This window comes from Larimichthys crocea, chromosome XII (assembly GCF_000972845.2).
Source record: "Larimichthys crocea isolate SSNF chromosome XII, L_crocea_2.0, whole genome shotgun sequence".
In the NCBI taxonomy this organism is placed as follows: domain Eukaryota; kingdom Metazoa; phylum Chordata; class Actinopteri; family Sciaenidae; genus Larimichthys; species Larimichthys crocea.
The window spans coordinates 28452881-28522352 of NC_040022.1; the positions used below are offsets into that span (position 1 = coordinate 28452881).

At 41.0% G+C, this 69472-nt stretch overlaps 7 protein-coding genes across 16 annotated transcripts in view; 2 read left to right on the plus strand and 5 right to left on the minus strand.

Annotated features, from left to right (window-relative positions):
• The window catches only part of lrig3 (leucine-rich repeats and immunoglobulin-like domains 3), a 21678-nt gene extending 19665 nt beyond the window's left edge, over positions 1–2013 (plus strand). The window contains exons 15-19 of the mRNA XM_010737885.3: positions 1–350; positions 483–641; positions 735–875; positions 1033–1290; positions 1375–2013. The exon at positions 1–350 is cut by the window's left edge and continues 127 nt beyond it. Of these exons, the coding sequence (XP_010736187.1) occupies positions 1–350; positions 483–641; positions 735–875; positions 1033–1290; positions 1375–1619 (1153 nt within the window). The 3' untranslated portion in view covers positions 1620–2013. The remainder of the gene's footprint in view (positions 351–482; positions 642–734; positions 876–1032; positions 1291–1374) is intronic.
• A 16782-nt stretch (positions 2014–18795) lies between these two features.
• On the plus strand, positions 18796–43573 carry rpap3 (RNA polymerase II associated protein 3). Of its 9 annotated transcripts, none has more exons than XM_027285504.1 (17): positions 18796–18807; positions 38632–38792; positions 38871–39026; positions 39110–39220; positions 39298–39425; positions 39532–39653; positions 39734–39804; positions 39890–40024; positions 40175–40302; positions 40395–40516; positions 40675–40745; positions 41036–41122; positions 41535–41734; positions 41836–42019; positions 42258–42355; positions 42435–42535; positions 42635–43573. In XM_027285504.1, the coding sequence occupies exons 2-17, from the start codon at positions 38640–38642 to the stop codon at positions 42718–42720; spliced, it is 1953 nt and encodes a 650-aa protein (XP_027141305.1). In that variant the 5' UTR covers positions 18796–18807; positions 38632–38639; the 3' UTR covers positions 42721–43573. The 9 variants fall into 9 exon arrangements, with proteins under 9 accessions (XP_027141305.1, XP_027141299.1, XP_010736189.2 ...); XM_027285498.1 differs by lacking the exon at positions 18796–18807 and adding an exon at positions 35699–36159; XM_010737887.3 differs by lacking the exon at positions 18796–18807 and adding an exon at positions 35699–35959.
• atp23 (ATP23 metallopeptidase and ATP synthase assembly factor homolog) lies at positions 30273–33651 on the minus strand. Its single transcript, XM_010737886.3, has 6 exons — positions 33425–33651; positions 32515–32560; positions 31882–31963; positions 31664–31801; positions 31010–31093; positions 30273–30909 (listed from the first exon to the last, which is right to left on the minus strand). The coding sequence occupies exons 1-6, from the start codon at positions 33570–33572 to the stop codon at positions 30706–30708; spliced, it is 702 nt and encodes a 233-aa protein (XP_010736188.3). The 5' UTR covers positions 33573–33651; the 3' UTR covers positions 30273–30705.
• An 83-nt stretch (positions 43574–43656) lies between the features above and the next one.
• On the minus strand, positions 43657–51676 carry LOC104924521 (hemicentin-2-like). The gene is made up of 13 exons (XM_027285497.1): positions 51603–51676; positions 50632–50682; positions 49177–49425; positions 48803–49066; positions 47719–47967; positions 47371–47634; positions 46287–46535; positions 45939–46202; positions 45338–45580; positions 44943–45245; positions 44459–44734; positions 44117–44365; positions 43657–44030 (listed from the first exon to the last, which is right to left on the minus strand). Exons 1-13 carry the CDS (start codon positions 51646–51648, stop codon positions 44008–44010), a joined length of 2730 nt encoding a protein of 909 aa, XP_027141298.1. The 5' UTR covers positions 51649–51676; the 3' UTR covers positions 43657–44007.
• Positions 51677–55647: 3971 nt separating this feature from the next.
• On the minus strand, positions 55648–59625 carry LOC104924522 (uncharacterized). The gene is made up of 7 exons (XM_010737891.3): positions 59418–59625; positions 58260–58322; positions 57925–58179; positions 57544–57801; positions 56556–56804; positions 56354–56451; positions 55648–56175 (listed from the first exon to the last, which is right to left on the minus strand). The coding sequence occupies exons 1-6, from the start codon at positions 59494–59496 to the stop codon at positions 56369–56371; spliced, it is 987 nt and encodes a 328-aa protein (XP_010736193.1). The 5' UTR covers positions 59497–59625; the 3' UTR covers positions 55648–56175; positions 56354–56368.
• A 715-nt stretch (positions 59626–60340) lies between these two features.
• On the minus strand, positions 60341–65670 carry mapk12b (mitogen-activated protein kinase 12b). Of its 2 annotated transcripts, none has more exons than XM_010737894.3 (12): positions 65319–65670; positions 64433–64562; positions 64291–64349; positions 64089–64200; positions 63873–63902; positions 63299–63346; positions 63104–63218; positions 62924–62995; positions 62624–62703; positions 62432–62510; positions 62175–62345; positions 60341–60584 (listed from the first exon to the last, which is right to left on the minus strand). In XM_010737894.3, exons 1-12 carry the CDS (start codon positions 65435–65437, stop codon positions 60520–60522), a joined length of 1080 nt encoding a protein of 359 aa, XP_010736196.1. In that variant the 5' UTR covers positions 65438–65670; the 3' UTR covers positions 60341–60519. The 2 variants fall into 2 exon arrangements, with proteins under 2 accessions (XP_010736196.1, XP_010736195.1); XM_010737893.3 differs by having other exon boundaries at positions 62175–62348; positions 65319–65667.
• A 1047-nt stretch (positions 65671–66717) lies between these two features.
• The window catches only part of mapk11 (mitogen-activated protein kinase 11), a 15512-nt gene continuing 12757 nt past the window's right edge, over positions 66718–69472 (minus strand). Inside the window, exon 12 of the mRNA XM_010737895.3 lies at positions 66718–69437. Coding sequence (XP_010736197.1) covers positions 69364–69437 — 74 coding nt within the window. The 3' untranslated portion in view covers positions 66718–69363. The remainder of the gene's footprint in view (positions 69438–69472) is intronic.

A 69472-nucleotide genomic window follows, 5' to 3' on the forward strand; every position in this document is an offset into this window, starting at 1 on the left:
GGTAGTGACCGAGCGCCACTTCTTCGCAGCTGCCAACCAGCTCCTCATCATTGTTGACGCTGCCGAGGCAGACGCGGGGAAGTACACTTGCGAGATGTCCAACGCGCTGGGAACAGAGAGGGGTAACGTTCAGCTGGCAGTCATACCAAATCCCAACTGTGACTCTGGAGTGCAGGGCGGTGTGGGAGTCAGCTTTGTCAGCGGGACAGGATCAGACGATGATGGGTGGACCACAGTGGGAATCGTCATCATAGCTGTGGTTTGCTGCGTGGTGGGCACATCGCTGGTGTGGGTGGTCATCATCTACCATACCCGGCGACGCAACGAGGACTGCAGTGTCACCAATACAGGTTCGTTTATGATGCTTTTTCCATAGTTATTTTATTTAATCAAAGTGAACGAAGAGTTGCTTGAACTGTACAACTATTGCTGATCTTCAGAGTACTCAAGTGTATGATGAACTTGATGTCTTTGTGCTCCAGATGAGACCAACCTGCCTGCAGACATCCCCAGCTACTTGTCCTCGCAAGGCACACTTGCTGACCGACAGGACGGCTACATCCCATCAGAAAGTGGCAGCAGCCATCAGTATATGGCATCATCAATTAGCGGTTTCTACCTGCAGCCTAAAGACATGAATGGTAAAACACCTGCCCTTTGTTCTTTGTCCTGAAGTCCAATCCTTCTGCGGAATCACATTTTTCTTACACAATACTATTCCTTCATCTCCACAGGTCTTTGTCAGCTGGACACAGGAAGTGAAGCAGACATGGAGGCAGCCATCGATCCTCTGCTCTGCCATTATCAAGGTCCAATTAGCTCACTGCTTCGCCGAGACAACATGTACTCGACTGATCCATCGGAAGTCTTCACAGGTCTGTACAAATTAGCCATTAAACCTGATCCATCATTATTCAACAAAAAGACTGTCGTTGATCCTGAACATTATGTACTGAAGTAGGTTAATTATCTCTGGAATTTGTTTTTTTCACTCACAAAGGAGCTAACAATTTCTAATTTTTTTCCATTCAGGCTGTTCCATGGACCAAAGGCCTGTCTGCATTGACTCGTACAGCGGCAGCCTGACAAACTCTAAAAGGAGGGACAACTTTCTGTCTGAGCAGTTTGACCATTGCTCCTCCACAGTCCTCATGCAGCTCCCCAACGTCAGTCTCCATCACGGCCCTTCCCACCAGCAAAGTGACCGCCGACCGTCCATGGAGGAGGGAGAGCTCAATGACTATGGGAGATCTCATGAATGTCTTTCCCCACCTTTCAACACCTTCATGGGTAGGTATCAAGCAAACAGGTTTTCTGAACTTTTACAAATGTCTGTACATTGGTCTAACTTCATTTTGCATCTTTCTTGCTCAGGAACATTTGGGAAAGCTCCCTGGAGGCCTCATAAGGACCTATACACAGGCTTCAGCCCGCCATCAGTGACGCATAATGGAATAACTCTGCACGAGAATCCTTACGCTGCTCCAGATGCCGATTCTGACCAGGAGGAGAGCGGTTTCAACAAGGAATCGAGATCAATGCAGTGCAACAGTGTTTATGAACAGCCTTTTGACAGCAGCAGGACTGATCCCATCTCACAGTGCAGAACGAGCACTTAGCTGAGTGACTGTTGTTTTTCATGAAGAGGACGACCAAAAAAATGAACATTTCTACCTCACTTAATGGACACCATTGCAATAAAGGACGCCTCAAATGTGCAACGAGTGAATGTAAAGGACAATTTGATGTTCCTAGAGAAAAGTAAAAAAGAGCATATTAGCAACTGTTCTTTAAGGACACAGCTTCAGTTAAATAATATAGATGATTATATATATTTTTATATAAAGTTTATTATATTTTGTAAATTGTATATAAACAGATTCCATTATTTTTGCTTACCATTTGTGTATGAGTATTTTGCAGCCCTGCCTATTCAGTTATTCCAGCTTTGAATGAAGCAGTGTTTTGCACATATGTAAACAATAAAAAACACCTTAATGTGTGCTGCTACATTCATCAAAGTGCAACGAGTCTTCAGTGATATGACTATATATTATTAATATATAGTCTTTATCACACGGGATATGTATTAGAGATTTCGAGGATGTAGTGCTGGTGGTGGTTGTTATATGCTGGCTTTTTAGAGCAGAACCACGGACCGCCAAGGACACCTCAGGTCTGTCATCAGTCAGCCCCCCCACCGAGAGAGAGAGGATGTTTAACTGTTTGGTATCGCAATCTGGTTCCATGTAGCGCCGGGCAGTAATGTCAAGTAACTTAATTTATCTACTTTCAGCAGGAGCATGTGGTGCTAGTATAATATTTTGCTTCTATTCTACAAATTTACTATTGTCCAAATTAATGATTCTGAGCATAAGGAGGGCTTTGATCTTTCATTATTCTGCATTCAAAGTACATACCAGAAAGTATCCTGAATGGAAGCAACCATATGACCCCTGACTCATGACTCTAACCCAAGACTTACCATACTCACCAGACCACAACAAGAACAACTTTACACTTACCTTCCAGACGAAAGATCCAATTGGCTATGGGACACACTCCAGGGCAACAACAGCTGGGCCTCCCTTGGGTCAGGGTGTCTAGTGATAATGGTTGAAATGCCCAATGTTCATGAGGTTCACTACTGTTCACTACTATGTGTAAATTCATACAGAAACCATAGTTATATTATGGTCAGCATTGAGACTATGAGCAACTTTACTCAAACACCCCATCTACATTTCTACCAGGAACTATCCTGAACCTTGAGCATTTAGGCTTTTTGCCTAACAGTCTGAACTGGACTATAATAATATCTGCCTTGCATTTTAGTACACCAGGTTATCTTGAGCTCACTACATCCAGCTTTTACACTAATTTTGGAGTATCAAACTTACCTGATCAACTTAATTTGGTTTCTGGCCCAACCATAATAACTGAGGCTTGCTTGCTTCATCTTAATCATGGGACTTGTGGCCAAGACCCACGCTCTTTGAGCTTCTTACTTAACCCTAGTTAACTCGACATGAATGGATGTATGGATAGATAGATCAAAAGATCAGCCCCCGAAAGGAATTCTTGAAACCAACCTTGGTATCTCAGATTCATTCACCCGAATCATATGAGCTATTTACCTTATCTTAACTAAACCAGGATTTTGTCTGGCGACTCAGCTTGCTTGCTTGAGTGACGTGCCGGCCTGTACTTTGCCTTTGACTCCAAACTGCATGAGTCGTTAGATTACTCTGGGAGAGTCATCGAGACAAAAAACAAACCTAACCCAGCTTTACTGGTACTACTATTTTTTTTACCTTTGATCCAATTTTAGCATTAGGCATTTTTGCACTAAATCTCCAACAGAAGTACCAATAGTAGAAGGAGTACTAAAATGAAGGTTCTCTGTCATCCAGATCGGCTTTCTTAGGAAGGGTTGAATCTGGGGCAGCTGGACTTGGTTGTGGGGGAAACGATGGGTAACGATCCCAGCAAGGCTAACTACCTTCGTAATAGTCAGAACTAAAGAAGCCTCTTAGACAAGAGGTAAAACATCTTTGTGAATATACAAGTCCAGTTGCCTGAGTTTCAACCCTCCTCAAGTAATAGTGATATTGATAGAAGTAGGGGAGGTGCAGTGTCAATACTTAGTATGGTGTAAGTTTTTCAAGTCTGTCAATACCATACCCACATGCCCATATAAACGTTTAGACGTGTTCAGACTAGCCATGAAGGAATCACTTCCTAGTACAACTAGTAGAATGTATGGAAGATGTTCAACTGTGTTCACTTTGTGCAAAAAGCATTATTAGTATGATTAAGTTCAGCTAAAACTAATATGAGGCTTCAGCAGTATAAGTTAAAAGGGTTTTTTCCAAAGCCTTTTAGAAACAGATTTCCTCACATTACTGTACCCCCCACTGCAGCTCAGAAAGGAAATCTTTATTAACACAGTGACTTTATACCAAAAAGACCTTTGAAGATTCCACTTCATTTGGCAAACTCAGACATCTGAAGCCTTATAATAGCCTCAGCAAACAAGGATGAGGATTGTACATTTTGTCCCCTTTCTCCCTTTGGAGCTCATGTTACAGCCAGCATCATGGCCAGTATTGTCATATCCTTTATCTATCTTACTATTTCCATTGCAGCCAATAATACTAATAGTACAACTATTGCTAGAACTGAGGCTGTTACTCCTGCAGCCAACACTGATTCTCTATTGCCAATATTACTGCTGCAACCACTTTGATTAATAACTATTCTAATTATAATTGTGCTCATAATGAAAAACTTCTTTAAATAATGATATATCATTTATCAACCCACAAATTGCTGTTAGAACCATGTGGCACAATATAACTTAGTCCAAACTAGACTCTCTGTTTGCTGTATGACTCATCCCTTCAGCCTCCCTCCCACCCTCATCCCCCATCCCTTCTCGCCTGGCGGTTTGTTGTTTCAGGCCTCTCCTCTTCAACATGAGGGAAAAAGGTGTGCTTGTGCACTAGGCTAGCTGTTGAAACTTGCACTTGGAAAGCGTCTTGCGGCTCCCGGCCTGCCACAGTGGAGTTGTGTTTATTAAATGGCAGATTCATGATGGTGGTGCCAGCAGTTTGGAAGGGGATTTAGTGAGATCCCCCCTATTCAAGGGCAGTTGTTTCATTCTTCCGTTTAATATGGCAGCATGAAAAGAACTGGAGTGAAAAGTAGTAAAATGGACTTTTTTGTTGTAATCATATGTACCCAAAAGGTCTGTGTTTGGATTTGCGCGCTCACTCGGTTTGGAAATGTTGATGATGAGATTTGCTTTCATAGGATGTGTTATTTTGCTCCCATCCTTCTGGCTGACTAATGTTTAAGTACACCTGGCTGTTGGCTATGCTGCACTGGTTTCTATGCTTTACCCCACTGTAAAGGAATGAGGGGGTTTGTTGGAAGTCTTGCCAGTTCTTTGAGGAGGTTGCGATTGAGACAAGATGGTGGAGCCACACACATCCAAACACCTGGGAAACAGCTGCCATTGCTGCTGGTGCTGCTGCTGCTGAGGCAAAAACGAGTCTATTTCTGGCTAATAACCTTATCTCAGTGCAAAGTCGTGTCAGGTTAGAGGAGAAACCATGTCGACAACAAACCTGATCCTCCAGGATGGATAAGTGAGGCCTGGGAGTGATTAATGATAAACTCAGGGGACTCTGATTGTACTTCTTGTTCAGCACAATGTGGTGATGTTTATAGGACTGACACATTGTATTGTTTGGAAGTAAATTTTCAAACCTTTGTGTGGGCAAAGTGATGTATGATGAGCTTTTGATGCATGTAACATGCATACAAACATGTCAGATCAGAACAGAAAGGGCAACTTTTAGTAGTTGTGGTTGCTGTTTTGCTGTTTTGGGGCTTGACAATAGTTCCACTTGAGCAGTTGGAGGAGTTTAAGAAGAAAGCAAACATAAAATATGGGACAGGATTTTACAACTCTGGAAAGTTATCACTGCAACAATTATTTAAGCCTTTGTTGCTAAGATAAACAGGAATTCTTTTTATGTTACCAAGTAAGAATGTGTGCTTGTATACATTTGATTGGTCACCACAGCATGTTGCTGGGTGATCGTCTGCAATTGGTTCCGATGTCTGGATATTTCAGGTCAAATTTATGAGCCACTTGATATACTATCAAGTGGCTGAAAAATTTTGGACACTTGGGGGCATTGCAACAAGCACTGTCATAATTTTTGTTAGTAAGTTAATATGGCATGTTAGCAAACAGTGGATTAAAAAGAAATCTCTCTCTGTTTCTTTAGCTGCTTCACCAGTTAGTTGCTGACTGTATCTTTCCAGTGTTTGGTGCTAACCAGGTAGTGTGCAGTGTGTGTGTTTTAAGTGGTTTTGCTAAAAAAAAATTTAAAAAAAGGCCCATGAGAGTGAATCATAAAACCAAAACAATGAGCTAAAAGATGCTAAAATGCTCTATTGAGCTGCAGATTCTAGATGCGCTGTCTACTCTTCATACTGTCAATGGTTAAACTCACACTCGAGTGCCATTGGCTCCCATAAACAACAGTAACAATTCCCCTTGAACTGTCCATTTCACAAGAAAGACATAAATATGTGGAAGCAAACAGCACTCTGCTTCCGGTTTCATGGAAAGTTTAAACATTTAAAAAACTACATGATGTTGGAATATTAGTGTGTCCGAATCAAAGACTAAAGACCTCCTAAAGTGAAAAAACGTATTTTTGGAAGAGGCAGTGACACAAATGAAAGTAGAAGAATACCGGAATCTTATGCTTCTCCAAGACAAGTTGATTTTTTTAATGTAAGCTGCCACTCTTGCTCTTTATCAAGTAAAAATTCACTGTTCCGCAGTATTATTCTACTACAGCCAAAAACAGGCAGAATATAACAAGTTCACTCATGTTATACAGGAGTTGTCAGTAGACATCATGGAGGAAATCTCTGGCTGAAGTTGTGTTGAAACACTCACATTGGTGATTGTTAACCATGTAAGAGGATCTGAGTTGGTTTTTGCCTTGAACTGCCTTGCTCAAGGTCACTTAATGGCAACTGTGGGAAGAAAGTTCCCTCCCCTTCAACAGCTGGTATTGTGGATTTAAACCCTCTTCTCAACAATACGTGATCCCCTCCTTGTAGGCAAGGTTTTACACTTCACTAAACTATGCATGTTACAATTAAGCGGGTGGATGTAATTCCCCTCAGAATGGTTTATTTACTCCTTAAGGAAAGTCTCTGAAATTGCTGCAACCAAAAAACAATTTGTGGCCTAACAAGCGACTGAGGCATAGAAGGTTTCCACTTTTAAAAGACGCTGTGGATCCAGGAGTCTCCTGCAGAGTCTGCAGCCAGCGACAACCTTCACATTTCCAGCCGGGGGGAAAAAGAAAACACCGGCCAGATTGCAGAATAATTTCCCCTCTTTGATTCTGCTTCCAGAAAAATGAGACAGGAAGTTGACTATTCCTCCAGACCACCAATGACTGGCAGACGACTGATGGAGTCCGTTACCCCCTGGTCTCAGATCGGCGTTTGATCTCCACTTCGCCTTCGTAGAGTTCATTGTAGCAGTCAGACACTGATCCAGGGTCAGCTCCTCAGGCTATCTCTGCTCTCCACACCCCAGAGACTGAGCCAAGAAAATGAATTTAGCATGCCACGGCCTTATCTCATTGCCAGACACTCAGAATTTTGTAGCTAATTTGCTTTCATTATTGCCAGATGTGGTGACATGCAGACAGATGTTTATTATATTAAATAGCTAAAGGCAGCTTGCAGAAATGATTATTCCTCTGTTATGAAGCTCAGGAAATCTGCTGGAGGATTGCTGTCTGACTTTTAAGACCACTGAGCTCATTTCAACATTAGATATGCTTTGTCAGTATGAGCATACAGATTTAAAAAACGACGAGACCTCTGCTTTCGGTATGTGAGTTCTCACTCACTTTGGGTCCGACTTCCCAACTGTTGACAGACAAAATCCAACAAGATTTGTGTTGTGTTGCTTTCACGGGTGGTTTTCTCTCTCCCTGGCTGATGGTTTGGGTTTTCCTCTTATGTGACAAAACATGTCGGTCATTCGCAGATTATCTTCAAGCTCGGTGAGAATCTTTTGACCATATCGAATCACAGAAACAGCATTCGCTTGGCGCAAACACCAGCCGAAGCCAACTTCAGCTTGGAATGAGCTGCAGAAATCCCACGGTCATATAATATGTTCACACAAGTTGCCATCAGTGTGAATCTCAGCACGGACTCCATAAAACCCCATCAGACCCCATCAGACCATCTCTTTTTAGTCTCCAATCCAGCCAGGGCTCTTTGTATGATTAAAAGCATATACAAGGGCTTTGCATCTTGCAGATGTTGCCATAAATCACCGGTGGGCCCTGCCTCTGCAACTGGCTGCCTGACAAATGTTCCACAATAACTGCGGCCCCCACCCCACCCTTCCAGTAAAAGAGAAAAAAAGAAAAGGGGTAAAAAAGAAAGAAAAAAAAAACCCTGGAATTTCTACCCGGCCATGTCAGCACAGGTGGAAACCTGAGGGGTCGTAAAACCAGAAAGAAAAAAAATCCCGCCCACTCCAGGCTTTCTCTTTCCCAACAATGTCTTAAACTCCCCGCTGTCCCAGCCAGCCCTCCACTGTGACTAATTCCACACAAATCTAAAGAGCTAAATCAGTCAGGCAGTCTATGTGTCTGTGGACGGCAGTAACCAACACCCCCCAAGCCTGTAAAAGACACAACCATAATGGCTGAGAAAGGGACTGTGAATCACAGTCTCTGGGGCATTAGAGAAAGATGCTGTCTGTAAGGACTATTAAAGCTCAAATCTTCACCCCCATCCTGCTATTTTTGGGTTTCACTCTGATAACGAGAAGAGTGAAAGCCATTCGGAATTGGACAGCTGAGGTCCAATTTTCCTTTTTCTGCAGTTATATGAGCCTGTAGAGACTGATTTGAGGGATGGATGACATAGTTTGATGGAACAAATGAAATGATGAAATCCCAAAGTTACACAAAAGGGCCTGGTAGTTTGGCCTTGTCAAAGGCAGACTTATATTAATTTTCTCTGTCTAGAGTTTGAATAGTTGAGCACTTTAAAGGAGTTTTGTGAAACACTGTTTGCTTTCTTGCCGAGAGAAAGACGAGAAGATCAAACTTCTCCTGTATCTGTGGTTGGGTATGCAGCTGCAGCCAGGACATGATTAGCTGAACTTAGGGGGGGAGCCACAGCTAGCTCGGCTTTAGCTTTGCAGCCAAGCTGCATTCAAACTCTAGACAGAGAATCTGTATATGTTACCAAACTAGGTGCTAACGTTATCCATTTGGTGCTTGGCAGGTACTTGTAGTAGTGAGTTTATCAGAGCTTTCACTGAAAACAGTGCAGGAAACAGCTGCTGGGAAAGACGTTAATTACAGTGAAGCAAGACTGTAAAGTTTTGAGCAATAAAACCAAAACAACGAGCTGAAAGACGCTAAAATGCTTCATAGAGCTGTAAAGACTTGCAGTCGGGTGATAATTCTCTGTGGATTCATCACTATGAGCGACACTTTTACACATTACTCATACTTGTGTGACCTCTTTGCTTGTATAAAAAAATATTAGTGCCGCTTTAATAATTTTGTTGTGTAATCAACAGGACTGAGCGTACATACCGTGTGCTCTAATTCTGCCGAGTCGAGGTCATATTGCATCTAAATCTTCTGCGTTTGAGCGGTAGGAGTTAGGTGTGAGGGCTTGTAATGATGAGAGCAGAGATTTATGAGCACAGACACAGACAACAAACTGCCAGAGGCTAAGTTGTTTCCCTGCACCTGGGATACTTAGCCATTCTTTGTTTTACGTTTACAGCTTTACTACTTATAGGCCTACTTATTTTTAGGAATGCATACTAAAGCAGAGCTGGTAACAGCACAAAATATTCTAAATACCAAACTACACGTTTGTTTAAATGTGTTTTTCCTTCTTTGTTTTACATTTACAGCTTTACTACTTATAGGTCTGCTTATTTTCAGGAATGCATACTAACTGGGAGCAGTACAACATAATCCAAATACTAAATTATCAAATACTTTTTTTTATCTAAAATGCTAATAATAATAATAATAAATAAATTGCTTGCATATCTTGGAATACTCTATATGAACTGTGATCTGATACTGTCAAGGTGGTCTAAAAGTAGTACAACAGTAACATTCAGGCTAAATTGGGGAAAAAAAAACTGCCTGTGGTTCTAATGTCAAACACCTCAGATATAATCCCAAACAAATTGGCAATGAGCAGGGAATTGTTGTCTGTGTTCAGCACACACCAAACATCCAAGCCTGGATGAGTCCAGACTGGTTGAGAGTTGACCCCCGGGGATTTTTTTTACAAGCCACAGGAGGAGAAAAATGAGTAAAGGTGACCTTGTGAGTTTAGTTTAAACTCCAGGTGGTTTCTACTCACTTTGTCAACACTATTCCCTCACAGGATGCAAAGAAGGCTGTGACACGGTGGCTGGTGGCTGTTGCTGCTAGCAGCCTGCAATTATCTTTTGAATTAGTTTGAACCTGTTTGATCCTCGTGACAATGTCTAGAAATCCCTGTGGATATGACTAGAGATGTGCGCAGATAAATGAATTATGAAATACAAGTGAAAACACATTACATGAAAACATACAGGGACAGAGACGGAGGAGTGAACTACAGTGAGAACCACAAATGAAGATGCATAAATGTGAGTTTACACAAATACACAGTTTCGTGTCTCAACATGTCAACCTATATGGTGATATAGAGCTACAGAGCTACTCTGATAGTGCCCGTTCACTGATTGGTTGTCACGGTCCCTCTCTTTTTTCTTACTGGCTACAGGAAACGTCCACTTGATTGGTGGGTTCACCCTTTTTTCCCCGTTTTCCTCTTTCCTCTTCCTGTCAGCCCCTGATGGTTTATCAACCAATCAGTGCTCACTCTGAAAACGTGTTGTCCAATGTCACAGCTGTTTCTCCACTGTGTTGGTTTCTTTCTCACAGATAAAGTGACTAGACTATCGTTCACCCACCTCCCCAGCTCCCCTCAACTTCTCATCACCCTCCCACAACCAAAATCTCTCTTGAATATTTGTGCAAAACTTACCACATGTAAATGAATTTGTTAAATTCAGATTGCGTAACTTTTCTACCATAAAATAATGATTTTAATCATAAATAATGATTTAAAATCACTTTGATGCTACGCTGACTTGTATTCAGGCCAATGTCATTCCCAATCTGAGCCTCACACGCCTGTTCTTGCACTATGTAATTTTTGGCTCAGCGTACGAACTCCCGATCTCCTCCTGATTTTGGTGAAACTGGATCATATTTTATGGAGAAAAATATGTTTTCTGGGGTTTTTTTCTAATGCTCCACCTGAACTCTCTGTGATTTAGAGAGTACAGAGCTGCCAGATAACAGTAAATCTGGGACTGACTTTTAGTCTGTGTGAGCTTTGTGGAATAAAAGGCTGCAAGTATGCTGTAAGTAATATTAGCTGCTGTCATGTGTTGTTACACCTGCTTGATGTTTGGCTGTTAGCAAAGTTGTGTTGATCATAAGCAATGTAATCTGAAACTCGTGTACAGCTGTCCATATTTACCACAGTGGTATTGCACTCTGAATTTTTGTTTAGTTTTATCAGCAAGCGTGTAACTAATCTTTGCAAAGTACTATCAAACACTATCAAAGTACTAGTACTATCAAAGTAAGGCTATGTTTTGTTGGTTGCAAATTCAGCAAACCCTAAAGCAGGTTTAGGTGCTGTAAAAATATTGTGAAAGTATCAAAGCACTCATGAAGAATTCAGAAATTGTACCTTTAAAGAGTCATCAGGTTGTGATGTCACTACAGTCACTGCCCTCAGACACACCAATAACTGCACAATACCTGTGTAGTTGGCCTGGCTGTGCGGCACTCAGAAAACAGTCAGGCCAATCAGAAGACAGGCTCATGAATATTAATGAGACAAAACGCCCTGTTCTTAAAACACAAATATATCTTCTTATGGATATAAAGACATATGTAAAATATGGGAGAGAAGAAAATATGTCTTTTTTTTTTCTTTCAAAATTTATAGCCGCTCACTTTAAGTGTTTTTCCTTTTAGGTTGACCCTAAGATGCAGCTTTTACTAAATGTCTTACAGCCAGTATCAATATGCATCACCCATTTCCAGTGGCAGCTGGTGAAAACTGGATTTAAAAGATTGCACAAAATGTTATCGATTCTTCGGAAGAAAACAGCAGAAGCAAATAGTGATAGCAAATAGAGAGAGTATGGATGTCACTGAGAACATTTACAACACCAGAATACATCAAGTAGAATATCAACATGAATAAACTGAGGTTTAAAAATGTACATTTCACAGCTGCCAGATGTGTAAAGACACATTTTAAAATCAGTCTAAATAAAGCTACGGGACTCGGTCATCAGTCTCCAGCTGACTTTTGACCTCTTGGAGAATCGACACTTCAGACACTCCTGGGGCAAACACACTGGCAATGAGTGTGTGCTTGACCCCTGACCATGGGCCAAGAGACACACAAATACACACAAACCTGTTTTCACACCGCCATTCAACCAATAACTGTTTTTTTGTTTTTTTTTATATGACAGAAATTCCTACTAGTAAATATTTGATTTATCTTTCAAATATGACGTTTAAAACGTGACAGAACACTCGCAAAAGTGTCTTTATTTAACGATTATCTGTTCGTTTTTTTATTTATTTCTGGTGCCGCCTCCCTGTGTGCCCACCCCTTCAAATGCAGTTTCAAAAAGGCGTGAACGATGCTGTCCGTGGAAATGATGGGAAAAGCCTTGTGCTGACAACGAGCAAACAAACACTAAAGGTTTTTAATTTCAGGCCAAGCCTGCTGTTGACAGCTCGAACAAATGAAAGCAAAGGAAGGAATGAGAACTGGGAGGGGGGGCAGACAAGAGAAAGACTAACATGACACAGCTAATCGAGCTTCTTTCTTTAAAAAGAAGAAATACCTCCCCCCTTTGTTGATGTGGAGAGCTCTTTGTAGAGACCAAAACTGATAACAGGGTGTGAGTGTTTTCATAAGTTAACCTCTCCAGTATTTACTGAGACCCAGAGCCGCCAAATGGTGTTTGTGAAACCTGCTGTGCTACATTTAGGGGAGTAACACTTCCAAACAAAAGTTTAATCTTTTACTGATTATTGGCCTACATCTCAATTGGATTTTCAATAACTTCTTTGGGAAGGAACGTTTGGACCGCCACAGTTTATATGTTGGCTGGAATGTCATAGCAATTAACTCATACTTTCTTCATGTGTGCCAGTCATTAATGAGTACAATATGGCCAGTCCCTCCACATGCGATGAATTCAGTCTTGGCTTGACGACTTGTGCATTTTCCTCAAGTGGATCCAGGATTTGGGGGATTTAAAGTCCAACAAAGTCTAGAGACAGAAATGAAAATGGTCACGTACAAAAGATATTTTGCATATTGCGCTATAAAGTCAAACTTTGCATCGCAGTAAGTAAAAAGAGGTTCATCATAGGCTTCTTCATTTCCAACCTAGTGTCTGACAATCAAAACCCAATACCATTACGCACAGTGAACCCTACGAGCATGTTCTGGCAGGCAGTGTTGTGCAAACACCGCTGCTTTTTAGAACAACTGAGCTGTCGAATATTTATTGTTTGGTTAAGATTTCAGTGAGAAATTACGACATCAGTCGGCGGCATAGGAGCGGCTCAGCGAAAAGGAGGGGGGGGGGGTTTCCCAGTTTCCCCCCAAACCGACGCTGTCTGAGTCTGATGAACACACAGATCTGCCCAGAAAGACTTCTGGAGTGTTGATGGATAGTTCATTTTTGGCTTATTCTCTTTGAAAGTCAGCAGCCATAAAAAAAATAGTTTGACTGAAAAGGGCTTTTGAAAGGTATACTGATATTCTTGGCTTGAAGAAGCTGATAGCTGATACTTTGTGCATTACTAGAGTTTTACTGTCAGAGTTTTAGTATCGTCAGTGTGTTAAAGTCTTGGAAACACCATTTAGTCTACTGGACTCTAAATCTCTCAAATATCCACTCATTAAAAGGCTCATTGTGTCACTTTTTCCTGTATTGCTGTTAATGCGCGATAGAAGACATCTATATACCTATGCCATAGTTTCTTCCTTACACTTGGGAGGAAAGGTGAGGTGAGAGGGCTGCAATCAGAAACTACAATGCTAGATGCTACTTAATGCTACACAAAGTTTAGAGTTAGAGGTTAGAAGTTGGTTAATCCATATAGTATTAAAGAAGAAGTATGGCAATCTATCCATCGAAGTAGGTTAATAACTTGGTAATAATGTTAAATATAAAGATGAGTTTATAATGTAGCCACAAGGGGGCACAAGCCAGTGTCTTATTGTGCCGGTCCCAAGCCCGGATAAATACAGAGGATTGTGTCAGGAAGGGCATCTGACGTAAAACTTGCCAAATCAAACATGCGAATCGAATCTATGACTTCCATACCGGATCGGTCGAGGCCCGGGTTAACAACGACCACCATCGGTTCACCTACAGGGTGCCGGTGGAAATTGGACTACTGTTGGTCGAAGGAGAGGAGGAAGGCGTGTTCATAGGAAGAGGGAGAAGAGGAAAGCCAAGAGTCTAGGACTGAGAGTAAGGACTTTGAATGTTGGAACTATGACAGGAAAAGGTAGAGAGTTGGTTGACATGATGCAGAGGAGGAAACTAGACATACTGTGTGTCCAGGAGACCAGGTGGAAAGGTAGCAAGTCTAGAAGCTTAGGAGCAGGGTTCAAGTTGTTCTATCATGGTGTAGATAGAAAGAGAAATGTAGTAGGAGTTATCTTGAAGGAGGAGTTTGTTAGGAGTGTACTGGAGGTAAAAAGAGTGTCAGATAGAGTGATGAGTCTGAAGCTAGAAATCGAAGGTGTGATGTTCAATGTTGTTAGTGGGTATGCTCCACAGGTAGGATGTGAGCTGGAGGAGAAGGAGAAATTCTGGTTGGACCTTGATGAAGTGATGCAGAGCATCCCTAGAAGTGAGAGAGTTGTCATTGGTGCAGACTTTAATGGACATGTTGGTGCAGGAAACAGAGATGATGAGGAGGTGATGGGCAGGTTTGGTATCCAGGAGAGGAACGCAGAAGGACAGATGGTGGTTGATTTTGCAAAAAGGATGGAAATGGCTGTAGTGAATACTTTCTTTCAGAAGAGGCAGGAACATAGGGTGACCTGTAAGAGTGGAGGTAGGAGCACACAGGTAGACTACATCTTGTGTAGACGGTGTAATCTGAAGGAGATCAGTGACTGCAAAGTAGTGGTAGGTGAAAGTGTAGCCAGACAGCATAGGATGGTGGTGTGTAGGATGACACTTGTGATGAGGAAGATGAAGAGGGCAAAGGCAGAGCAGAGGACCAAATGGTGGAAGCTGAAAAAGGAAGAGTGTTGCATGACTTTTAGGAAGGAGTTGAGACAGGCTCTGGGTGGTCAGGAGGTGCTTCCAAACGACTGGACAACTACAGCTAATGTGATCAGGGAGACAGGTAGGAGTGTACTTGGTGTGTCATCTGGAAGGAAAGTAGATAAGGAGACTTGGTGGTGGAATGAGGAGGTGAAGGAGTGTGTACGGAGAAAGAGGTTAGCTAAGAAGTAGTGGGACACTGAGAGGGCTGATGAGAGTAGACAGGAGTACAGGGAGATGCAAGATGAGGTGAAAGTTGAGGTGGCAAAGGCCAAACAAGGAGCTTACGATGACTTGTATGCTAGGTTGGACAGTAAGGAGGGAGAGACTGATCTATACAGGTTGGCAAGGCAGAGAGACAGAGATGGGAAGGACGTGCAGCACTCTAGGATGATTAAGGATAGGGATGGAAGTGTACTGACAGGTGCCAGTAGTGTTATGGGAAGATGGAAAGAGAACTTTGAAGAGTTGATGAATGAGGAAAATGAGAGAGAACGAAGAGCAGAAGAGGTGACTGTTGTGGACCAGGAAGTAGCAAAGATTAGTGAGGATGAAGTGAGGAGGGCATTGAAGAGGATGAAGAGTGGAAAGGCACATGGCCCTGATGATATACCTGTGGAGATATGGAAGTGTCTAGGAGAGATGGCAGTACATTTTTTGACTGGGTTGTTCAACAGGATCTTAGATAGTGAGAAGATGCTAGAGGAATGGGGATAAGTGTGATGGAGCGATGCTGTTTGGTCTAGAGACAGTGCCACTGAGGAAAAGACAGGAGGCAGAGCTGGAGGTAGCAGAGATGAAGATGCTGAGGTTCTCTTTGGGAGCACATGTTAGAGGTTTTGGAGATAAAGTCAGAGAGGCCAGACTGAGATGGTTCTGACATGTCCAGAGGAGAGATAGTGAATATATTGGTAGAAGGATGCTGAGTTTTGAATTGATAAAAGATAAATATAAAGGTGAGCTTATAGTTCAGATTCTAGGTGGTTAGGGTTTGGCACAAAGCCCAAGTGGTTAGGGTCAGGACACTTGTCCTGGTGAGGCGTTAAGATCAAGGATATGAGATAGGAGATGGGAGATTGAAAGGTAGGGATGTAGGCGAGATGTAGGGTCTGAAAAACTCCAGAGACTAGGCAGTCAGGGATAGGCAAGAAGTCTGAGTGGTTAAGGTTAGGATAACCGTCTGGGGAGGCGTTAGTTTAAAGGCCAACAAGTGGAGGAGATCTCCGGGTCTAAAGTATGCAAGTGACTATATAACCTTCTGGGAAGATGTTAAGGTAGTTAAAGCCACGGTGAGTGGTAGATCCAGGGTGTGTAGATTCAGAATGCAGTTTTCCAGAGTCTGGGTTCTTCCATCTTTAAAGGTGTCAGTATTTTGATTCGAGTTCCTGATAGGATTAAACCTAAAATACATTTAGGGTAAGTGGTATGGTTTAAGTTTACTTGATTGAAAACAGTTTAAGAAAAACTGTGTGAGGAGTTTACCAACTTACTCGACACCTGTGAGAGACCAGAACAAATGAGAGTCAGACACGAGAGCTTTACTTTGTACAAAGGGCACCCTGCCACTGCAACATCTAAGCTACAGATAGCAGAGAGGCGCAGAGCAGTTCCTTGTTCCTTTATTTATAGAAGTTTACATGACATGTGACTGGACAGGGGCAGTCCCTGTTCCAGTAAAGTAAAACATTTGATTCATCATGAGTACAGTGTAGTAAGAAGAGTACAGTGTGGTAAGACTACTGATGCTGGGACATGTGACATTCTTTTAGCCTTCTAACAAACTGCATAACATAATCTTGATTTCAGACATAGAGAAAGCTCATATCAAAGCAGCACATCATGACTGATATTTAATGGCCCCATATATCAGTCTAACTCTGCTCTAAAAACTGCTGAGAAAGACAAAAATAATCCCTCACAGGCTTAATATGTCATGTGCTTTCAGGCCCACCCAGAATAGTGACTGCAGCCATTTGTCTTTTTTCATAAGCTATTTTATCATCTGCTCTGTTGTGCTGAAATCGTACACACGTTCTCCCACACTGACTCAGCGAGCTCCAGATGGAAAACGGAGCCATCTTTCCTCCCCACCACGAGGACGGGCATCTTTGCGCTCTTTTCATAACAAAGATTTTCAAATGTTTTCCAGACTGGATGGCAGCAGAGCCGCTGTGTGGCGACTCCATCAACGTCTTGGATAACGTCTTGGCACAGTAATTTCAGTTTCTGAAACACAAATAAGGCTGTTATAAGGGCTGAATGGCAGGCGGGGGCTCCAGCTGGCCTCCACTCTTGTCATCTATGGTGCCCCCTCCCTTGGTCTGGACAGAAGACATTCACATACTCTTGTTTGCTGAAAATAGGCGGATGTTTTGACGGTGTGGCTTCATTTAAAGTTTTAAAGCTGTCAAGCCATATAGCCCTATAATATTCCTATGATTCCTGTCCAGACTTAAAGTATGTCTCTGGGGTAATATATCTGATTTATGGGATATACAGTCCAATCACAGCAAAGTAGTAACAAAAAAGGACATCCAGTATGTCTATATGATTTCAGAGTATAAATGACACACTTGGATTGAAATTAATGATGTTTTTAAAGGAGGACAAACAGAGAAACTTGTCTAAAAAGAAAGATTGAAAATCAAAGTATAGGTGAAAGAGGGACAGAAAGAAAGAGAGGGAGGAGAAGGAGGAGAGAGGGCCTGCAGAGGCTACGTCTCTCCTGGCCTGAATTACTATCATTATTGTAATGACTCTATAATGTTTTCTTTCCTGGACCAGTAATTGTTACCAAGCCCGCTGTTCAGAGGTGCAGGTGGACAAATTGCTGCAGAGCATTACTTTCCACGATAGCAAGGAGAACATAATCATTTCCACCATCTAGGCCTTAAACAGGACTTTTCCCTCTCTCAGTCCAACTGTTGGCATTTGTGGCTATTATGCTCACCAAACTATGATCAACAAAGCCACATTTTTTAGCATGAAAAACAGAAAAGTCTGTTCAGTTTTATTGTCCCTTGAAACTGCTTGTAGATACCTTATCGCAATGTTAAACTTCCTCTTCTCACGTAAAAGTTTGATAATCGTACCACATAGCATTCCTCTTAAATCTATTACAGACTCATTATGAAGTCAAATCTTTTATTTAGGGGAGTTTGGAAAGAATGCAGACTTTTCCTGAAAATCTGCCATTTTCCCCCTTTCCACAGCTCTCCACATGAACCGGAGTTGTGTTGTATCCACGTGTATTGACCCTTTTAAACTTCCACGGTCCATATAACCCACATGAACCCCCGCCCACCACCACCTGCGGCAAACTGTCCATGACTCTTAAAACCAGCCAGATGTTGCTTTAAGTCTGGGATTCCTAAGCGGCTTCATGACAAGGACTTTCTGGACTGACGCAAATTAGTTCACTGATGTGAGAGTATTTTTATTGTTAAGTAAGAAGTTAGACTGTATTTCTCTTGTTAATCTATGCACAAATTATTATCTCATTGAACTGATATAACTGGTGTATTTGTAATTAAAGAAAAAGAAGAAACAGTTTGCTAGAAGTAGTAAAGAAGCCTACTTTGAAACAGTTTAAAGAAAATATCCATCATATTTTTAATAAAGTGCCATTTTATGCTCCTCTACATGCCTTGTCTACTTCCATTTTGGTTAGAGTGTTCCTACATTTCCCAGAATGCCTTTCAACTACCCCCCAGAGAACATGTCTGAACATGTAGATTTCAGCAGCTTAGGAGTAGGAGGAGAAAATGATGACAGCTGCACTCCAAACATCAGCACGGCAAGATTTTTAAGCAAAAAAGGTTATTATCACACCCCTTCACTCAGAATTCCACCTGCAATGCATTCTGGTTTATTTGATGGTACTGTTGTCATACAAACTGTTCTCTGTAATGGATTTATCACTGTATGATTGCTTAATATCTGTGCAACTCAATGGGTTTGGAGAAGCCTTTTTAATTCTAAGGTATTGACAACAAAACATATCTATGTTTTCAGTCTCAATTTGCGAAATATTGTTTTGGTAATAAGAAAAAGTAAATGACACTGTCCAAGCATCGAGGAGAAACTCTGGTGACTGTGAAACATGGAAAACAATCATACAGCCAGTGTTTAATTTGATTGTTTGGGGGTTACTGTAGAAACATGGCAGTTCAACATGGCTGACTCTATCTGTAGATAAACGTCTTAAAAAAACATAACATCTACAACATAATATATAACACATTCCGGGTGATTATAATAAAAACATGTTTATGCTTATTATATTCCATTTGTGCGATACTCTTTAGGTAGACCTGAATCTAACACACTGGAGCTTTATGATTACTTAATGTTTACTAATAACTGGCCAAAAGAATAACCTCATGGGTGTGGCAAATTTGTCATCAACTGACAAATTCATATTGGATAATTGATTAAAGTTGCAGTTGATTTATTCTGCCATTTGCAGGCAGTGGAGCAAGCTGTAAACACAACGTTGACATGGTATTTCCTTATGAAGGGTTAGGGTTAGGGTTAGGGTTAGGGTTATGAACTTACCAATAACCTTTTTATGCATTGAGCCAAAATGGAGCAACATTAGCAATCATTTGGGGTTACGTGTCTGGCCACCCAGCGACAGCTCATCCAATATTCACTCTCCTTACAGCTCTGTTTTGGTCTCCACCAACTCCTGAGGGAAATATCTGGTTCCTTAGCTGCTAATTGCTCCATTATGTTCACCAGCTAATCGCCAACTTTGTCTGCCTCTTTGGTGCTGGGCAGGTAGTGAAGAGTGAGTTTATTAGAACTTATTTGCTGAAAACAGCTGCCTGCTGGGGCTGAAAAAGGGAAACCAAAACAGTGAGCTGAAAGATGCTAAAACGCTGCATAACAACATAAAGCTGTGATGAAGTGAGTCGGATGAAATTTCTCTGTGAGTTTGAGAGGAGAAGGACTCACAATGGCATTAGTCAATTATTAACATTGTCATTTCAGCCATTGTTAATAAATATTGATTAGTGCAGCAGTGCAATGAAAGTGCTGTGAAAGCAGTTTTGTCAACCACTGATAAATGTAGCGTGATTTTAAGAAGAATTGGACAACCATTCTTTATAGGATAAGTTATGAAAATGTTTGCCTTTTTAGGTTACCATCCAAGAGAGCATTAGTATTTCCTGGCAGTTACAGGACTAGTGGACATATAAGCAGCCTCATGGTCTTGATTTAGAAACACTTTGGCTCTCCAAGGAACTTGCTGCATGCTGCATTCCATTTTCAAACATGAGTTCCTCTTTTTTTTTCCCACCAGCGACTTTCTTTCCAGTCCCAGATGTTCTTTCGTCAAGTTCTTTAAAGTCCTTGCAGGCAGACATACATCAAACGGTGAATTCCACATCTTTTGAAAGTGTTGTAATTACCAGTGTGAAAGCAGCACATATGTGGCGCACACTGCATCAATCATACAGTAACACCTGATTTTAATCACCTCGCCAGGCCTGCAGCGATCGTTTTGACACCCACAAAATAGCTTAGAGCTAAATGCCTGAAAGAGGAAAATCAAATTTTCAAAGAAAAAGCACGACGACAGCTACAGTTCTCATTGTTTTATGAAATGAGAAAACACTCTCTGTATTCCCAGACATAAATGGTTTTCAACTATGTGGTGCTTCTGCACAACACGTCCCAGAAATCAGCTGTCAATCAAACAGTTGGGGGCGGTACAGTAATGTCTTCTTGGATGTTTAATTGATGAGTTTTGAGTTTCCATAGGCGATGCTCTTTTCTTTGTATTTTAGGCCATAGTGGCTATCACTGCTAATGTTAACTACCATGATATCCAATCCACAGAAGCCAAAAACCTTATCAGGCTTCAGTATTAATCATTTCTTTTTGTCCATTCACTGTTATTTTAGGTTTCTTTTGGTCACCAGCTCATGAGAACAATATCTGACTTTATAGTTGCCAAATGCTTGTTGTTAACTTTGTTGGGTTGGTCAGTTGGTGTATGGCAGCTTTTTAGAGTCTGAAAAACAACTGCTTTGTTTTTTGCTAACAGACCATAAAATGTCAAATACATCACTTCCTGTGCAACAGGAAAGTGCTAACAGACAGCAAATATTTAGAGCACTAGAGAACTGTCACTTTCACTATTTTGGTTTTTAACCCCTATAGCATTTTTTAAATGGCTTTTCTTGGTATTCACATGGATTTGACATGCATTTTTTGCTGGGCATAATTCACATATGTTATTATGCAGCCCCTGGCTTATTGTCTTTGGCCCTCTCCCACCACAGTGTAAGTCACTGAGCCTCACCATGCTGTATGGGAGAGACATGTTTCTGGTCAGTGACTCATGCAGCATGCTGAACCATGTGAAACCACAACTCTGTGCCCTTGTGTTAGTCTGCCAGGAGGCCTACAGTACTGTCGGAGCGTGCCTTACAAGCCATTTCCATGCTCTCTCAGCGAGCAAACTTGCAAACAGCTGCGTTTTCCATCAGAAGTGGTTTCTGGAGATGTGTTTTTTTCCCTGTCTTCCAGAGGGGGGGAGAGGGGAGTGACAGGATCAGGGGGATTGGAAGGCAGGGCTGCAGATAAAAGTGAGATGTGCCTCGCACTCAGCGGTACGGTGAATGCACACATTTATTAGCAACAAAGTCTTGAATCACGCAGACAGTAGAATTTACCGCTGGTGGAGACAACTTGAAGGTCACTATGGCCTGTGGGGCAAAACCAATCAGAGTGTTTTCTTAACTAATGAACTGTGAGATGAGTCACTTAAACTCGCATTAAAGGAACGACTTTTTAGTGAGAAATGTGTCTTCTTCTGACTTCAGGTTCAGTCTTAAATGTGTGCAGTTTGTTAACTTAATGCAGGCATTTAAAAAGAAAACACATCATTCATTCACTGACTCTTTAAAACATGCACAAGTATGCAAATACAACATTTAGTGTGTGTTTGCATTCTGATACTGTCGTCAGTTCCAGTGATTAATTTACAGGTTAATAAACTGGATTAAGGCCAGTGTAAAATTAAGTTTTACCCAGAAGGCTTCTTGTGTGAACAGGAAGCAGCATCAGAGCGACCTCTAGTGGTTCCATATCCAGTTAGGATTTATGTAAAGCACCCGAGCATGTCATTTGAAACCAGGCCAGTTCACATATGGAGAATCTACTTTGACAGAGTGCATTTTACTCCACTATGTTTTTTTGCCATGTCTTGAAGCGTATAAAAATGCATAAAATGCTCATTACATTCAATCGAATTAAACTTTGATCAATGAATTCAATAGATTGATCAATCACTGTAATAGATGAACGCCCGGAAGCTTTAGAGGCAGTCTTGATGATGTGATTGTATCATCTCAGGGGGAATCAAAATAACTACCCCTTTTTTCATCATTTCTGAGCTGCCATTGAGCAAGGCACTCAACTCCACAGTTACCATTTCAGAATGATTTTACACCTTGTCGCTATTTGTATCCTTCAGGTTTGGCAAAAAAACTGACAAAAAATGTATAATACAGTATATACACCATCAACTTTATTTAAAGGTGCAGTGTGTAACTGTATATATATAATTTATAATATAATATATCATATAACATGCTTAACTATGTTTTCTGTGATATATAAACACCTTATAAAACAAATCATTATGTCTTTTTTACCTTAAAATTTGCCTTTTTATCTACATATCCACAGACCGTGCTTCGCCGTCACGTTGCCAACGTAGCAGGTCTCATATTGCTAAGATCCCCTGCAGCTCTCCTCCTCACCTGGCCACTTTGGAGGGCCTCACCTGGCCCTGACCTCCCTCTTTCTGTCCCTCTGTTATTGGTTTATTCATCTGTTTTTTGACTGCAAATGGAGAGAAAAACTTGTTGCCTGCTCAGACTATCTCACTATCAGACCAATAGATAGATAGACAGAACAATAGATTAGCTTGTGAGCCTTACATCACTTATCTTTTTAGATAAGTTTTATTAGCATACAGACCAGCTTGCTAAAGTCAACCCTCCACAGGTTACTTGTCGGCAGTTGTCTTTTTTGTCACATGATGGCCACCGTAGATTTTCCTACGCGGAAGGGTGTTGAGGTTAATGCAATCGTAAATTTGATGATGTACCTTTAAGGGGTTCTGCTCTACTTGCTTTCATGCATGCATTTTTGTACATGCAGGGAAAAATCTCTGTATGGCCGTGGAAGACAAGAGCCTGATATTTAATATTTGATTAAAAGACGAATATTTCTGTCTGATGCATTTCTTTTAAGTCTAGTCAAAGAATATTTATTAAGGTCTTTGCACAGGTTCAATGAAAAAATACAGAACATGATTATTGGCCTGCACCAGACTGATTATCATACATGCGTGTGGATATTTATAACGGCGTGTCTGACTGGGCCATCATTACAAGCTGACTGCTTTTGTTGTCTTTGCAAATAACTCACTTGACTTTGATTCGTCTCTTTATTCAAGTCACCAAAGTTCACATGAAGATCAATGTGTTTCTCCTTCTTGACTTCTTGAGATAGCAAAAGTGTCTTCAAGTTATATTGTGTGTGTGTGTGTTTACACTTTAATTGCCTGCTGGTTCAGACAGTAAAAAGGGCCAGAATCAGTGGCTGATCAATAGTGTTGGGCGTGATGTTAAAAGCTGGAAAGCGGGTTCATCTTGCCATACCCGGCAGTGACTAATGACTGTGATGTGCGGAGAAGATACAGGGTCAGTGTCAGCCTCACCCTTCTGAATAATGAACGTCATGCTGAGGTACAGCCGGCTCAGAGAAATGATAATTAGACAGAATGCTACAAGAGTTCAAGATGTGTTCTCATTTAGATTTTAGGTTCTGCTTTGATGATCAATGGCAGCACTGTGGCATTAGTTTGGTAACTTTTTCAGGATGCAACCACTGCAGGAATTAAATATGGCCTGGTCAAAATCTCTAAGCTGTCCAATTAGTGCTTATGAATCATGTGACCTTTGTTTATAACCCATGAATGCTTGTAACAGAACAACCTGAAAAAAACAAATATACATCAGTATAAATGCTAACACATCGATTTTGACCAAACAAAATCAAATGCGGGGTGTTCAAGGGATCAAACCCTTGACCTTCCAGTTACAGGACAGTAGGTATCCGTAGACAGTATCTCAACTCTCTAGCACACTCTGCTGCTGCAATTCTCATCTACTATTTCAGACAGGCAAATGTTAGCAAAAAAGGCATCAGTCGTCACTCAGGTCCTCACTGAAGACACGGTAATCCCTCTGGTTGTGGATGTTCAGGTTCAGCTGCTCCACCGCTGCCAGAGCTCAACCGTGACAAAGCCGCCAGATTCGAGGACAGTTATCTGGACTCGCGACGCAGGAGACGATACGAGAGGTCAAACTAAATTGGCTCACCAGAGAGGGGAGTCGACCCTTCAGGCAATCTCCTGCTCCTCCCTTCAATGAATTGGAAGTCCCAGCGGCCGCCCGCTCAGCTCTGAAAAGGCCGACCACATCTCACAAATGGGGCGAATAGGAGAATGAGGTGATCTGCCAATGTCCTTGTTGTTTCGAATGACAAAGAATTCAAGGGCAGGTTTCGTTCTTAGCTGACTTCACAGGGCTGTAGGACTCGAGTACAGTCTCCAGACCACTTCTTTGACCTCTTGGACCACCAATAACAGGTTCATTATTGGGATTTGCAAATTACTTGCAGACAAAACCTCTACATTGAACTCTGCACTTTCTCTCAGCTCTATGAAATGTTTTAGCATCTTTCAGCTTTTTTTTGGTTTGTTTTTTATGACTAACAAATTTATCGCTTTGGTTTACTCTTACTGTTCTCAACAACTGAATTTCTAGTCACATCACCAAACAGCAGATAGAGAAAGTTAGTGACTCAAAAGTGCACATAAGTTGAGCACATATGAGCTAAAAAGACAACTGCCTTATTCAGGAGTCAATGGAGACCAAAAGAAACCTTAAGGGTGAAAGAATACTGGACTTCCAGACACAGAGATCTACATGCTACATGATACAAAGTTGCTGAGTAAGCAATTGTTAGCCAATATGTTTACCATATCAACTTTACGATGTTGGATTTACTTTTGTTGTGCTGCTCCCAAGTGGTTAAAGAACATATGTATGAATGTAGGTTTAAAGGCCAACTCACACCAGAGGCGGAACGGCAGCGCCGCGGTCACCGTAGCAAGCTATCAACATCTGTCATGTCAGCCCGTGCCATGTTAACTGCTGTGTACTGTAATATCTATGTACTGTAATATCTAATATTTATTAATATTTGCGGCAATTCTTCTTCCTTTTCTATGTTATCTTGTTTCATTTTCATTTTCAGTCTTCCTTTCTGTTTGTCTCTATTGTGTTTCCTTCTCTTTGTTAAAATGCTTTGTCAACATCTCTTCACATATTCCACAGTTTTCAATTCATTCTACATGCATACAGAGTTTACTAAATCACTTTCAACACGACTCACAATACTTGTCAAGGTTAGCAGAGCTGGCTGTTAGGATTTATTAATGAGTCCGTGGCTTTAGGGAGAATTAATAAAAAGAAAAACAGCCCTGCTCTTACCCCAGGACATTGTCCAGCGGTTGTTATGTTAATCACTTAGGCCTAATTAATACCATGCATATCATTAGCAAAATGAAGATTCAAATGCCAGCATGTGTTAATTACCGTTATAGAAGTCATCTACAGTTCCGCAGTGAATGTTAACTGTCTGCCAGCACTAATTTACTTGAACTCCTGTCATTTATGTTGGAAAATAAGAAAATGACATTTTGTGTAAGTTTTCAGAAATAGTGAAAAGATATTACTACAACAAATAGATTAGCTATGTGGTTTAATCTAATGACAGCATTTTATTAGACAATATTCACGTTACCTGATTAGTTTGCATGTGTTCCAGAGATTATATGTTCGTTTCTGTGCTCTGTCCTTTTCTCTGATACAGGATGTTTAGCAGCATCAAGATCTACTGTGTGTGTGTGTGTTTCAGGGGGATTTCCTGATATAATCTCCAGTCCTTTCATTCCTAATAAGCCTCATTCAACGTGCCGCAAATCTCTCGACTTATTGCTGTTATTGAGACAACGTGGGAAAAGACCACTTAACTAACTCACCACCTCCTTCCTTTTGTATTTGACTGAAAACACGACTGCCACACAAGACTGTCACACTGGCAGCAAAAACACTTGAAATCTCACACTCATACACAGTGAATCTGCCTGTCATCATGTTGCAGATAGTTCCTCCTTATAAAGGTTATCCTAACCATTGCTACATAACAATTTGTCTGTGGACCTGTTAACTTAAAGTGGATTTAGATTTTGTCATACAAGTTGTCAAACATTTTTTATTAATATATAATTATCTTATCTACTATTATATAAAGATTAACATTTAAATCTAGGGAAGGGTGTTTATTAACCTTTTTGAGACTACATCAAAGTGTACTTCAGACTTGTCAGGACACGACTGTAGACTTCATTTCCAAGATTTGAGGCTTACTTGCAAAAAACCTTGGAAAGAGTTACCTCTAACGGTATCAAGCTATGCAGATACTTAAGGTTTTAACTGTCCAGGGATTGAAAAAACCACCTGTGAGAATTCTTTCTTCACCTCAGTACAATGGAGATGAATACATTTTTGTCTCACAGCTATCAAAGCTTCCAAAATTATATCTGTCCTGAAACAGCCGTCCTTGTTATTCAAGACAGTCTACAGAACACGTTGAAAGAGTCGAGCCAGAAAGTTGCAAAATTACATAAAATTGTAGCAATACAAAGATGATCTCAGTCAACTTTAAACATCTCCTTAATTAATCCTCAACTTGCACACATAATTAATTGATATACATGCCCACCCCCTCACCAGTCCCAAACAGTGCTTCCCCGCTGGGGGAGTTAATTGTCAGGTTAGACGGTTCGCCTCCAGAGGATTTGTGCTGTGAATTCTAATGATTCCAACTTTTTTTTTCAACACTGTCAGTGTTGCCTGTTAACTACCTAATGAATTATATTACATCCCGAGGTATCATATGCATAGTACTCTGCTGGCAGTGATTGATTCTCACTGGTCATTTTTGGATACATACATACATACATACATACATACATACATACATACATACATACATACATACATACATACATAGCTAAGAAAATGTTTTTATCATATAAACGAAGACATAGTTTCATATTACTACACTCACATTGCTATTTTCATATTTTGGTAGAAATAACATTGAATAAGGCTGCTGCCATAGCTACCACCTAGTAATAAATTAAAGTATAGCTTAAATATGCATTTATTTCTGGCCAAGTGTCACATGATAAATTAAATACCACGCTAATGTCTGTATGCTAAATGTGACGCTACTGCCACAAGCCAGTTAGCTTAGCATAAAGACTGAAAACAGGTTAAAGAAAAAGCTAGCACTTGCTAGCACCGCTAAAGCTCATTCTTGATTTACTGTATGTCAGAGTAAAATTATATGTTGTGTTGTTGCGAGGGTTCATGGCAGACTAACTAATTAGTGAACGTTAGAGGTGGACTTTCATGCTAGCTGTTTCCTGGAGTGTCTAGTCTTTGTGCTAAATTAAGCTAACAGGCTTTAACTTCAAATTTACAACACAGAAATGAGCCAAAATAGTAGTAACAGTAATAATAATGCAAGTGCTACATCTAATGTTGGTGCTAATAGAGCTAGTTCATGTGCTACGAGCCTACAGCTGGTTGTACAAGGCTAAACTGCTAATCCTGCTAGCACTTCTACTAGTAGCTTACTGTTACTATAACTACTTTTTCTTCATTTTGTTCTTTGTCGTGTTATTATTTTTACTCTTCTCCTCATTCTGGATATTTATTCTCATCTGTGCTCAGATATGTTGTCAGCTGATAAAACAAGGTTCACAGCGGCCATCTTTAGATATGCACTCTTGTCCTCAATCAGTTGAATATGATTGTTCTCCTCAGGCTAAAGACAGGCGACTGGACTCAATATATTTTCTTTGTTCAAGTGTTTCCCCAGAGTGCTGGAGATGGGACTGAAAAATGGTCATCTTGGCCAAAGGATGCCTCGTCGACCAGCTTTTCCCCCGGTCTTTCCTCTGCTTCTTTCATGTTCATTTGAAAGTCATCCAGGAGAAGTAAATGTGTGTGTGTCAAACACTTTCCCCCTAAAGCTTATCACACATTTTGAAAAGATGCATTGTGCAGAAACATGCATGGTCTTCTTCATCAAATAAGTCCAGAAAGATCAATGTCTTTCAGTACTTTACAATTCCCAGCTAAATAATTCAGCACATTCTCATTATCATGAAGAGTAGACACCTTAAAACTTCACAAAGGCAAGTAGGTGTCCTCACACTTCATCGCCCCTCCACGCTACGACCAAATCTGGCATTATTCTAATTAATGAGATGAGTTCATTAGTGCTTTCGGGGTTAATGTGTTGTCCTACAGCAGATTAGTGAAGGGATGCCAGTGTTGCTGGAGCATCCTAATTAGATCACAGTGGGTGCTGCCTGCTTAAATAGATGGAATAATGAAAGTCGTCACTCTTCGCAGCGGCAACTTGATTACCGTGCCCTATCTCAGCTCATAAAAGGCTAAACATTCACCTGGAACAGTACTCAACAAAATGGATTCAATTATATGTATCAATAAAACAGTACTTTCTTTTCAAGTTTGATGAGTGTATTAGTGGGCAAAACTGCCATCCAAAGGACACATATGGTACTGCAGTCATGAATGAGGGTTTACTGCTCCACAACACAGTACTACAGCAGCAGGGTTGTAGTAAAATGGAGGAAATAATTATAACTACATTACCCACAGAGAAGGATCATCTCACTGCAGCTCCTCTCAGCTCTATGCAGCATTTTAGTGTCTTTCAGCTCATTGTTTTGCTCTTTTGCAGTCTGAACCTTGACACCTTTGGTTCATTTTTAACATTCTCATTAAATGTGTTTCTCAAGACGACAGGTGGCTATTCTTGGGGGAAAATGAACTGTATGCTACCTGGTTGACAGCATCAAATTAGCATTAACATAGTGGAACATTTTTGTTCAGACCAAAACAACACTAAAGGAAGACGAATAGCAGACATGCATCCATTAGATGGTCTAATAGATTAGATGTTGCTGTTGGGTGTTTCAATAAGCAACTGTTTACTAGCAGGCTTGTAGTAACAGTGTTATGTATTTAAAGTTTGTGGCACTCCAATTTGAATGTCTAGCTCTTAAACTGTCGAGACCAACAAGGGCAACAAGGCTACATCCTAATTTTAGCAATTTAGTAACCTGTGGGGAGTTAATCATTAATTCATTAAAAACATTGTGTTCTTTCAACAGCTCTGATTCCAGAGTATGAAACTTATATGTGGCTGTGGGTTGGTTGTTAGGCCCTCAGTATTTCTTAAATCCATGCTATGGTGCTAATCTCAGCAATAACTTACAAATTCACAGCCTTGCTCAGCATGTCTAATTATGCCAAATGTGTTAAGCAGCTGGCATTTGATACACACACAATTCCAGCAGTAATTCTATTGTTTTCTATGATTTCTTTATTTGGCCTACTTGGGTGTATAACATCACGGAAATCCAAATATCATTCCCTTCTTTTGTTTTCTTGCATTTGTCTCGCATTAATCCCACTGCCTGCATGCTGCTTTCATCATTTTCTCTGTTAAGCGTCTAAAATTAACCTAATCTTCTTTGCTCGTCCCATCCCACCCACTCGCCTTGTTGTTCCAGCCCACGTGTTCTTTTGGGTTGTTTTTTTTTTTAAGAGAATGTAGAGATAAGCGGCATATTGCTCTCCGACGGCAGACACACCAAGTGACTTTGTGATTATGATGCAGAGCATGTTGTCTTTGAGATAGGCATAAGTGGAGGAGGAAGGGGTGGGGGAGGGGGATTATGAGGCTAATTCCCTTATAACTTCTTCCCTCATTAATCTCTGTGGAGGGATACGAGATTCTTTAAATGCTAATGTCCAATAAAGATGTCAGCAGTGACATTTTACAGTGGCGGCACAGATGTGAACAAAGTTGTCCGTGACGTTGTTGTGGAAGAACTTTCCTCACTTTCCTCATATTATTTGTCTCACATGTTAATTTGAAGAGTCCTCTTGGGATTAGACATGAATGCGTCGTTATCAGCAGTACGCTTACTTACGTTTCTTTGGCAGGACATTCATTCAAACAGTTTGTGCCAAGGTCGGACGAAACACCCCCTCTTGTCCTCATAAATAACTGCCTTTTTCAGAGGATTGCAGACTTTAATTCAAACACAAGTTGATTTTGATTCATTTCAGCAGAACCAGCTCTATTTACAAGAAATTAATGGAGGTCAGTGTGGCAACAAGACAAACACACAGTTAAAGGAAATCCTGTATTTCATTAAAAGCACCCAATGATCACCTAAAACCAAATAATGGACAAATAAATCATTGGGTCCTTCACAATCCCTTTGTGCAGAATTAGTGTCCATCAGATAGAAAAGGAAATTCCTTCGCTCTCCTCTCCTAAGGACAAATCATTCTCCGAACATCCCTTCTGAAGGGATATACTTGTTTTCAACACACTGTCATTCTGTCGAGCCTTTTTTGCGCTGACCACGGCTGACGCTTGTCAAGCTCTTGTCAGCGTTGCTGTCAGTCACAGCACCCTTGGGGAAGTTAAATGAAAATGTGGTGACACTAAAGGTTTGCATAATATCGCCCTCTGTTCTCGTAATCTCTGCTGGCGAACTTGGCATCCTTCTTGCTGTGTGGGATTCGTCCAAAAGGCGCGTGGTCATTGAAACACGTGTCGAAGACTTCATCCACTATCTTCTCCGCCTCCTGTCGACTGATGTTCCTCAGAGCTAGGATGGAGCGAAGGGCACGGTCTCTGACGCACTCCTGTCCCAGAAAAGAAAAACAAACAAACAAACAGGTTTGAGTGTTAAATTAGAAACACAAGCCTGAAACCTGCCTGTAAAAGTTATCCCCAAAAGAGTACCTGATGATGCTCCTTCAAGCCGAAGTTGAATCTGGCAGCTTCATTGCTAAAGGTGCAGTCTCCGCTGAGGTTGGCTGCCCGGATCTGAAAGAGAGATCAGCAAACAAAACAATCAAACAATGCAGGTGGAGGACAATATGTGATGTGTACGATTGGGATTTATCGCAACCAAGCCAACCTCCCTTTTCTGAAGTCTGAATGAAATGCTGGCATCCTGTTTATGAGGAAACAAACTGTATTTACTCCTGGCAGGGCCCGGGTGGTTTAGGAACAAACTTATTATTTTACTATATATTCATGACCTGCTTTTTAAGATTTAAATTTTCAGTAAGAACCAAAGAGCTTGGCCACAGTCAGAGCAGGGCTGCCAGCCGTAGCCTTTAAGGAAACAATATTTGGAAATCATAACAGTCAATGCTGTCTGATTATAGGAGTCTGTCTAAGCTTCCTCCCTTACTGCCCGTAAACTGGAGTGAAAGAGCTCTTCCCTGCACTTTGGTTACAATGTCAATGAAGGGTCACAGTATGTAACCTAGTATTAAGTCAAAGGGAACATTTTATCTGGTTCATTCATGAGAAAAGGAACACAGTGCCAAAGATTCAGAGACACAGACATAACAAAAGTCAGCACTGTGTGAACACAGTGGGACTCACCTCAGAACAAGCCAGATGTCTATAGTTGTTAAACCAGTCCACGTGGGCCCGACAGTGGTCAAAGGCATGGATGAGCTCATGTGTGACCACTCGAGTCATGTGGGACTGCTGGCTGATGTTGTTCTGACACAAAACGATCTGCAAATTCACGTTAAAGAAGTCACATTAAGGCATCTGAACCTGCTTCATCTGTGTTACTGCAAAGGTCTCTTTCTTACTTGAGAAGATATCGCGTCAAAGCCGCCGCTGACCGTCCCGTCACAATCTTCACAGGAGAAATGTCGGTCTTTCAACACTTTGCTTGAAGGGAAGAAAAAGAGCATTACATAAATGTCACGTAAATAACTGGGTAACAGTGATATCAATTATGAACGTATAGGAGATGATCTAAACATAAACAATAACAGGATACATTCAGGGATTCATAAATTAAGATTTGTTAATTCTATTTCAAGACGGTGCTTCTAAAAATGAGTTCTGTTACTTTGTTTATTTGTGTACACCGTAACTTAAATCATGACAGCAGTAGTAGCATCATCTGATGGTTCTGTGTAAAAAACAGTCCCAGCTTGTCTGCAGGAATATGAGTTATTACCTTTTTCACAGCGGCCATTTTGACATGACATACTACAGTAAACACAGGTGTTACCAATGATACTGATTAAGGTCCAGTTCCATTTAGTGCAGCAGAGGCTTTGTAGTGAGCACAACATGCAGCACCCTGACTCTGTGTGAGCTGAATGGAACGGGGCCTTAATTAGCATCATTGCTAACACCTGGAGTGTTTCATGTCAAAATGGCTGCTGTGAAAAAAGGTGTCTAATGATAAACACTGTGTTTGGTCCACGTACCATCCTGAACTCTTCATGGCGTTGAGGAGGAGTTTAGCATAGGGACCTGAGGGAAGGACAGACACGGTTAGTAGTCACCGACACTGCTCACTACATGAGCTGACGCGTCTGTGAACAGTGTACACGGCTCTTCATCAGACAGCAGCCTGCTCACTACATGAGCTGACGCGTCTGTGAACAGTGTACACGGCTCTTCATCAGACAGCAGCCTGCTCACTACATGAGCTGACGCGTCTGTGAACAGTGTACACGGCTCTTCATCAGACAGCAGCCTGCTCACTGCATGAGCTGACGCGTCTGTGAACAGTGTACACGGCTCTTCATCAGACAGCAGCCTGCTCACTACATGAGCTGACGCGTCTGTGAACAGTGTACACGGCTCTTCATCAGACAGCAGCCTGCTCACTACATGAGCTGACGCGTCTGTGAACAGTGTACACGGCTCTTCATCAGACAGCAGCCTGCTCACTGCATGAGCTGACGCGTCTGTGAACAGTGTACACGGCTCTTCATCAGACAGCAGCCTGCTCACTACATGAGCTGACGCGTCTGTGAACAGTGTACACGGCTCTTCATCAGACAGCAGCCTGCTCACTGCATGAGCTGACGCGTCTGTGAACAGTGTACACGGCTCTTCATCAGACAGCAGCCTGCTCACTGCATGAGCTGACGCGTCTGTGAACAGTGTACACGGCTCTTCATCAGACAGCAGCCTGCTCACTGCATGAGCTGACGCGTCTGTGAACAGTGTACACGGCTCTTCATCAGACAGCAGCCTGCTCACTACATGAGCTGACGCGTCTGTGAACAGTGTACACGGCTCTTCATCAGACAGCAGCCTGCTCACTGCTCACAGCTGACATGACAGTGAACTCAACAGGCTAAAGCAGCAGCTAGCTGAAATACTCACTGCTGTCCACTGCGACCTGCAGCATGAACTGACACCTGTGGTGGAAAGTGAACAAGCTGTCCCTGATGAACCCTTTGCTGGACTGAGCCCTCTTCCTCTCCGGGAATAAGCCGTATCCATAATCCTCCTCTTGTTTAGTCTGGTCCATTGTGTCCAAATGTTAGCACATAGGTTTAGCCCTGATTAGCTTCCGAGAGAGGTCATCGCTGTTTTGTAGATCACGTGACAGCTGTAGGTCACAGGTAATGGATTACTTTTTTTTGTTTTGTTTTTTTAAATTATATATTAATAATATATTTTATACAACAGCGTTATGAAATATACTTATCTTTGATGTAACATTAAAAAAATAGTTTTTAAAAAACTGTATAGATCGTCTATTCAGAACGTGCAAGCAAGTCGTCAACTCGCACCACGATTTGGCGACTAAAACCAAACCTAGTGCTCAGTGCAATACACTAGCATATAATCATGATTTAATACAACAATGCATTAGAGCCAGAGGCACCTTTTATTTAATGGTGTTTATGTTGTTGGTCATTTACACCGTTGGGTGGAAGGAAAATACTCATTTGGATCAGCCAGAGCACACCAAGAAAAAACCTCAAACAATTCGAGGTTAGCACATCAGGGGGAAAAAGAAGTATTCATGTGGGTACAGACATTCAGAGATGCAAGGGAATGAAAAAGTGGATAAGATGGCAAAGTAGGCAGCTAGAAAAGATGCTAAAATAAATAAACAGTGGCAAACATATTGGGAGATTAAAAATGTAGTCCTAAAATGTAGTATTTTGTGTGCACAAGATATCTAACTAATCTAATGGCCTTGTTCAAGACTAAATAATAAATAATAACTTTGCAATAATTGCTTGTTTTATTAAGCAAAAAGTTTGAATTGATAGAGATACATATGAATTTATAGCAAATGGTCTAATGTGCACACAAGGAGGTAACAGAAGGAGTGATGGGCAGATTAAGAATAGGGCATAGCAATCTGAATAGTACACGTTTTACTATAGGCAAACATCTAACTGGGCAGTGTAATCACTGCAGGGAAACAGCAGAGTGTGTACTCATTTCATGCAGGAGGTATGGCAGTGCGAGGAGGGCAACAACAGTTCTGTGGGCTGCAAGGCCAGAGTGGATGTTACATGAAGCAAGTGTGGATCTAGAGATATGGAACATCAAGAGAAGAAATAAAACAGTGGATCTAGTCCAGGAATTTTATAACTACAAAGATAAAAAGTATGAGGAATATGTTTACATATACACAGATGGATCAAAAGAGCTGATAATAGGCGCAGCAGTGGTGATTCCCAGTCACTATATAACAATTTCAAAAAGATTATTTAATATATTTTATATTGTTGGCAATAGAATGGGTGGAGGACATGGCAGACAGGAAGACAGTCATATGTAGTGATTCAGTTTCATCACTCTAAAGCATCCAAATCTGGACAGCACGACACATCAGGAAATATTATATGAAGTACTGTTAAAAACATCCAGATTGACACGACAGGGAAGGGAAATAGTGTTCATGTGGAGCTGGACCCACACGTGTTTTAGGAATTACAAGGAAACAAAAAAGCAGACAAAACTGCAAAGGAGGCAGTAAAGAAAGAGGAGGTGGAAATGAAAGTCAAATGATCAAAAGCAGTCTGGAAGGAAATAAACAACGTTGGGAGAATCAGACAAAAGGAAGACATTTACATAAAATACAGAGTGTGGTAGGAGAGGTAGGATGTAATGGAGAGAACAGGAAAGAACAAGTAGTCATGAGCAGGATAAGAATAGGGCACAGTAAACTGAACAGCACACTTTTTTATTATAGGCAAACATCCAACTGGGCAATGTAACTGTGGGGAGAAAGGAACAATGGAACATGTAATTACAGCGTGTCCTAGATATGAAAGAGAGAGGGAAGTGACGAGTACAGGGCAGTGGAAGTCAGGAATAGTGGAAAAGGAAGAAGAAGGACAAGGCAATGTTTTCAGGAGAAGAAGTGTCACTTAAAAATGTGAAATAAGCGGAAAAGAGTAGAATAGTATGAAGTGGTACATGTGTAATACTGAATAAATTTGTATGAAAAGGTAGAATTGTAGAAAGAAATAGTAATAGTATAAGAAAGTGTGAAATTAGCTGAAATAAGTTGTGTCTGTCTGAGTTTTACAAAGTCTTTTATTTTGAAGGAACTCTTATTTTGAAAATACTCACTCAGGCAGGCTAACTGCCTGCTGTTAGCAGTTATGGTTTGTCGCATAGACGATCTTTGGTTACGCCCAGCGCACGCAGACTCAGCGCGCAAAGGCTGCTGGGCCTCGGCTGTCATGGCTGCGGACATAAACACAGAGCTGTGAACAGAGACTCGGTTTGTGTTGACGATCAGCCGCACGCGCTCACCTCAGCGACACTTCAGCAGCGACTACCCGCCGGAGACACACCTGGCAGGTAACTTCAGCAGCGACTACCCGCCGGAGACACACCTGGCAGGTAACTTCAGCAGCGACTACCCGCCGGAGACACACCTGGCAGGTACGGTCACAGCTGCACAGCCTGCGCACTGCCCTCTAATGTCTGCTGCGTCTCATAGCTGCTAGCTGCTAGCCGCCAAAGCATGACCGCGTGATTCTTCAAGACAGCAACTACAGCAGCTACAGCAACTACAGCAACTACAGCAGCTACAGCAGCTACAGCAACTACAGCAGCTACAGCAGCTACAGCAGCTACAGCAGGTACAGCAGCTACAGCAGCTACAGCAGCTACAGCAGCTACAGCAGCTACAGCAGGTACAGCAGCTACAGCAGCTACAGCAGCTACACCAACTACAGCAGGTACAGCAGCTACAGCAGCTACAGCAGCTACAGCAGCTACAGCAGCTACAGCAACTACAGCAACTACAGCAAGCTACCGCAGCTACAGCATCTTACGCAGGGGTAAAAAAAACAAAAAGTACGCAGCGACAGCAGGTTACAGCGCTACAGGCAAGCTACAAGCAGCTACAGCAGCTACAGCACACACGCAGACTACAGCCTACAACACAGCAGCTACAGCAAGTACAGCAGCTGACAGACTACATACAGCAACTACAGCAGGTACAGCAGGTACAGAGCACTACAGCAGCTACAGCAACGTACAGCAGCTACAGCACTACAAGCAGCTACAACAGCAACTACAGACTTACAAGCAGGTACAGCAACTACACACAGCAAGAACAGCAGCTACAGCAACTACAGCAGCTACAGCAGCTACAGCAGCTACAGCAAGTACAGCAACTACAGCAGACAGCAACTACAGCAACTACAAGCAAGCTACAGCAACTAACAGCAACTACAGCAGGTACAGCAGCTACAGCAGCTACGCAACTACAAGCAACTAAACAGCAACTACAGCAGCGTACAGCAACGACAAGCAGGCTACAGCACTACAGCAGTTACAGCAACTACAGCAGCTACGCAATAGACAGCAACTACAGCAGGTACACAGCAAAAGTACAGAGCAACTACAGCAACTACAGCAGCTACAGCACTACACTACAGCAAGCTACAAGCAGCTACAGCAAGGCTAACAGCAACTACAGCAACTACAGCAACTACAGCAGCTACAAAAGCAGTAAAAGCAGAGCTACGCAGTACAGCAACTACAGCAACTACAAGCAGCGACAGCACTACAAGCAGCCTACAGCAGCTACAGCAAGCTACAGCAGGTAAAACAGCACTACAGCAGCTACAGCAGCTACAGCAGTACAGCAACTACAGCATACAGCAGGTACAGCAGCTACAGCAAGCTACAGCAGCTACAGCAGCTACACAGCTACAGCAGGTACAGCAGCTACAGCAGCTACAGCAGGCTACAGCAGCGCAGCAGGTAACAGCAGCTACAGCAGGTACAGCAGCTACAGCCAGCTACAGAGTACAGCAACTACAGCAGCTACAGCAGGTAACACAGCAACTACAGCGCTACACAGCTACAAGCACTACAGCAGTACAAGCACTACAGCAGCTACAGCAGCTACAGCAACTACAGCAAGCAAGCTACAGCAGCTACAGCAGCTACAGCAGCTACAAGCAGCTACAGCAGACTACAGCAGCTACAGCAGCCTACAGCAACCTACAGCAGCTCGCAGGTACAGCAGCTACAGCAGCTACAGCAGGCTACAGCAGGTACAGCAGCTACAGCAGCTACAGCAGCGTACAGCAGCTACAGCACCTACAGCACTACAGCAGCTACAGCAGCTACAGCAGCTACAGCAACAGATACAGCAAGCAACCAGCAGCTAACAGCAGCTACGCAGCTACAGCAGCGTACAGCAGCTACAGTCAAGCCACAGCAGCTACAGCAACTACAGCAGGTAACAGCAGGTACAGCAGCTACAGCAAGCACAGCAGTACAGCAGTACACAGCAAGTACAGCAGCTACAAGCAGCTACAGCAGCTCAGCAGTAACAGCAGCTAACAGCAGGTACAGCAGCTACAGCAGCTACAGCAAGCGAAGCAAGCAGCTACAGCAGCTACAGCAGCTACAGCAGGTACAGCAGGTACAGGCAGCTACAGCAGCCTACAGCAGCTACAGCAACAGCAGCTACCAGCAGCGACAGCAGCTACAGCAGCTACAGCAGCTTACAGCAACTACAACAGAGCTACAGCAGGTACAGCAGCTACAGCAAGTACACAGCAGCTACAGCAGGCTACGCAGCTACAACAGCAGCACAGCAAGTACAGCAGCTACAAGCAGCTACAGCAGCTACAGCAGCACAGCAAGTACAACACAGCAGGCACACAAGCAACAGCAGCTCTACAGCAGCAACAGCAGCTACAAGCAAGTCAGCAGCTAAGCAGCTAACAGCAGCTACAGCAGATACACAGCAGGTACAGCAGCCACAGCAGCCACAGCAGCCACAGCAGCCACAGCAGGTACAGCAGCTACAGCAGGTACAGCAGCTACAGCAGGTACAGCAGCTACAGCAGCTACAGCAGCTACAGCAGGTACAGCAGCCACAGCAGCCACAGCAGCCACAGCAACCACAGCAGCTACAGCAGCTACAGCAGCTACAGCAGCCACAGCAGCCACAGCAGCCACAGCAGCCACAGCAGCCACAGCAGCTACAGCAGCTACAGCAGCCACAGCAGCTACAGCAGCTACAGCAGCTACAGCAGCTACAGCAACACGTGTTGAGAAACTGTCCAAAACAAACGTGTGTCTCACAGGGAGGAACATGTCCGGGGGAAACAAAGCCATCGAGTTGCAGCTGCAGATGCGGCAGAACGCGGAGGACATGCACAGCTTCATGAAGGAGCTGGAGAGCTGGGAGACAGACATGAAGAAGAAGGACGACGAGCTGAGGAGGGGAGGACTTCAGGAGGACCAGGTCTGTCCCACTCACGGCAGGAGCAGGTAACTCCCCTCAGGATCTTGTTCAGCAGCTTGTTGTCTCTGTTTTTTGTAGAAGAAGCTCCCACCTGTGCGCAACAAAGACTACAAGACAAAGATGAGGGAGAAGAAGAAGAAGAAGACGAGGGAGCCAACGGGAAATGGAGACGAGTCCAAGCAGGCCTCGAGGATAAAAGCATACGACTATAGATCGTGGGACAAGTTTGACGTGGTAGCTCATCTTAACAACAAACAGACATACGTAACGTAATCGGTGAAGTCATTGACTAAAGATTTCTGTCCCTGTCCTCGCAGGACAAGGCTCTGTCAGAGATGGATAAGGAGGACAGTCCCGCAGAGTCAAATGAGTCGGACTCTGAGGAGGCAGCGGCGGATCAGGAGAGAGCGCTGGCTGAGAAAGAGAAGGTAAACACTGATCTGGAGGTGAACCCAGAGAGGAGAAGCGACCCTTTCCTAAAGCACGTTCTGCTTTTTATTTTCAGGGCAATGCTTTCTTCAAGGACGGGAACTACGACAGTGCCATTGAGTGTTACAGCAGAGGGATGGGTGCAGATCCTTACAACCCTGTGCTCCCCACAAACCGAGCCACCTCCTTCTTCAGGCTCAAAAAGTAAATGGCGTATACTGCTGCTATTTTAAGCACTTTTCACTTAATGTGTATGCTCTCTTCTGAGTTTTTGTTCTCATGTAAATCACTGAGACGTTGTTCTCTGCAGGTACGCCGTGGCAGAGTCCGACTGCAACTTAGCGATAGCTCTGGACAGCAACTACTTCAAAGCGTACGCACGCAGAGCAGCAGCACGGTTTGCACTGAAGAAATATGAATCTGCATTAGAAGGTGACCAACTATAAAAGGATCAGATCATCTGTTTGAATCTCTGTCCTCCGATATAACGACATGAATCCATCTCCCAACAGATTATCAGATGGTTCTGAAGCTTGACCCCGGGAACGCGGAGGCACAGAATGAAGTGAAAAAAATCCAAGAGGTGAGCGTGAAATGATCATTTTGGGGATCAGCGTCATTTCTTGTCTTCTCTTTTACTCACGCCCTTTTATGTGATTTGGTTTCAGATCCTTGGAGATCAAACCCCGGCCGCCCCGAGTGAAGCCATGCAGTCACAGGAGGCTCCCACAGCAGAGCCCGAGCAGGAGAGGCTGATGGAGGAGCAGCAGAGACGGCAGGAGGCGGTTATACAGAAAGACAGAGTAAGCTTCACTCTGGTTTCTGAATCATCCTGCAGTGTTTGAGCTGGACTCATCAGCTCACATGTCAAAGACTCTCGATGAGTCATGTTGTTGGGGAACCTACTAATTCTGTGAACACAAAATGTGCTGTGCTGGTTTTGTATCCTTCAGGGGAACGCTTATTTCAAAGAGGGGAAGTACGAAGCAGCTGTCGAGTGTTACAGCAGAGGCATGGAGGCAGACAGCATGAACGTCCTGCTGCCCGCCAACAGAGCCATGGCTTTCCTCAAGCTGGAGAAGTAAGCACATCATTTATTCCTCTAGCACGCTTTTTTTTTTCCTGTCGCAGTGTAAATGCCTGTGTTAAAGGGAGTTAAAACATTTCCTGCAGGTTTCAGGAGGCAGAGGAGGACTGCACCAGAGCCATTTATCTGGACAGTACTTACTCCAAGGCTTTCGCCCGTCGTGCCACGGCCAGAGTGGCTTTAGGAAAACCACAGGAGGCCAAACAAGGTACTGTGCGGAACAACACTGTCCTCCAAAGGCAAACAGCAGCAACTACATTTAGTCTGTTTAAATGAAATTGCACTGAAATAATATGAGCGATCATTATTGATGTCATCTATTGACGATTTGCTTTAAATCACAGTCTGTGTGTTTGTGTGTTACAGATTTCCAGGAGGTCTTGAAACTGGAACCAGGGAACAAGCAGGCCTTGAATGAACTCCAGAAACTCCAGATTGTATGTTTCAAGATCCAGTTATTAGTTCAAGAGATAAATGAACAAATATAACAAATAACATGACAGCAATACATTGAAAAACTATTTTTACTTCATTCTTTGCTGATAGTTGTTAGTCACCATTCCACTCTACCGTGTTTCAAGCCCCTCTGGCTATAAAAACCATTACCAGCATAAATGATTCAATTCCAATTTTATGTAGAGATGAGTAATGGACACGTCAGACTTCATCAGCTCTGATCTACAACAGACTTCACCTCTCTGTTCTTAATGTCATGGTGTCATGTTAGGACGAGGGAGGCCTTCTTCAAACACCAGACAGCACGCAGAGGAGGACGGTCCAGCCGATAGAGAAACCAACACATCTGCAGTCCACTGTGAGTTCTCATTTTCAATTGTACATTTTGTAAAGAAGTCTCTCTTTTTTTTTGTGAAAATGTGTCATCATTTTGCTGTTTTTTCACAGCCTCACAAATTGAAAGATCTTTTCTTCATTTCATAAAATGAGCTGAATTCTTTTGACTTTTTGGAAAGTTTGTCTGAGAAAATGAGTGTGTGACATCACTTTGGGCTTCAGGAAGTTGTCATATAGCATTTTTTTAAAGAATTTTCTATCTAATAGGTCACTCTGCGTTTACAACATGCTTGGACCTAATTTGTCCAGCAGGTGGCAGGAGAGACATCAGTGTAGACTGAACATCTGGATCCTTTCACTTTAACTTAGTGTGTTTATTAGAGTCATCACGTCGACTGAATAATAATAATAATAATCATAATAATGCTGCTCAGAAACCACTGAGGAGGATTGATATTGAGGAAGTGAGCGGGAAGGTGTCGGTGACTGACGTGGAGCCAGGCGGATCCGAGTACATCATCCAGGAAGTGGTGAGGGAGGCTGAGGACAAATCGTCTCCACTGTCAACATCACCCAGCGCCAAAATGATCAAGATTGAGGAGATGGCAGAAGTCCCTTCACACTCGTCTGAGCAGTTAGTGGCACCTCCTTTTCTATTCCATGTTGCGTTACTCAGTCGGATGTTGCATCGATTATTCCCACCCAATAAACACGTGTCCTGCTTCTGTTTCCCAGAGTTCCTTTGAGCAGGCAGAGCAAACAACCAGCACAGGAGGAAATCGCTCATTCCCCCGAACCATCAACCGTCACCTCCGCAACAGCAGCGGACCTGCCTCCTCCACCCACCAACAGCTTCCAGCTCGAGGCCGACCTCCGTAAGATTGGAAACCAGCCTGACGCGGTTTACGGATATCTGAGGGTGAGCCGTGTTTGAAGAAAACAGATCTGACTGCGTATGCTGTCATTTAATGTTTGTGTGTTCAGACGGTATAATTATATGCTGTCAGCACAAGGCGTGCATATGCAGATGAAGCCGAGCCATGGGCATTTATTTATATAGAGAGACTTTAAAATCTATGAAATCTACAATCAAGATTAGCCTGCAGTGTTTTGTTTTAACTGAAGTTCTCAGCCTTGTTTTTGTTCTCGTCTTACAGCAAATCAAGCCCGACGCGTACAGAAGCATTTTCCACAACTCCCTCGAACCTGACATTCTCAATCAGATCTTGAAAACTCTGCACGGTTTCTATATCAAGTGAGTTTTTAAAGATGCTCAGAGGAAAAAATCTAAACGTGAACTGGTTTTACTGTACATTAACATCGGCCTCGTGCAGGAATGAAGCACCAGCCACCACGCTGGAGATCCTCAGGAGTCTAGCAAGCGTGAGGCGCTTCGACATGGCTGTCATGTTCATGTCGTCCCCAGAGAAGAAAGGTCGAGTCTCTTTGGCTTATTGTTGCAGATGGCTTCTACTTTTCACTCACACATTCCATCATATTTCTAATTGCTGGACTGATTTTCTTTCCCCTGCAGTGCTTAAAGAAGTGTTTGACTTCCTCCACCAAGCTGAGCTGGAAGGATCATCTGTCACAGCCTTGCAGAAGAAGTACGGAGTGTAACGCTCAGATCTAAGGAACATCTGCTCATTCTATAGACTTTAAATTTCAACACACAGTGCGTGTAGTTCTAATACTGAATAAACTTTTATTCAATTCCCTTTCGTTAAATTGGACTGCTGTGTTACGGCCTTTCACCTGTGGAAATATGATGCCACAATTCTCTGTTTTGCTGTTCATACACTGCATTTATTTAGAGTTGGAAACTGGAAATTCACACATTTTAGGTTTGAATTCTGACCTTGGTGCATAAAAACAGTGTCGAATCCTGCTCCTGCAACAGCTAATGTCACCATTTATACTTTCTGTGTAAACGTATATGTTGAATCATTTACTGCACAACTGTTCTCATACATTTAATATGCAATGCTGAAAAAAAAATATTTTTTTATATTATGTTTATTGGTGATAGAGGAGGCACATGTACACAAGTACTTGTATACTGACTTCAAACTCCATGCAGGTTTAAGGAAACTTATTTTTCCACCAAGACACTTGATGAGTTGAATGTATTTTATTTTGATTTTGAGGATGATAAACCTGTGAAGCTGATGTGTTGAAACAGAGCCAGATAATTCAATCATTGGGAGAACCTCAACCAGTTCTGTAAAAGAGTCATGTGAATTTCCAGCTTTCCATTTCATCTTGAATGCAGCGTGAAGGTACAGATTGGTCTCTGTGAGTACTCTGTCCCTCCTGTTCTGAAACCTACCAAATAAATCCTGACGCTGCATCGGCTGAAACACATCAGGCACGTGTGAGTGATGGAGGTGTTCAGTTTGAGTCACAAGTGTTCTGCAAATACGGTTTTTGTTCTGTTTTAAGAAGCTGACGAATAAAGGTGTATTTTGTAATATGTGTGAGCTGTTGAGTCAGTAGAAGTAAATAGGTGATGAGTCAACACCATTCAGTAAACGTATAGTAATTCATTGTTTATTAAGCATAACGGTCCATATTGTTTGGCAAGACAAATGAGAATAAGTCATAAAAAAAATGATTAGCCTTGCGTAATTAAAACACCAAAACGTATTACTGAAGCAGGCAAGTCCTTTCTCTATACATGTCTAATCTTGTTCAGGGTCACAGTGAGGTTAGAACCTATCTCGGAATGCATTGTGCTACAGGCAAGGAACATGGAAACGCCCTATTTAGTCAGCATACACAACGCTTGAGCAAACACAGCCGAACACATACAGTAATTGTCATTAATAAAGAGATTGCCAAATTGTATCTTCACTGTGTGCACAGCATTAGCAGGTCAGGAGAGTCGAGTCCAGCCCTTTCAGTGTCTTAACATCTACACCAGTGAGGATCTGCAGTTAAAAGTACATAAGTCAGAGTTAGAACGGATAACTGTAATGATATAAATATACACTTGAACCACCAACAGCATCCTTACCTGAAACGCTGAGGGTTCCGTTGACCATCACCGTCTTCCCAGTGATCGTGTTTTCAGCCAGGCAGCTGATGGACTCTTTGGAAATGTGGGGGTTCATAGTGATGTCAATTTCATCACTCGTCATAGTTTTCCCGTACAAGATCCATGTGAAGTTGCAGGAAGGAGTGCACTCAGCAGTGCATGTAAAGCTCGTTGTGATCCCTATTTCAAGAGAGTCTGGTCCTGAAATGATCACATTCTTTGGTCCATCTGCCAGAGAAGAGAGGAGACACAAATACGGTACAAGCCAAAGGTTTTTTTTTTTACTTATTCAAACAAATACAGGGAGATCATTTTTCTTACCAGGCACCACCACTGTCGTCTCAGCTGTTTTGTTTTTTTTTGTCACCGAGTTAAAAGCCACACAATTGAGGGCGGCCTCGTTTGGAGGTGTTCCAGATGTGAAGAATATGGTGGCATTTGTAGACAGGAATGTGCCATGGTAAAACCAGCTAATGGAGCAGGCGGGGAAGCAGTCAGTCAAACATTGCAGCTCTGTTACAGATGCAGGCAGGGCGAACATCTCCTTACCCACCGGGCCTTTTTTAGGTTTCACAATAAGCACCTTATCCGGACCATCTGGAAAATGTAAGACAAGAAGAGTTCAGACTGAGATGATAACATTGAGTCCGTGTTTGTACACTAAATATTATTAATATACTAAATAGAAATTGCACAAATGGATTGAAGCTGTTAGCTTAGCTTTAGGGATTAGCAAATGTGTCCACTTCTGAATACTGAAAATGGACAATATGTAGTGTAAATTTCATAACCCTGGTATACTCACAGTTTACTTGCAGCAGGTAGCCAACAGACTGGATGGGTGTTCCACTTTCACGTGATACCAATGTGCTGCTGTTCCCGCCCTCTAGTACCAAGCATTGGTATAACCCCCCGTCCTCACGTAAGAGAGGACTGAAGTTCACTGAGTTGTTGTCCGGTGAGAAATGCACTCGTTCAGAAGCTGCCATTGGGTATTTGTTCTTGAGCCATGTTATGGAGGCTGTGTCCTGATGGCCAACACACTGCAGAGAGAATGGCTCACCGGCAATTGGCAGGTCCTGAGAGCTGGGATGCACTTCGAATGGATCTGTCAAGAGAGAATATCAAGTGATGTTGAAACAACTCAAACCAATACAAATGTCTGTTGAACATCAGGTGAGAGCAACATCACAGACTCACCAATGATGGTGAGGTTCACAGTGGCGGTAATAGTTGTGTTAGATAACGTGTTCATGACCTCACAGGTCAGAGGCTCATTCCCCTGATGCATGATGGGTAACTGGATTTGGTCACCCTGGTAAATCCTACCCATGAACTTCCAAGTGAAATCACAGGATGGAATGCACGTGGCAGAGCAAATGTATGAGTACTGTTTTCCCATTGTGACTCTACTGTCACCATTGATGACAGCGTTGGATAAACCTAAAGAAGAGGAGGTACAAGACGTTTGAAGGTACAATGCTGATTTTACAATCAGAACATGAATGTAATCTAATTATCTTTAAATAATGTAGTATGTAAGAACTGTAGAGATGATTTAAACCACGACTATGTTAACTATGCTGCGCAGCAATTACAGTATGATAGTGCATTGAAATTTCCTTACTTTCTTTAAAATCTACTTTTAATGATTAATGTGATGACTGGAAAGGCATCATGGCAGTTTAAACTTGGTGATGGGATGGGAGTCATCAAAATGATTGTGTACCGATTGGTTGCATTTTTGACTGCTTTTTATCAAATATTTTCTGATACAGTCCTCAATATTTCTTTCACATACTTGCCACCCATAGAACTAGAGACTTGGAGATGTAGAGATGTGAGGCAGTGTCCTGAGCCTGACAGATCAGACTTTCAGAGGTGGCAGTACTTGGTGGAATGACTGAAATGGTGTTGCCTTGTACAGTACTGAATGGTTTGCCATATAAATCAACCGTCCATGAGTAGTTGCAGGAGGGGGAGCAATCAGCTGAGCAGGTAAAGTTGGATGCAACTCCTGGAGTCAAAAAGGCTTGACCGCTGATATGTATATTTGATGGTCCAGCTGAAAAATTAGAAATAGACTTGGTTGAAGGTATTTCTCATATAAAACCTATGAGCTCAATTTATTGTATTTCTTTATTATTACCTGTAATTTCCAGTGTCTTTTGAACAGTGACTGAGACTCCTGTAATATTATTGACTGCTGTGCAGGTCAGGTTTTGTGCTGGCTGAAGTTCTTCAAGCTGCAAGCTCAGGTCCTGGCCCTGAGAGGTCACGTTACCCCAGATCCAGGTGAACTGGCAAATCGGGTAGCAGTTGGCTGAGCACTGGAAACCATAGATTATTCCCACGGTCATTGTGTCAACCCCACTGATCACCACTGAAGACGGCCCATCTGCAGGCAGAGGTTGAGCAGATGAATAAATAAAAAGTAGTTCTCTTTAAAAAGTCATTAATTTGCTATATGATTTTTTTTATTTCAATAAAGAAAAAACATTGGCTAACAAAAAGTTATGTCAAGTTTGAATTAAAAGCTAATACTCAAAAGTTACTTAAGCAGGTTTGTACAATTAAAATGTTAGTTGCATAGTTGTTGAATTCACCCACAAATGACCCATAATTTAAAAGTGAATTGATTTAAAGTGTAGATTGTGTTTTTTGTTTTCTCAGCACTGTGATCTCTGCATCAACAGTACACTTTTTGGAATTGTAATCAAAATCAGAATCATTAAAAGCTTTATTGCCAAGTACGTTTTTTACACATACAAGGAATTTGTTTTAGTGTTGTTGATGCATGTCAGACATCTCTAAATATAAGAAGGATAAGAAAATCAAGTATTAAATTTAACAATATGAATATAAATATATACACAGTATGTTTTAAAAGTAAAAAATTGAGCCATGGAGATGGGATGTTTTTTGTTGATGTACACCTTGGGAGTCTTAGTTACTCCAAAATTATTGTGTTCACAGGCTCGTACTTTCACATTTTTATCAAAGAACCAGATATTTTCTAATAGTGTCCTAAATGTTATACACTGATGATTTAAACAGGATAGTTTCATCATTATGTTCAAGATGTACAAGTGCTCCAACTAAGAGTCATGTGACATCTTTGGGAAAATGTATGGAATTTTTCTTCTGTAATCAGAGGTGTCAGAAATAGCTTCTCCAAATTCACAACTCTATTGACTAATAATCATAACATAAAAATAATTTCTTTCACATACTTGCCACACTCAAAATCAGAGTCTTGGAGATGTAGAGATTTGAAATGGTGTTCGTAGCATGACAGATCAGACTTTCAGAGGTGGCAGTACTTGGTGGAATGACTGAAATGGTGTTGCCTTGTACAGTACTGAATGGTTTGCCATATAAATCAACCGTCCATGAGTAGTTGCAGGAGGGGGAGCAATCAGCTGAGCAGGTAAAGTTGGATGCAACTCCTGGAGTCAAAAAGGCTTGACCGCTGATATGTATATTTGATGGTCCAGCTGAAAAATTAGAAATAGACTTGGTTGAAGGTATTTCTCATATAAAACCTATGAGCTCAATTTATTGTATTTCTTTATTATTACCTGTAATTTCCAGTGTCTTTTGAACAGTGACTGAGACTCCTGTAATATTATTGACTGCTGTGCAGGTCAGGTTTTGTGCTGGCTGAAGTTCTTCAAGCTGCAAGCTCAGGTCCTGGCCCTGAGAGGTCACGTTACCCCAGATCCAGGTGAACTGGCAAATCGGGTAGCAGTTGGCTGAGCACTGGAAACCATAGATTATTCCCACGGTCATTGTGTCAACCCCACTGATCACCACTGAAGACGGCCCATCTGCAGGCAGAGGTTGAGCAGATGAATAAATAAAAAGTAGTTCTCTTTAAAAAGTCATTAATTTGCTATATGATTTTTTTTATTTCAATAAAGAAAAAACATTGGCTAACAAAAAGTTATGTCAAGTTTGAATTAAAAGCTAATACTCAAAAGTTACTTAAGCAGGTTTGTACAATTAAAATGTTAGTTGCATAGTTGTTGAATTCACCCACAAATGACCCATAATTTAAAAGTGAATTGATTTAAAGTGTAGATTGTGTTTTTTGTTTTCTCAGCACTGTGATCTCTGCATCAACAGTACACTTTTTGGAATTGTAATCAAAATCAGAATCATTAAAAGCTTTATTGCCAAGTACGTTTTTTACACATACAAGGAATTTGTTTTAGTGTTGTTGATGCATGTCAGACATCTCTAAATATAAGAAGGATAAGAAAATCAAGTATTAAATTTAACAATATGAATATAAATATATACACAGTATGTTTTAAAAGTAAAAAATTGAGCCATGGAGATGGGATGTTTTTTGTTGATGTACACCTTGGGAGTCTTAGTTACTCCAAAATTATTGTGTTCACAGGCTCGTACTTTCACATTTTTATCAAAGAACCAGATATTTTCTAATAGTGTCCTAAATGTTATACACTGATGATTTAAACAGGATAGTTTCATCATTATGTTCAAGATGTACAAGTGCTCCAACTAAGAGTCATGTGACATCTTTGGGAAAATGTATGGAATTTTTCTTCTGTAATCAGAGGTGTCAGAAATAGCTTCTCCAAATTCACAACTCTATTGACTAATAATCATAACATAAAAATAATTTCTTTCACATACTTGCCACACTCAAAATCAGAGTCTTGGAGATGTAGAGATTTGAAATGGTGTTCGTAGCATGACAGATCAGACTTTCAGAGGTGGCAGTACTTGGTGGAATGACTGAAATGGTGTTGCCTTGTACAGTACTGAATGGTTTGCCATCCAAGTCAACCGTCCATGAGTAGTTGCAGGAGGGGGAGCAATCAGCTGAGCAGGTAAAGTTGGAAGCTATCCCAGGTATCAAAAGGGCTTGACCGCTGATACTTATATTTGATGGTCCAGCTGAAAAGTTGGAAATAGATTCAGTTGAAGGTATGGTTCCTAAAAAAACTCTGAGCTCAAATTCATTCATGTATTATTATTATTATTATTATTATTATTATTATTATTACCTGTAATTTCCAGCGTCTTTTGAACAGTGACTGATACTCCTGTAATATTATTGACTGCTGTGCAGGTCAGGTTTTGTGCTGGCTGAAGTTTTTCAAGCTGCAAGCTCAGGTCCTGGCCCTGAGAGGTCACGTTACCCCAGATCCAGGTGAACTGGCATGTTGGGTAGCAGTTGGCTGAGCACTGGAAACCATAGAGTATTCCTACACTCACTATGTCGACCCCACTGATCTGCACTGAAGACGGCCCATCTGCAATTGAAGATGACCAGATAAATAAAAAGATAGTTCTTTTTCAAAAGTTATTCATTTAATTCTATTCAATACAATTTTATTTATGTAGGGCCATATCATAACAAAAGTTATTTAATGACACTTTCTATAAAGAGCAGGTCTAGACCATACTCTCTATAATATTATTTACAGAAACTCAGCAATTCCACCATGAGCAAGCACTTGGCGACAGTTTACAATATGTTTTTTGGTAAATATTAAATATTAATTTTGTTTCAATTAAAACTATCACTCCTAAGTTACTTAAGCAGATTTGGGCAATTAAAATGTTAGTTGCACAGTTGCTTAATTTGCCCACAACTGACCCATAATTTAAACTGATTTAAGATGCAGATTGTGTTTTTGTTTTCTCAGCACTGATCTTTTGCAACAACAGTACACATAATGAAATTTGAAGCTTGTTAATAGATTGTTTTGCTGAAATGCACCTTAGGAGACAAAGTTACCCAAGGTTATTGTGTAATCAGCCTTGTACTTTTGAAGAACCAGATATTGTCTAATCAAGTTCAAAATTGTATGCACTGAATATTGAACAAGTTTCATCATCATGTTCAAGCTATACAAGTGTTCCAACTAAGAGTCATTTGACATCTATGGGAAAATATATGGGAATTTTACTTCTGGAATGTGTCCAACACGGCTTCTCCAAATTCAAAGCTCTATTGGCTAATAGTCCTAATATAAAGTAAATTTATTTAACATACTTGCCACCCACAGAACCAAAGACTTGGAGATGTAGAGATGTGAGATGGTGTGAACCTGACAGATCAGAGTTTCAGTAATGGCAGTACTCGGTGGAATGACTGAAATGGTGTTGCCTTGTGCAGTACTGAATGGTTCGCCATCCAAATCAATAGTTCATGAGTAGTTGCAGGAGGGGTAGCAATTAGCTAAGCAGGTAAAGTTGGAAGCAATTCCGGGAACTAAAAAGGCTGATACTTATATTTGATGGACCAGCTGAAAAGTTGAAAATAGATGCAATAAATTTATGGCAGCACGTAAAGTTGGATGTAGTACCGAAAGTCAGCATAGGTGGACCATTGATCTGTAGGTTTGATGGTCCAACTGGGAAGTTTGGAAATAGGTTTAGTCATGTGGGTATTAAAAATTAGGGTTTGGGTTAAGAGTAAATATAGCTAAGAAACAGAATTAAAAGAATCTTACATGAGCTTTCCTCCACAGTTCCACTCTGCCCAGTTTCAGTGGCAGAAAAGCCTTAGACATGAAAAAAGAGAATACATTAATATGATTTATTTTAGGGTAGCTCAGCACTGTAAACCAAGATTATTACTTAGTCAACTAAAACTAAACTAAAAAATAAAGAGTGAAAAAAATGTTTCCTGAAATAAAAAGAACTTGATAAACAAATAAAAAGTAGCTGTAAAGATTCAATCAAATTGTCAGGTTTCTGTTTTAGTGTTCTTGTGTCTTGTTGCTGTCTTGAATTTAGTCCAATTGTTTTCCCTCTTTCACCGGTCAGGTTGTCTGTGTTCCTGTTTCCCAGCCCTGCGTTGTTCAGTCTGTGCTTTTCCCTGTGTTCCTGGTCATAGTGTTTCAGTTCTGTCTTGGATTTGTTTTTTTATCTGGACTCCTCAGAGCCTTTTGTTATATTGTGTTTACTTGCCTTTTATGTCAGTGATGACATTGTTCACTCTACCTTCGTAAGTATAAGTTTAGTTGTAGTCTTTGTCAGTTTGGTCAAATTTGTTAGGAATGAGGAGGCTTGCTATAACTGCGAGTCATCTGTCTTCATTCCCTGTTGCGTTTGTATTGCTTGTAATACTTATTCTGAACTGTTCATAGCTTGACATAGCTCCATATTAGCAAATAGCTTCCATATTTTAATCAAAAACCTACAAACTATAAAATACTTAAACTAACAAAACCAACTTATTAGACTAACTAAACCCAGCAGACATTTTGATTGGTCAAACCCCAAAAATAAAATAATAAAACTAAAACAAATTTAATAAAAAATACAAAACTATAATAAATCTAATCAAAAGTCAGCTAAAAATCATTCCATTGTATCAGTACAGTAAATAATAACTAAAATATTATATTAACATTTAACTGATAAATTTGCTGAAATTATTGATTTGAGCAGATGATGACCCAGGACAGCAGCGTCTTACCTGCCAGGCAGGTGAGCAGTAGTAGACAGGCTGAGCGATGAACCATGGCGCTGGAGACAACCTGAACAACTATCAAAAATTGTACAGCCATGCACACTCTTATAATGCATGGAGATGAAGGCCTTGCCCACTGTTATCACACACCTATACAAAACACAGACAACAAATGACCCAATGTTCCTGGCAAAGGTGTGCAACATGTTGGTTATCAGCTGTGTTAACTCTCTGCAGAGGGTGTGTATACAAGCCATGGATGTGTTGCGTGTTTTGTCTTCTGTGGGTTGTGGTTGTTTCTTTTGTATGTGCAGCTTTAATCCAAGTCAGATAATGTGGCCTTCTCTGTCCATATCTGCCTGTGGTTACAGATGTAGAGATTTCATCTCAATTTATCACAGCATCCTGATAGAATACAACTCCAGCAGTCTGTGAGAGCTGATATGTTTTGGTGTTGCCACTGGGATTCAGTTAATGTATACCTTTTATTAATACCTCTACTGTGTTATTGCTCTGGTAAGTCGAAGCAACACTCCTCTTGATTTTAATGCAAATATTCATTTGTTGTCATTTTAAATCAAGAAGTGTGGTAAGCACTCTTCCATCTTCTTCTCAATGCATTTAGTTTACTGCACAGCAAAGGAACTGAAGTCTGTTTTAACACTGTATACTAAGTTTGCAGTTTGAGGTCACCATGTGAACTTTAGGTTTGGAGTCTATTAAGTCTCTACTGTTATCTATTTTCTGTTGAAACTAATTTTTTTTAAGACCTTTTAAGACTTCAAACCTGTCATTCGTGGACAGTGGAAACAAAGTGCAAACACAATATTTTTCTCCAAATTTCAAATTGTTATAGCAACCATGTCAGCAAACAGTTGTCTACACATACAGCAGATATGGAGAAACATCATCATTCATTTGGTGTTGTGTTTCTGGCAACTACAGCAACTACACTTTGTTTACCAGCTAGTTGCTAACTGTGTCTGTCTGCTGTTTGAAAAAGAAGATCAACTTTCTTGATCCCTAGATGGGGAAATACTTTACTCAAGTTTTATATGTACGGTATAGGCCCAAAATACACACACACAAACAAAAGGCTCATAGACATGCAGATGAGGAGAGATGGGCACCCTGGGAGCAGGTAGGGGTTCCTTGCTCAAGGGCAAGTCGCCAGTTCCCAGGAGGTGAACCGGCATCTCTCCAGCTACTATTGCATGCTTCATCCTGTCCGTATAGTCCATGCTTCACATAAACTGGCCACCCCGTGGTTCTACAATCAGGTCCCTATGGATTGAGCTACTGATATTGTACCTGCTGAGCAGCTAGTCTACAGTGAGTTTTTAGAGATTTTTCACTGTCATGAGAGTGAAAAGGGAAATTAAATTGAGTGTGCCTGAAAGCGCACACTATATGTTATCCGCCGCGCTTATTCCGCTTATTCCTACGCCCTTTTTTTCGGTTTGCTTCTCCTCCCAGAGTTTTTGTCGCACACACACAAAACAGGTATCAAAACGTGCAGCTCTGCCGGGAATCGATTGCTATGGCTTTTCTAAGAGTTTCGGCAAACGGTTTTGCCAAAAATTGCCAAAAACGACGGCAAAAAATGAATGGGTGTGTATTGCGAGAATTTTCGAGAGCTAGAGTTAGTGATGTCATCGCTAGAGTGAAGAGGAGAGACAACGATCAGTGAAAAAATAAAACGTATTCGACTACCGTGGCCTCAAATGCCCCACTACAGACACGATTTATAGCTAGAAACGTAGGAAAATTTGTCGTCTCACTCACATTTGCCTGCTAAAGCTGTCAGACATATAGTTTTGGCAGGAGACGCAAAGATGCGGCAGCAACACCCATCGACAACCTCATAGACTCCCATGTTATTTTGAGAAGAGAACCTTCCAGAAGGAGCAGGGAGCACCTGTGCTTTCTCTCACTCCCGAGGCCAAAGTTTATACACGCCTGAAAATGGACAAGGATATGGTCCACAAGACAAGGATTCTTGCGGCCATTTCAGATTTTGGTTTGCGGCACACCTTATGCCATGTTTGGCCACCTCTTCGAGGGACTTCATTTGAAGCTTTTGTGTCTGCTCAGGGGTCAGAGGGAGAGGGAGTGAGCACGCACACGCACCTGTGACTAATTACTCAGACACACACACACTGACAGGGAGGAGAGGGGGGAGGGGCTATTTCAAAATAAGAGTCAGAAGGCAGAAGCCCAGTGGCGGCCATTTTAGCAGATATTGGCACTTAATTTAACGTGTCAGTGCTAGCAATTAACATTAGCCACTAAGAATTAAATACATGTTAACTGCTAACATGCTAATGTTAACATGCTAATGGTAATTGCTAACGTGTCAGCTAACATTCTAATGTTAATATGCTAATGCTAATTGCTTACATGTTAATGCTAACATGCTAATGCTCCTGTGTCTAAATAAACATGTTAAAAATGACTATTTGAGGTGTGCTTTTTGAATACAGACCCCAGGCAACAGCCCACTCGTCACTCTCAAAATTTCTGCGGGAATTTTTGTCAGGCCGGGACTCAATGAGGACTCAGAGGCAGAGTTTGGCAGACAGCTGTTTTATTCAGGTCGACAATATCCTCAACTGAGTGAGGCTATGAAAAAGGCCTAAACTAGAGGAAACAAAAAAATCACTCCAAAGGAGGAAAAAACACTGAACTACTCTTAATAAAGATTAACAAAATCACTCTCAACGAGGAACAACAAAAGGCTATGACTACTCTTATTAAAGATTAACAAAGTCAAAATCACTCAACGAGGAACAACAAAAGGCTATGAAACATTAACTTAAGGCGCTCAAAACCGAGGCTGAAAACACACTAGGCTAAATACAAAGAAACAAAAGGACTAGACTACGAAGTACAACAGAAAATCACTCTTACGAGGAAGGCAAACAAAAGAACACTAGAGCTAAGATGCTGTGACTGTGGGCTATGAAATAAGGCTTTGGCGAACGCTACGAGAGACGAAACACTTCGGCACGGGACAAAGGGAGACGCAGACAATATATACACAAGGTAATGGGGAACAGGTGGAAACAATCAGGGCGGGGAAGACAATTAGACCGGTGACACACGAGGAAGGGCAAGTGACCTGAAACGAGAGGAGAGTTATCTTTCAAAATAAAACAGGAAATGACAAGATATAACAAAACCCCAGCTTGACCTCACCGCAGTGTGACAATTTTCTAGTACTGAATTTACTGAGCAGTGTCAGTAATAATGTATGGGGGCGACAGGGCCAGAGTCAGGCACACTCAAAATTTCTTTAGAAATGTTCTAGTTGTATTATTATTATTTTTTTTAATTGCACAGAAATGATTGAACTCAGAAACTGATCCTCTGATAGTCCATAGAATGCACACCCGTCCTCTGAGTTATATTTAACATTAATGGTTACATTTACTACGATTGTATTTAATTTTAGTGTCTAAACTTTAACTAATGACTCCCAAACTGCTCCGGGGTCTCGCAATTATAATTACAGTGATTACAATGTGAGTACAATGATTACAAGTTCTTGAGAGTTTCTTCACTTTTTCTACTCACATTCCCACAAAAGTAATGTCAGTGATGCAGGTGTAGCTTAAACCACAGCATTACATCTCTGGTGTTGGTGTGTTTTTAATCAAAGCAAAAAGGAGTACAAGCCACAGTGGAGTGTTTGTCTATGGACTGAAATGAACCCTGGGTGTGTCCTTTAACTGTCACTGCTGTTTGCCAATATAAGATTGCAGCAAACAAGAGTGTGATATACTGAACCAACCTTCCATTTAAAGACAGGAAGACATATGTGTGATTCATTAAACACACTTTAAAAGATTTATGTGTGTAAGTACTTTTCTGAACTAGCATTAGGCACCGTTATGGATAATCATTGGGATCACACCACTTCTCACTTTTTAAAGTGGTGTACCATCACCATCCAACCAAGTAGACCCAAGGCTAAATGAAGACCATAAGATCAATTTGATATCTTCACAATTGTTCTGGATTTATTAAAGTGGAACTAACTACAGCTTGTCTTTCTTCTTAGTTCATTAGGTTTAGTCACCTATGGGAATTCTCTGCATAGCTCCACCCAGCAACCTGAGCAGAAGCCTCACTAACACCTGTCCTCATGTATGGAAACTGACACTCACATATTGAATTTATTTAAGATTTTATTGCCGTGTGAGACGGTGTTCTTTGTACATATTTGGTAAGAAGAGATGCCTTTAGTGTCATAGTAAAAAGTCATCAGTGCAGTTTATTCATATTTAGACATTAAGTTTTCAATATTTTAAACACGTCAGTGTAAAAGAATCTTACAAATATTTTCAGCGTCAACAAATTCTGACATTTCATGTGCACGCTCCCTCCTGCACACGCTGAATTGCTTCTCCATGTCTCTCTAACTAGAGAGTGCAAACAGGTTCAGCCCACTGTCAACATGTGAGATAAATGGAAAAGAATAATATGCAGTGTGAGATCACAGGCACATGAGTCATTAATTCCCCACAGTTCAACTGCCTTTCTTCACCACAGATTCAGTCACAGGATATAGAAAGATCTGTCAGACAGAAACAAAGACAGAGAGACAAAGCGAAAGATTATCTTTGTAACGGTAAGAACAATAAATCTGTACGTACTATTACAGCCAAACTAACAGGACCAAATGATAAGATATCAGTGAAGCAATATGTTAAGACCTAAATTAAGCATACAGTTTAAAAAGTAGTAAGTGCCACCTGTGTGCAGAGGGATCACAGTGTGAAAGGAGTAGAAATGATGAAGGTTAGCAGCAGCACAGCTAAAGTCACTTGAGGACGAGTGGATAGATTGTGATCTGAAGAGGAAAATAGAAACAGACTTGTCAAATAACAGTAGACATGTAGACATGTTAATTTTATGTAAGTTTATGTATGTTAAACCTCCTTATGGCTTTTCTACCTGCTATTTGTACTGTTTTCAAGGTAGTCGCCATCTTCCTCGAGGCAGTGTTTTGTGCCTCGCATTTGAGAGTGACAGATTTAAGCGGATGATCCACTGTTATCTCGATCACATTGCCCCTCACAGTCTGACTGTCCACAGATGACATGTAGCGACAAGAAGGCTGACATTTAGCAGAACACGTAAATATATACTTTTCTGCAATTTCTATTACGTCTGGGCCTTTGATGTGAAGCTCTGATGGACCAGCTGAAAGAAACGTACACAAGAGACATCATTCACTTCTTTTCTTAGTAGCTGAAAGCAATAAGTTCACTGATTAGTTTGATTTTGTGTGTGGGTTAAGCTTATTAGCTAACGTGTAGCTGTTTAGTTCCCTAATTAAAGGTATAGTTTGACATTTTAGGAAATATGCTTATTTGCTTTCTTAGCGAGAGTTTAATAAGATACCATGATGTTTATTAAAACTGGGAACAGGGAGTAACAGTTAGCTAGGCTCTGTCCAAAAAAAAATACCAATCATGAGCTATAAAGCTAAATTATTTTATCATTTAGTTACATCTTCAATGAAACAAAGTGTAAGTTGTCGTCGGTGTGAGGATGCCAGGCAACCAGCAGTGACTCAAAAAAGTCAATGCTCCCGACGTAGTCTGGGATATAAACCCCATATAACCATAACTTTCTCCTCATTTCCATCCATTTAAGCTATACTAAACTAGCATCTGGCTATAGCTTCATAATCCTCATACAGAGATGAACGTGTTATCAATGTTCTAAGATAGCTCTTGGCAAAAAAACAATACATGTCATCCCCAAAGGTGTCAAACTACTTTCTTTAAGGCTAAAACTAGGAAACTGACATCAATTTACAGCAGCATAGGTACAAAACTGGGCCCCTCTTTTATTAATAAAATCATTTACAGTCAATCAGTGTTCTTTTTCTTCTCCTGTCCCCCCCCCATTAAATCTAGTGAAACTCTTAACTTACATGCCACAGCTATGTCTCGAGTAGCAGCAGCAAACAGCCCAGAGACACTATTGGTGGCTTTGCAGATGAGAACTTTGGAGTCGTCCATCTCCCGAGGAGTGATAGAAATAACATTGCCATGACCACTAATCCATGGACCTTTATCAATTCTCCAGGCATAGGTACAAGATGGCCGACAGTTAGCGTGGCAACTGTAGGTGTGACTCACTGTTGGATTCATCAAATTAGGGCCTGTGACAGAAACATTGGCAGGTCCAGCTGAGGTGAGAAAGACAAATATATGAGTCATTAGAAGGGAAAGACATTCACAAAGCATGTAACTTGTGACTATAGGCCAATTATTTCGAAATATCTATTTCAATAACAATAAAAAACTGTTACCTAACACTTGTATTTTCTTTGTTGTTGTGGCAGTCTGTTGTGTTTGGTCATCTGTGGCTGTACATGCCACTGTCAGGGCTTCCACCCAACTATTAACAGTGAAGGCTAGCACATTAGCCTGACCCTGGGCAGTCTGTCCATCCAAAGACATAGAGTAGGTACATTCAGGGCAGTTGGAATCACACCCAATGCTGCTCGGCACACCCACAGTCACGTAGTCCGGACCGATAATCGTACAGTTTATTTTCTGTCCTTCTGAAAAAGACAGCGGTTACAATTATAATGTATCTGAATGACTTTATATTTTATACTTTATTTAAATATAAATCACTTACCCACATCATCGTCATCATCTAGCTCTGGGGTCTCTCCATCTGAGGACAACACTGGCTGAAGTCCTACATAGACAACATATTTCATTGTTATCTAAAATAATATCTGGTATTAAGCATCAAAGTTTGCATCTTTGCTTTTGAAAATAGCTGCGCTTAATTACTTAAAGGTTTAGTGTATATAGGGGGCTCTATCTAGCGCCTAAAAAATACCTAAAAATAGGATTATGTTGTTGTGTTTTTTACATTAGAAGGACTAAAAAGTCTACCATGTTGAATCACTCACATAATCACAGTGGGCCTTTCAGATTTTTTGTGCATTTCATGGGCACCATAGTGTCCTTCAAGCTAGAAAGAAGGTGAAATGAGGGGGTTGCACTCTATAAGCATAAAGCTATATGCAACTAAAGTCTACACACTGGACTTTTAAGTGAGGCTATGCAACTTAAAAAGAAGAAATATCACAAAACTTCTACAAATTGAAAGTTACATCCATAAGCAATAAAATGCACCTTTGCTCACTTTACATCCTTACAGATCATTACCAGTAGCACATTTTGGCTAATGTTAGCTAATATTAGCAAACAGTTTTCTAACTTCCTCTATATTTGTGCTATATTCTCAGTATCAATATCTCAGTAGAAATACCACATGGAAAAAATGCAGAATTCAAAATCTATGCAGTTGTATTATCAGCAAAATGTGCTTTCAGTATCAACACTTGTAGCACTCACTATGCTACACTATGTACTCTGTCAGTGATGTGTGAATCTATCATGGAATCTTTATACTGATGATATATAAGTAGCAATTTACTGTTTTTTAAAAGATCATATTTAAATGTAAAATCTTCATCTGCAAATTAAGAAGTAACTATCTTTCAAATATACTTTATGTTGTGGAGTAAAAAAGTACAACATATACATATACTGAGAAATAGAGGCAATAGGGAACGTCAAGAACAGCAAAAATATATGGCAGTGATCATTATCTATCACATTTATAGGAAATATATACAAAGTTCAGGGAGTTTTCTAGTAACACAGTAGTATTGATTTTCCTGACAGCCATTGATATTAGCTCTCACATACTTCATCTTAGCACAACTAAAGTTTGACTCCTTCGCAGGTATTTTTGTCAAAAGGAAAATGCTTGCATTACCTGCCAGTAACAGCAGCAACAAAAGTCTGCTGCGGTTTGAGTGTCCCCCATTCTGCTTTGATATGTAGGTATCATCCATTGTCTCGTAAATGTCCGAAGTGTACAGCCACCAGGAAATGGACAACTGGCAGTGTACAGTCAGTCAGTAAACATTAGCAGGGGAACGGCTCTTATCGGAGAGAGTTGTGAAGAAACATATCCGCCTTCTTTGTCACTCTAATGGGAAATCCATTGCCTTTAAATAATGGACGGCCAAAGTCAGTAGAACATGACCCACACTGGTTTTAAAAAGGTTTCATCCTAAGTGACTTTTTGCAGATTGTATTCAGCAACAACAAAACAAAACTATTAAGATTATTTAAGAATCTTGGATCAGTTTTCCAGATGGAAGACAGAGCAGCAGTACTCCCTTCTTTGGGCTTCTGGCTCAGGGAATGTTTGGGAGATTGTAGGCTTGTGTACTATTTGGCGAGAAGCCCAAGTAGGGAAGTATTATTTGGTCTGTTCACTGTAAAAATATATATGTCCCAAACAAATTAGGATTTCACACTGGAAAACACAGCTATACAACAGAATGTAACATGGCATTAACACAACTCTTTAACACCTAAAATAACATTTGATAATTAGTCATTTTTCACAATTAAAATCACAATGAAGGGTGATTTAATTATTTGACTGGCTAAATATGTGTGTGACATTATTTTTCTACTTCTGGATTCCCTGCATTTACCTTGGTGCTGTACAATAGGTGACCTTGCCCTGAGTTCCAGAAATATATCCATTATCAGCATAAATGATCAAAATGCAAACAGAGAAAAAACTGTTATGCAGTAGATAGCCTGACTTAAAGGAAGCAGTAGCAGTTAGCATGCATTCAAACACACAGGGTGGACAAAATAATCTGGCACACACTTCAGAAAACCACATTTATTGAAAACAAAAACTTCAACTTCCCAATCTAATAACATCAGTTACTCCTACAAACACAACAAAGTCAACAAGAAAACAATATTTTTTGGTGCAGGTGTCTATGTGTGAGCGTGTGCAATTTTGTGTGTGAGAATGTGTGCACAATGTGTGCATGCATGTGTGTGTGCTCTTAAAGTGACGTCTCTCTGGAGTCTTTGGGTGGTCTGAAGGTCAGGATCTCTGTGAAAGTGTGACCTGCACAAACACAAAAGAGAAAAATGATACATAAGCCTTTCCAAACGATGCCGGTTTTCCACTTCCAGATCAACCCCTTCACTTTCTCTCCTATGAAACTCACTCACAAGTAAGTACCACCAAGTAAGATCTTTAGTGACCTCTTCTGGCAAACAGCAGGTACTGTAATAACACTGAAAGAATTTATTTCCTGCAAGATAACTCTCTTCAGAGAAACTGGAAGTCAGTCAGAGTTGTGGTTCTAAAAGAAACGTAGTCTATTTAAAGATGTCGTACAAAATGCAACATTCATTGCTTTTGCATAAATTATTTAATAATTTGTTTTGCAAGTAAACAGCAAACATGAGCACCAACAATCTGTATGTCAAAACAGCCACTGCAGCTACACGGGCAGAAACAAATGCATGAAAATTACAAGGAGAAGAAAAGGGAGTGAGCATTTACATGGATCTGCTGATGAGTTATGGACCTGTTCATGCAGTTAACAAAGCAGTTAACAAAATAACATAAAGTGTAGTTCATACACTTTACTGATAATCACTTCATAATCGAATGATCAGTTTCGCTGTCTCTCTCTCCGTCTCTTTTTAAATGAATACTCTAAATCTAATCTAAAAAAAAAATAATTTGAGCAAGCAATTCATAACCAGGTCACACATCCTGTTGTTCTAATGGCCTATATGTGTCACTGTTCAATATGTACTCTAGCTGTAGCTGGCTGGATTAATTCTCTAGGTCAGTCTGACCATGTGTCCTGTTGTCTTCAGTCACTTTGATTCAGTGGGACACTCTAATCTCCCTAAAACACCTTAATGTGTTTGCATGTGATAGATCCGACTTCCCTCATCAAGGTCGGAAATGAGGTATGGATGTTGATAAATGGATAAAAAACAAAGTCAAGCCTCTACCACAAATACAAGTGCAGTAAAAAGGGAGGTCATTATGAAACCAACTGATGTTTTTTATTATGTATGATTATGTATGATTTCATTCCATGTGGATTTGATTGGCCACTGCAAAGTAACTAAACTAAATGTCCATTAAAATGAAATAAAGCTTTAATGGATTTTTGGCAACTTAGGAGCAATGCAACAAACACAACGCTGATGTATTATCAGCTTGTAAAATTGATATGGTGAACAATTCACACATCAAGCCGACATTGAGCATTAATATCAGACAAATATTACATATTATATAATATCATTTTAGTTTGGTATTTGTCTCCACCAACTCTTGAGGGAAATATCCATCTCTTTAGCAGATGAACGATCCTCTATGTTCACTAGCCGGCCACTAACTTTGTCTGTTTGTTGTGTGATGGTGATCAGGTTATTAGTTTAATGGGTTTTTTAGAGCTTTTGCACTATAAACAGTAGCTGCGGCTGAAAGCAAGGCAGGTGAGAGCTGTGAGCCTGAACCAAACCTGTATTTTAACCAAAACAATCAGCTGAAAGAGGCTAAAACACTCCATAGAACTAAGAGGAACTGCAAAATTTGGGGTTGTCACTATGAGTGACATCTTTCACGCTATGTGTGGTCTCAACTGTTGATATAAAAGTGTAAATTGCCTTCCTGTCTCTCTCTTACGTTTCCACTGATCCAGCGGCAAGTCTGTGTTGTCCATGGTCTGATCGTAAGGCAACGCTTCAGTCTCCTCCTCAGCATCTCTGAACTCACTGAAGAAGGGAAGGTCGAGTGCCTCCGAGGCGCTCACCCTCCGCTCAGGGTCGAGGAGCAGCATCTTTTCCAAGACACACACTGCTGGAATGCAGACATACAAATCAAGGTCAGCAGTTAAGTGCACCAACCCCTGAGTAAACTGGAGAACAGAGATATTTACGTACCATTGGAGCTTGCTTTGGAGAAAATAGTGTGCAAATCCTTTTTTGGCACTTTTGGCAGACTTCTGATGTAGTTTTTGGCCTGTCAGAAAAAAAAGATGGCAAAAGTTGGTTTCAGAAGTAAGTGTTTCATACTTAGACTCTGCATTGACTGTATATTTAATACATGAGTCTAACTTTCAGGGTATGACTCACATCTTGGCTCTGGAGCTTCACAACAAAGTCAGCAGTTGGAGTTCCTGTAATCTTCATAATTTCTCTGAGCTGGTCCAAGTCTGGCAGTAGCTATGGTCAAGTATCATCTGTTGCACTGATTTTATTTCATTTTTTACCAAATATAAAGTTTCTATTCTGGTTCATTTAAAATCATAAAGAGATCTGAAATATTTCTAGTCAACAGGTCTAAAAGATTTCAGGATGCATTGTAACACAGTTACATTTTTCAGATTTGACACAGTCTGTGCAACATTAAACCAAGATAGTGCTGAAAGATACGATCATTTCCTTTGAACAGCGGCTTTCCCAGCAGCATCTCTGCCATAATGCAACCTGCCGACCAGATATCCACTGCAACAGAGAGCAAACATCAGCTTCCTCATTGAATCCGGGTTATGAAAGAGGTCTTCTGTCTTTTTTCTGCATCATTCACGCAGAACGTGAAGAATGATGGTTTACCAGTTTGTGTGTAGTGCATCCAGTTGAGGATAACCTCGGGCGCTCTGTACCACCGTGTCACGACATAGCCGGTCATCTCTGCATCAGCCTGCCTCGCCAGGCCAAAATCAAGAATCTGAAGCAGAAATGTATCATGAATATGTGTAGATGTACGGGACACTGACATCACAGTGGTGTTATGTAAAAGTAGAGTACCTTTAGCTCGCAGTCCGGGTTAATAGCTAAATTTCCAGGTTTAAGGTCCTGCAGGATACAGATAGTTATACAGTAAGTGACCAGAGTTAGAGACATGTTTTTTGTTATATTTAAATGGCTTATGAATTTCAGGTAAAATGTATGTAAGTATATAGATATATAAATTCAATTTATTGATGAAATCTTTCAATTTAATCATATGAAGCAAGATTTTTGTATCCTGAGACACACTTTAGGGAACTCTGGGTCCCTAAGCTTTGACTGGAATGCTGCCTCTTATAAATAGTTCATTGTTACCATAAGTGGAACTATATTCAGCCATTCACTATGAACATGACAGATTTAGTTCATTATTAATTTCTACTGGTGCTAAAATATGCCGTTAGCTGGGTGGTTCAAGTCAAAGGAGAAATGTGGGACATTTTAATAACAGAATCTACCAGACAGCGTATCATTCTGTCTTAAGTTTAGAAAGCTCCCTGTGTGGGAATCCAGATGAATGGCACTCTGTGTGAAAAAGAACAAGATCCCAACCCCCCAAAGCTCATAGTCTAAGAGGTCAAAGTTCACGCACCCTGTGAATGATCCCTGCAGAGTGGATATACTGAGGAGAGAGGAGATACAGACAACATTAGCAACTTTATCTCAACTCACAGAAACAAGCGTACGACCCCGACTTTTTCCCATAAATATCAATAATAGTGGGTGAAGATGGTCCAACAGACCACTCTTAACAGGTGCTGTATGGATACTGGTAAAGGTAATGCATGCATATATATGTTTTTGTCACCTTGAGTCCCTTCAGCATCTGATAGACGAGGAACTGCACTCTGTCTTCTGTTAACCTCTCCAGCTTCATCAGCTTGCCGAGGTCAGTGCCCATGAACGGCATCACCAGGTAACTGTGGACAAGAGGAGAGGAGTCGAGTGACACCAGAGGAGCAACAACCGCTTTGTTTTAAATCAGCATTTAGGAATGGATGGGAACTTACAAGTCACGCAAGCGGTCCAATGAGATTTCAGCAGTGAAAACATCCAGGAGCCCGATTACCTAATCAGGAGAAATAATTATAGACTGAAAATGCATTGTGCAGCTTTAAAATACACAGCCCTCTTATTTGTCTGTGTTCTTACATTCTCATGCTTCATGTGTTTGAGGAGTCGCAGCTCTCTGTAAGCCCTTTTGGCAAAAAGTTTGGACTGGAAGGGCCGATGAAGTTTCTTGATGGCCACCTGCGTCCCCATCCGGCGGTCCCATGCTGAACTGAAATGGACAGATACATTGAGGTATATTATTTAGGCTTGAACAGATCAAGTTTTGTCTTTGTGGAGCATAACTTTAATCACTACAGACTTTTTCCAGGGCAGACATTTTTTACACGTCTATGAGGACATCCACTAGTGTGATTAATAACATCTGGGCCATTTAAATGGAACAGTGCCTCATTAATAATATTAATCACACCTGAGACTTTCTTGCTATGATGAGTCTGCTGTGAAAAAAAAGAGGTCTGTTTGTGACTGAAGACAAAGTAGCGGTGCATTGTCTGCACTTAACTCGGGGGTCTTTGACTTCTTCCAACAATGAAACTGGGGGGTGGTTTTCTTTGTTTACCCTCATCCACACATCACAATGCAATGAGAGGCCCTGCAGAGCCAGCTGTGGAGAAGCTGCTGACCAAAATACCCCACACAAGCAGGAATATTATAGTATATCCTCAAGCAGTGGTAAAAGTGCCCGGGTAAAAAATGTACTCGACTAAAATGTCAAGCTGGCTCATTAGAATTCCTATAAGACAGAGCACTTTTTCTTTACGTTTACTAGATGCAAATTAAAAATGCTGAAACACAAAAAGTAGATCTAATGAGTTACTTCCAAACTGTGCATTTAACTATTTAACTCTCATAGATGAGTGATTTTGGATGAAATTTAAATGTGGTCATAGAGTAACTTCAATAACAAAACATAACTAACTTCAATACTTCTCTGAGCTGCAGTGTTGATGTTTGTTTGACTTACCACACAGTCCCGTATGCTCCTGTTCCGACCTGCTTCAGGTCCCTGTATCTCTCCGGAACCTCCCACACGGTTCTGTTGACCTCCTGCCGGTAGTACCCCGTCCTGGACCGCACAGCCATATCCTACCGACTAGACAAGGCTGAGGTCACGATCGACTTTCGGGTCTGGTCCGCTCCGTCCTCTCATGTGAACAAATAGCTGAGATTTTATTACAAGTCACGCAGTCCGTTCCGCAGAGAAGAGTTTGTTGGGGCGCAAATTCCTCCAGATGAAGCAGCTGAGCACTTGAGCGCTTTGCGGGGTAGTCAGTTACACCCCCAACACACACACACACACACACACACACACACACACACACACACACACACATTGTTAGTCATGTTCCTGGTCGCCCAGCACAGTCCGTGGGTGTGTCTACAATGTGGGAGGAAAACCCCCACAAAACATCTGCCCTCCCTGAGGTTATACCCCTGTAATCCTCCTAGAATGTTTCTGTAGTGCTCCTGCAGAGGAGGCAAACTAGTAAATGAATGTTATCATATGAGGTCATAAAAAATAAAAAGCTTCTTCTTTTCTACTTAATAAGTCTTATGTTTCCTGATCAACCTTCTCACTGTATCTTGTTATTAGTGACACAGAGAGCATTGTAAAAGTTGTACTTCACTTAGGTGCATCTCTACTGTAGTGTCCATGATCCTTAACAATCTAAACTGAAATCATGTGATGTTTTCTTGACTGTCCTTTGGTGTCAATGTTAATGTTACTATAGACTACAATACTGTTCCATGTTCTATTTTATATATTCTATGTACTATGCTATACTATTCTATTTCATGTTGTGCTATGCTATACTATAATATACATAGTGTACTATATATATAATTATATAATATATATAATATAGAGATATAAAAAAATGTAGAATTATATATAGTAACTTAATAATATATATAATGTATAATATACATAGTATGCTATAATAATAATATATATAATGTATAATATACTATAGTATACTATAATATACTATACTATACTATGCTATACTATAATATACTACGCTTTACTATACCATACTATACTGTACTGTAGTGTTCTATGTACTACATAACTCTACTATCTAAACTAGACTATACTGTATTCCAATCTTTATATGCACAAATGTATTATGTCATTGTTGAACATCTCATCCCCACTTTTTTTGGTGGGGTTTGCCCACTGATTGTGGACTTTATGGCCTGGTGTGCTGTTGGCGTTACAATTCATCGCAGTGGTGTTGCATGAGGTTGAGGACAGGACTCTCTGAAGGCCAGTTCCTCCACACAAACCTTTAATCAAGCAACAGGAAAGGGCTTTTATGGACATGGGTGCCCATGGTGTACATTAAAATGACTGAATGTTGTAGAGAATATTTAATAGAAGAAATATACTGAAGCCAAAACTTGCCAAGTCATGTTACCCGTTGATGAATGAGAAAAATCATCTGAAAAACGAGAGATGACATTCTGTTTAGGGATTTGAAGCCCATGGCTACTGTTGAATCACATGCCACCATGTATTCAAAAGACAATTTTAACTTGTAACATACATACATAAAAGTATACGTATACATTCGATTTGCAGTTTGCTATTCAAATCCAACACATATACGACATCCACATAAGCACATAATACTTTAACATTCAGACAGTTTGGATTCTTTTGGACTTTAAATTCAACATTTTGCATCCAGTGTTAATGGACGACTTGCACAAAAGGCTACATGTAGCGCTCCAGTGTGAACCATTAAAAGAAAAAAAAAAACAGACTAGATTTTATTTTGTGTTTTCCTCAAAAATAATTTCTTGATGACAACTTGAAGTTTTAGTGTAAATTATTTCCTTGGCTGAGTCAAACTGAGTGGATTGAGCCAAGGAACTACAATTCAGCTTGCAGTCCTATGAAGGAGCACACCAAGGTATACATTAAAACACAACTGGTTTTAACCTTTAAATCAGAGCTCACTTGAATCTTTAGCTAACCCAAAGAACTACTTGAGCTGTTACTTTGTATTCGGTCAGATAGACAAACTAACTAACCTATCAAACATATATATATATAGTCAGATTTATTAGTAATCCTGATTTTTAAAAATTTTTTTTGCCCCTAATGTCATCTGGTATCTATAAAACGTTGTCTTAGTTTACTTTTTATTGTGTTCATCTTATTATTTAATGTACTTCAGGTTATTTATTCTCTTTGAAGCTGACAATTAGATTTGTGGCTTGATGATGTATTTAACCTCGCCACTTTTGTGAATCTGTTTCAAAACACCAAATGGAGCAACTGAGACACAATTCTTCTGACAGTAAATGTATCTTAGGCGTGCTCACAAATAGAATCCCATTAAACATGATCAGATATTATCCAATCATCCATCTATTATCCAAGACTAGGTCCTAGACTGTATTTCTTTAGTGAATATCAGAGACTTCATAAAATCTGTGCTCTTTTACTTCTTGGCATTTTCACTGACCTTCAGATTAAGCCCTGTGGTGTATTTTTTTCTACCTCAGCAAGAAGTATGCAGAACTAAAACTCCAGTCTGCTGCTGCAAGATGAATGACACAGTTTCAGTGAGGAAGTCAGTCATTTCATGTAATTATCTGCATACGCACTGAGATCATGCTGCTTATACAAATGTTACCTGTGAGGGCCTTCCTTAAGGCGATTATGGGTATAATAATGTTGCAGTAAGGTATAACGCCCACAATTATACCCACAATTGAGGTAAAGAACATCCCCAGTACTTGTATACTATGCTTGCTAATGAATGTTTACAATCATTTTTTTCTTTATAACACTCAGGCGTCATGAAAACTTAAAAGAAGCTGAGGAAACATGAAAGATCACTAATGAGCTCCCTGTGTGCCACAAGCAGCCAAATATAGCTGCTTTATGGGAATCATCACCCTGGAGTGTTTGACCAGTCATTGCTTGGATGGAGCTACTAGTTGAGTAATATATTATCGTCCAGCACAGTTACATACTGTCTGGGAACTGTTTCTAACAGTTTACAAAATGCCCGTAATCTTAATTATTGTAAACACAAACCAGGGCAGCAGAGAACTACAGAAACCTGATGGAGCTGTATATGAGAAGCGAGGTCACACTGTAAACACAGACCTGCAACACAGTCACTCTGTTCCAGCTTTGGCGTATATTAATTACCTTGCTAATTAATAGCACAGTTGGTGTTTACTATGTAAGCAGGAGAGGATGACTTTCATCCGAGGAAGAGCAGTAGTTTTTGTTTGCTTTTGTTGTTTTCTTTTACTGTGAGGAAATTATGAAGATAAAACAGGTTGAAAGTTGGTCACATTTCCTGGTAATGCCTGTCTGACCCTCAGGATGATTTTTACAGCAGTGTGGCAGATGCAATAAGCAGTCTTAATGGTTACAATACAGCATTGGTAATATTCTGTAATAATAAAATGCACATAAATCATGCAGTAATATGCAGGCGAAGTGCCAAGCTGTTCTGTGGCATGACGTGGCATTGTTGCAAGCCTTTAAACATGAATTCCATATATGAAAGCAGTGACTGCTTATAGCATTTGTCATAATGAGGGGCCAGACGACAGTCTGTTGTCGCTTTGGAAATCCTAGTGTGCGTTTTTTCTTCCTTTGAAACCCTTCTATCAGTCTGTAAACACTTCAGCTCCGTTAAGTTGCTCCCTCGTATGAATCCTCACGTTCTCTGTGAACCTTGGCGTTGCTATGGTTCCTCATTTTAACCTCACTGGGCGGAAACATAAGAGGAAGCAACTTTCTGGACTGGAAAGCTCCTTCTATCAGATTCTAAAATTCTCCCTGTAATTGCAATGTGTGCATTTGATCCTGCGAAGACCGTCCTTTTCCCTGCTGCTCAAATAAACTCATGACAGGCAATCAAACACAGTCACATTGAGCAGAGGGAACGCAGAGTTTTTCTATCAGCTGGCTTGCCACAGTCCTTCTCCCACTCATTGAGTACGTGGTCCTTCTTCAGGTAAAGACTAGGGGATTACTGCTCCACCTGAAGGCTATCAGTCTTGCTGCCAGATGCTTTGAAGCTGTTCACCTCTTCGAATACCAACTCTGTGCACATACATGAGAGAGAAATTAGAGAAATG

What these genes read in the sequence shown, in the direction of transcription:
- LOC104924521 (XM_027285497.1), bottom strand. Translation starts at nt 51,648, where the DNA reads ATGGTTCATCGCTCAGCCTGTCTACTACTGCTCACCTGCCTGGCAG. An exon ending in ACTGCTCACCTGCCTGGCAG is followed by an intron (nt 50,683 to 51,602) that starts GTAAGACGCTGC and finishes TTCATGTCTAAG; the next exon opens with GCTTTTCTGCCACTGAAACT. An exon ending in CGGAACCCTCAGCGTTTCAG is followed by an intron (nt 44,031 to 44,116) that starts GTAAGGATGCTG and finishes TTTTAACTGCAG; the next exon opens with ATCCTCACTGGTGTAGATGT.
- LOC104924522 (XM_010737891.3), bottom strand. Translation starts at nt 59,496, where the DNA reads ATGGATGATACCTACATATCAAAGCAGAATGGGGGACACTCAAACCGC. An exon ending in AGATGATGACGATGATGTGG is followed by an intron (nt 58,180 to 58,259) that starts GTAAGTGATTTA and finishes TGTCTTTTTCAG; the next exon opens with AAGGACAGAAAATAAACTGT. An exon ending in TCGAGACATAGCTGTGGCAT is followed by an intron (nt 56,805 to 57,543) that starts GTAAGTTAAGAG and finishes CGTTTCTTTCAG; the next exon opens with CTGGTCCATCAGAGCTTCAC.
- mapk12b (XM_010737893.3), bottom strand. Translation starts at nt 65,437, where the DNA reads ATGGCTGTGCGGTCCAGGACGGGGTACTACCGGCAGGAGGTCAACAGA. An exon ending in TTGGACCGCTTGCGTGACTT is followed by an intron (nt 64,201 to 64,290) that starts GTAAGTTCCCAT and finishes TCTTGTCCACAG; the next exon opens with TTACCTGGTGATGCCGTTCA. An exon ending in GATGCACTACACACAAACTG is followed by an intron (nt 62,996 to 63,103) that starts GTAAACCATCAT and finishes TCTCTGTTGCAG; the next exon opens with TGGATATCTGGTCGGCAGGT.
- rpap3 (XM_027285504.1), top strand. Translation starts at nt 38,640, where the DNA reads ATGTCCGGGGGAAACAAAGCCATCGAGTTGCAGCTGCAGATGCGGCAG. An exon ending in GAGGACTTCAGGAGGACCAG is followed by an intron (nt 38,793 to 38,870) that starts GTCTGTCCCACT and finishes TGTTTTTTGTAG; the next exon opens with AAGAAGCTCCCACCTGTGCG. An exon ending in AAGTGAAAAAAATCCAAGAG is followed by an intron (nt 39,805 to 39,889) that starts GTGAGCGTGAAA and finishes ATTTGGTTTCAG; the next exon opens with ATCCTTGGAGATCAAACCCC.
- atp23 (XM_010737886.3), bottom strand. Translation starts at nt 33,572, where the DNA reads ATGGACCAGACTAAACAAGAGGAGGATTATGGATACGGCTTATTCCCG. An exon ending in GCAGGTCGCAGTGGACAGCA is followed by an intron (nt 32,561 to 33,424) that starts GTGAGTATTTCA and finishes TCCTTCCCTCAG; the next exon opens with GTCCCTATGCTAAACTCCTC. An exon ending in GCCATGAAGAGTTCAGGATG is followed by an intron (nt 31,964 to 32,514) that starts GTACGTGGACCA and finishes CTTCCCTTCAAG; the next exon opens with CAAAGTGTTGAAAGACCGAC.